At 39.9% G+C, this 72,089-nt stretch overlaps 2 protein-coding genes across 2 annotated transcripts; both read left to right on the top strand.

Moving 5' to 3' along the window:
* The first annotated feature begins 29,387 nt into the window (after nt 1-29,387).
* LOC145687539 (uncharacterized) lies at nt 29,388-31,224 on the top strand. Its single transcript, XM_081761000.1, has 2 exons — nt 29,388-30,917; nt 31,075-31,224. Exons 1-2 carry the CDS (start codon nt 29,388-29,390, stop codon nt 31,222-31,224), a joined length of 1,680 nt encoding a protein of 559 aa, XP_081617126.1.
* A 3,997-nt stretch (nt 31,225-35,221) lies between these two features.
* Nucleotides 35,222-36,595, top strand: LOC145687540 (uncharacterized). Its single transcript, XM_081761001.1, has one exon. It carries the CDS (start codon nt 35,222-35,224, stop codon nt 36,593-36,595), a length of 1,374 nt encoding a protein of 457 aa, XP_081617127.1.
* Nucleotides 36,596-72,089: the final 35,494 nt, after the last annotated feature.

The raw sequence follows: 72,089 nt of genomic DNA on the forward strand, positions 1-72,089 counted from the left end.
GCGTGACTAATTAGGTGACGAGGCATTTGGCTAATAATGCCGTTTATTAATATAATTAATATTGAGGGATTACTCTTACAGAGTATACAATTATATCCAAAACAGTTATTCCCTACAGTATATGTCAAAATAACATTTACAAAATTACATTCATTTCACATAAAATTAGAAGACAGATCGAAATAATATAAATACCATATAAAACCACCAAATATCTTTCCGAAAACTTATTTTTTTTATTTATATATTTTTTTCTAAAGAGATTGTGTTCAATGGATTAACAGATTTATATTTTTTTTTCATATACTAATCTTTATTTATATATTATATCTCGTAATCCAATTGCAGTAATTCAATACTCCACCGTAGAAGACGGGTGTTCCAAGGTGTAGCTTTCTCCAGCCAGCTGAGGTTTTTGTGGTCTGTAATGTAAATGACATGATGGCCAATTAACAGTTGACGCCATTTTCGAACGGCAGAGATGAACGCCAAACATTCTAACTCACGCTGTACCGGGATTCTGGTGACGTCAAAGTCCTACTAATAAATTGGATTACTTTTATCTCCTACATATTGATAGAGGACTGCGCTGATTCCGAGCCGAGAGGCATCTGATTCAATATAGTAGGGTAGGTCAAGATCTGGATGTGACAAAAATAACATCTTTATATATATCGGATTTAATTTGCTGGAAGGCATTTTCGTGGACATCCTCCCAACGCCATTTCTTACCTTTCTTAAGAAGTTCGAAGAGTGGTTTCATTCTCTGAAAACTGAGGAACGAAAGAACGAGACCAATTGAAAAGTCCTATAACAGATTCTAAGATTTTTATGTTAGTAGGTCGGTGTAGGTTGCGTACAGCTTCCGCACTTTTGGGATCCTTTTTTATGCCTTCAGAGGTGATGAGAAAACCTAAGAAAGGAATAGAGTCTGTACAAAATAAACATTTCTCAATGTTGAGAGAAAGATTAAATTCTCTAAATTCCTGAAAAATTTGTTTCAACAGCTGAAGATGTTCTTCGAAAGTATCAGTAAAACATGCGAGGTCGTCGATGTACTACCATGAGCAAAATAAATGACGCGTCTCTTTATTTTGAAGTTTTTTGAAAATATCTCCGTTTTCTTTATATGTTCGAAATTTCGGAAGGTTTCCCCAGCAGGACAGGTTAATAACAAACCCGTTTTTAATATTTGTGTTAGATATTAGCTTAAAATAAAGAAATTAGAAGCAAAAAACATTAAATCGACAGAAATCTCGAGAATTACCAACTCTGCTAAAGTGGGAAATTTTCAAGAACACGAGGGAATTCTGCAGTTCAACACGAAGCAGCGACATCTATGTCATTGAGAAAAGCGTGGATTAGATCTACAAACGAAAATTTTAACGAAATATTTCTAGTATGTCTTATTATATGCATTATCAGCGAACTCCAAATATATGAATCTATGCTAAGTATTAACGTATAGATAGTGCAACTAGTGGAAATTACCTATGGAAAAAGACGAATTGTTAGCCCAATCGTAATGAAAAATCGTCTTTACTGTAGAACAGGTTCAGCTTACGTAAGAGAGCAAATAGCTCAGTTAGGTAAAGCAACGAGTTTGTATACGGAAGGTAGACGGTTCGAATCCCGTGGAAGTACTGTTGTCATTTTTATCACTAAGGTTATTTTATTTATTTTTTTTATTTCTGGAAGAATCAAATTGTAACATATGTGTAAAACTCATGACGATACCAAAAAAAAAAAAAGAGAGAAAATATCGTCGCATTTGCATTAGTGTGTATAATTTTCGTTTGCAAACAGATTCGTAATTATTTCCCCTGTGCTCACTGATGCATAACGAATGTTTTCCAGTAAATGTTAATTCTAATTTGGAGAATTTTATAGTTTCACAATGTTTCTCACTACATAGTCTTCTATCTAAGTGTTTGGATATTTTGATAACAGATTTCCCTATTAAATGTTTAATTTTCTCTATAAATATTTGACTTAAATTGAAATTGTTTTGAATTTACTACATAAGCAAAGTTGCCCGAAGGAGGGGAGCTCAAGTAATAGATATTCTACGTAAAAGCAACCTATTGTAGAATGATGATGCTTCTTACCTTCAGCACATAATCTTAACGTTAGAGAGTCAGAGAGAGAAAAATCCTGGTTTTTCCTCCTCTATGACCACCCATCTTAAACCTCTACATATCATTGTTCGTCTCACATAATTTCGGCTCTCAAAAGACATTCATATTTATTATTATTATTAATATTATTATTAATGAATATGCCACCCTTACATAATGTTGTAACTTTACACATCTTAGTTTAAAGTGTTTTCTTTAGTAATAATTTGAGCAACCACGTCACAAAATTTAAAATGTATGAGGGGGCACGACGTTTTATTTCCCCTCTTCTCTTTTCAGCACCCTCCAACAGAAGGTATATAATTTCTGAGAAGCAGGGCAGACAAAATGAATAAGAAATATATTTAGAGCATCCTTTCCTCCTTCGTGAATGTAATATCACGTAGCATTTTTTATTCTACTGAAGACGACCCTACGCCGTTATGGTTAGGTAACAAAAGAAATACCTAATATATTTATAGCGCCCCTTATCTGTAATATTACCTCTTCTTTATTTGTTCGAGGCTTCCTTACACAACCAAGGGTGACAAAAAGAATAGGAAAAGTGTCTAAAGATTACAAAAGACTTTATATTTTGTCAGAAACAAGGCAGTATATGCACAACATTGCTTTCGTTAAGAAGTGTTTCACCCTTGAGTCGCTTATAAAATTATGCAGAATATCTTTTGCCGATCATTGTTCTAAAGGGATTTGTCCAGGATGGTTTGGTGTCGAGCTAATAACGATAAGTACATTTATTTACATCACTGTTAAAGAAATAGCAAACTTTCTGAAAGGAACTTACTTAGGAAACAGATCTTCCTTCTACTTAGCCAGAGCCCACTCTGAAAAATTGCATCTGGCATTCTGAGTGAAAGTTCTATGGGACTATTAGCAAATTTTTTCCCGTTTTCACGCTGATGGTAAATTTCTTAAACAGTTATTCAATTACGTTCGAAGGGTAGGCGTAAATAGCGCCCCCGCAACAATGTGGCGTGGGGACCGCACAAGCTGCAAGGCCAAAAAATATACAGAAAGTACGCCGGGGCGGAGCAGGCCAAATTTTCACACGGGCAAAGTGACTTTTTGTCGCCCTTCCCCTAGTAGTAGCCTATATTTTACATTTTGTCATAGTATTTTTAATAGTTTAAACCAGGAGCGTCATTTCAAATTTTGCTTGGGGGGGGCAAGACCTCTTGATATAAGTAAAATTTCGCGTTTTTTCACTGATTTACTACTATTCTAATGATAAAATCTATATACATCTCAAACTCACGGGGGGAAAATGCCCCTCCCTGCCCTCCCTAAATGACGCCCCTGTTTTAAACCCATTTTCAAAAAGAAATCCATTACCTAGGAAAATTTCACAAAGAATATGGCCCGCTATAAACAATACCAACTCCACCCCCCCTGGTCTAGTGGCTAGCACGCCTGCCTTCTGTGGTACCGGGTCCAATTCCCGGTGGATTACTGTTGAACGATAAAAGTGGTTCGGATTCCACTATAATTAGTATCCCTTGCCCATTAAGGCATAACCGTGGAACGCTAAACTCAAGCAAACAAACAAATACTTAATTCCCGGCACTCTTTATTCTACATGCCATCTCTCAATTTTTCGATACAGCCCCCTTAGTACTATGAAACTCTCTTCTACCATAGTGAAATGGAAAAAGATCATATAATTGCCACTACTTTACAACAATATAAACCAAAAACGTCAGTAGAAAGCACATTATAAAATTTACTTTTTGAGGCTCGTTTTGGTGCCCCTCTTTCTCTGGCGCCCCGGGCAGTCGCCCGGCCCTTAGTCCGCCCTTGAAAGTACGGACGCATAACTAAGGACTGCGGAGGAGAGGCTAACCTTCATGTTATGCCACTGGTTTGACGTGTTTGAAATGTTCAGTAAGTGATCAGTTGGTGAAATAATTTCGACGGTTACTGATGTTGAAAGTTTAGCTAAGACAAAGCTACCTAATCAAATACATTTGATATCGCGATGTCACAATTTGATTTTTCCTCACATAAAAAAGATAAAAACAATAGTAATAAAAACCCTTACTCGTACTGGGCTCCTAACTAACTAACAACCTAATTCTTACAGACTAGTTGCTCTGACCAACTGAGTTTCGATTTCTTACGCGAAAGAAGTCTGTTATATTAAGAGGCATGCTTTTCATTATCAAAACTGTTCGAAGTAATACGAACATGACTTAAGAACAGAGACGGAACTGAATTACCACTCGATTGACCTTGAGGGCAAATCACCAAAGCGTAGTTATAAACGTAAGTTCAGCATGCATTTCTCTGGAGTTGTGTTCAGTATTCCTATCTGCCAGTCATGCTTGTTCGTAGGAGTAATATGTTACAAACCTAACCTTTCGATAGAGCACAATGACAGAGAATCAAAATTAATGAATTCTTGCCCTTGTGAACTTGGGATACCACCATGTGCAATAAAACTGTCGCGTCTTCTGAAGTGATATTTTATCGAAAATAACTCGTTTTCCTTTATATATATCCGAAGTTTTTGAGGGTTTCAAAATGAGGAAACGTTACTGACAAACAAGGACGCATTTAGGGGTGGGTCCAGGTGGTCCGGACTCCCCTCTGAAATCCCAACTTCTCTGTAAATTTAGCCTAAATTTAAGGATTATCTTTTAAATTTTATTATAATTTATCCTAATATTGAAGTCGGACTTCTCCCGAAATAAATTACTGCATACGTGCCTGCTGACAATTTTCAATATATTCCTTAAATAAGTAAAATAACTAAATTAGGAGCAAAAAGCTTCAACACGGGCTAACTTTTGTCCACTGCCAATATTGTTAGAAGGGATATTAATAGCAAAAACTGCTAGGCAATGCTGAACCTTGGAACTTCACTCCGAACAGCAAGCTTATTATTGAGAACTACATATGAAACATTTTATCAAAACTTATCTAGCTTTTACCTGGCATGAAATTATTATATACACCAAAATTCACTCTCCTAAAATGTGTATCTAAATATTGCTCTACGTATCTACGAAGCAATGAAAATTATTTATCGAAATATGTGAGCAGGGAATTCTAACAGCCAGCCATTTTATTTAAATCGTAGTAAACCCTGTAACCGGGCGTTAACGTGAAGACAAAGCTTGGTCCATTGGTAAAGTGTTGGAAGAATATAAACTCAATGTTCGTAGGTTCGAATCTATCCACTCACCATAACATTTTGTTCTTATGTGTAACGATGAAATAAAAACTAACTAACTAACTCTATGGCCTATGAAACCCGGAGGTTCAGTGCCGCGTTCACAAAAGCTCTCCACTGACTTCTATCCTTAGCTAATTGCATCCAGTTTCTACTTTGTATTCCTATCTCTGCGAGATCCATCTTAATATTGTCCTCCCATCTGCGCCTAGGTCTTCCTAATGGTCGTTTTCCTATGGGTCTACCAGTCAAGACTTTGAAAGCGTTTCTACTTTCTTCCATTCTAGCTACATGACCTGCCCACCTAAGCCTCCTAGACTTGACGACCCTAACAATGTTGGGTAAACCGTATAAACTATGTAGTTCCTCGTTATGAAGCTTCCGCCATTCCCCATTCTCGTTCCTCTTGGGTCCGAATATTCTTCTCAGGATCCTGTTCTCAAATACTTTCAGTCTATGTTCTTCCCTCAGAGTAAGCGACCATGTTTCACAACCATACAGAACAACAGGCATGATTATCGCTTTATATATTTTAAGCTTCAAATTCCTCGACAGAATTCGCGACGACAAGAGATTTTGAACCGAATAGTAACACGAATTCCCTGCTTTTAGTCGACATTTAATTTCTTCGTGAATATGATTTTCGTCTGTTAATATTGATCCTAAATATTTGAAAGTATCCACTTTATCAAAAGCATTATTTAATATTTTAACGCCTCCACAATTTGCCGTATTACGGTCCCGACGCACTACCATGTATTTAGTTTTCTCTGCATTTACTTCTAAACCCATGTCCCTACAAGCGTTTAATAAGATCTCTGCATTTATTTCTACTGTTCTCCTATCATCCCCTATTAAATTTACATCATCAGCATATGCCATAACCTGGTGAATACCGTTCAACTCTAGGCCCTGGTTGCTATCTTTGATTTTCCTTATGGCGTATTCCAGCACAAAGTTAAATAATAATGGCGACAACGCATCTCCTTGTTTCAGGCCATTTTCGACGTGGAAGCTCGTGGACAAAAATTTTCCTACCCGGACTTTACTTTGGGATTCACTTAAACATATCTTAATTAATCTAATTAGCTTTCTCGGTATTCCAAGTTCTGTAAGAACGTTGTATAATGTTTCTCTCCTAACCGAGTCGTAAGCCTTTCTAAAATCAATAAATAATTGATGTACCGGGGTATTGTATTCCCACTTCTTTTCGAGTATTTGGCGAATGGTAAATATTTGGTCGATAGTTGATCGATTTCGTCTAAATCCGCACTGATAATCTCCAATAATTTCATCTGCGTGGACAGGTGACGATGAAATAAGAAAGAAAACGATGCGTAACGATGAAATAAGAAAGAAAAAATGTATAACCGTTAAGACAAAACTTCAACCAAGTCTGAAGAGAACAATACTAAAATAGTAATACAATGACGTCAACCAAAAATTATTTCATGTAGCGTTTGGACGAAATTACAGCTGTTAACAATTGCAGAAATAAAAACAGGCTGTAATGCACTCTAGACTTCTGAATGCATTTACTTCCTGAAAACTTCCGTCTCGTCATTGGTATGCCGTTAATCATTGTAAAACCTTTCAATTGGAAGTGAAATGACACAAACTAAAACAGTTTTAAATCAATAAATGTCTATGTGTAAAAGTAGGTGTCTTTTATCTGTAGTTCTGAGTTCCTTTTACTTTGAAGTGACAAATGAGAGAAGAAAGTATGGTGTTCGAAAAAAAATCAAATTTGAGATTTCAACGAATTTACACGTATTATAGCCCCTAACACCGAAAAAGTTATTTTTCGATACATGTCCATTAGTTCGTCCGTCCGTTCGCTACACTTTTCTGTGCACTCGCCTAGAAGCCATACCTCGCCTAGAAGCCATACTTGAACATACCGTAAATTAGTTGAAAAATTTACGGTATGTTCAACTTATCTGCACCAAATTTTAGTTTAAGATTTTCAAAGTATTTCCTATAGTTTTTTTTTTAATTTCCCTCCTACTCCCAAAACAAGGGTAGTTTCCTGTACGATGAAAATAAAAAAAAGATATTTTCTCATAACTGGCTCTAACGATCTTGTTTTCTTTCTTTTTTTATAAATCAATATTTAATTAGCAACCCTATTTTGTGGCATAAGGCATTTATCTGAGAAAAATCTACAAGGGGTAGTTTATACTAAGGGGGTGAGTTTTTTCTCAGTGTTTTTCTCAAAATGGACCCAAATGTTTTCGTTCATATTTCATAAATAAAGATTTCATTAATAACTTATCAATATGGCATAACTCGTTTGTCCTAAAAAAAATGCGAGGGGAAGTTTATTCTTGGTGGAGTGTTGTCTGGGCGATTTTCTCAAAAACGACTCAAAAGAGTTTATTCATATTTCAAAAATAAATATTTCGTTAATAACCGAACAATATGGCAAATCTCGTTTGTCCTGAAAAAATATGCGACGGGTAGTTTACTCTTGGGGGTGTTTTTCCTCCGCGGTTTTCTCAAAAATGAGTCAAGCAATTTTGTTCGTACTCAGAAATAAATATTTCATTAAAAACCTAGTAATATGGAATAACTCGCTTACCCTGAAAGAATCCTGAAGAGATAGTTTCTTCGGGGAGTTATTTTTCCCTCACGATTTTCTCAAAAATTACTCGGACAATTTTATTCATAATTCATAAATAAGTATTTCATTAATAACTCTATATTTTAGTATAAGTCATTTCTATGAAAAACAATTACAACGGATAGTTTATTTTTGGGGTCAAGGTTTTTTTTCCGACAATTTTCTCGAACGACAGGCGATTTTATTCAAATTTCGCAAATAAATATTTCATTAATAACCAAAAGTATATCTTAACTCATTGTTCGAAACAATTCACAAGAGGAAGGTTACTCCTGACGTGCTCTTTTTGAACGACTTTCCCAAAGTGACACATTTGATTTTTTTCATATTTCATAAACAATGATTGCATTAATTGGTCTATTATATGTCTAATGAAAATGTGCTCAAAGTGTGAGTTAGTTTTGTAGTATGGATTTTCTTCAATCGAAGTTTTTTATTCGATAATCTGACATTCGATGTATTTGAATAATACGATAATTTTATTCGTATTATCCAAATACACACTTCAGTAACAGCTGCGGCCTAACACAGTTAAGAAATTGAATTGAAAAACTTTAGTGCGGTGGCCCTGTAATTGAATATTTTTTGAGAAACTCCCTAGCTTTTTGTGGTAAACTCAGGCTTTTCTTTTTCGAGCGACAAAAGAGAGAAGAAAATATAGTGATTGTGAAAATATCAAATTCAGATTTCAACGGATTTACATGTTTCATGGCGTTTACATACCGAAAATGTGACTTTTCGACACCCGTCCTTCAGGTCCGTCCGTTCGGCACACTTTTATATGCACTCGCCTAGAGGCCATACCGTTCAACTTATCTACACCAAATTTTAAACTTAGGGTTTACTTAGTATTCTTACAGGAGCTTTTCCATTTTTTTCCTACCACCTAAAATAAGTGTGGTTTACAAACAGCCGAAAATCGAAAAACGCTATTTTCTCAAAAAAGGTTTTAACAATTTTGTTTATTTTTCATTAATCAATATTTAATTAACAACCCTATATTGCAGTATCAGATATTTTTCTTAGAAAAATTTACGAGGGGTAGTTTATTCTTGGAGGTGACTTTTTCTCGACGATTTTCTCAGAAAAGACCCTGGCGAATTTTGTACACACTTCATAAATAAATATTTGACCTTACAACATGATATAAGTCAATTGACCTGAAAAATATATGAGTAGTAGTTTATTCTTGGACTTGAATTTATTCCCAGTGAGTTTCTCAAACACGACCAGTTGGCAACCCTGTATCTCGACAACGAAGCTGAATTCGATAACTGCAAGAGGACCATTTGTCTCCTTTTGATGTCACGAATCACCTCCCGAAGTTTGTGGACATCTTTAAGGTTCACCCTTAATGTAGCTTCTTTTCGAAAAGTTAACTATTAACTTTAGGCATTGTTTATCTTTTTTAAATCACAAATGTCGTTATTAATTTTAAGGCAGAGAACTACTTCTGAGAGAATAGATCTTGAAAAATAATTTCCAGAGAAGACGAGACATTTTACAAGCTATCTCGTGTCCAAAACATTTGCCTCGTATTATCTTGGATGTCACAAAGCGCGTCTTGTCTCTTTCTCGAGACATGTCTTATCTCGTGCGCATTCGTTAACACTTGGGCAGGATTATCTTTCTACTCAAAGCATTGTTTTTATAATGGTTGCATATTTATAATAATTGCTGTCCACATAAATTACAGTCCTTTCAGTTAAATTAATTTTTATTATTATTATTATTGAAATTGCAATATCTAGTTTAACGTTGGACGATTATGCACCTACGCTAAGAGAGAATGATGATGAATGAAATGGTGAAATGAAGAAAGTGGGAGGAAAATGGAAAATCTCAAGAAAACACATACCCATGCACACGGTATTTGTCCACCTCAAATTTCACTTGGCACGAAGTGGAATCGAGCCACGGACCCCCTGCACCAAAGGTCCCTGCAATGCTTTATTATTATTATTATTATTATTTATTATTATTATTTATTATTATTATTATTATTATTATTATTATTATTATTATTATTATTATTATTATTATTAATAATAATAATAATAATAATAATAATAATAATAATAATAATAATTGAAGCGAGCTTAACGAGTTTCAACCGTACGACTCAACCAACGTTTGGGTGCCTGTTCGTTCGTCTGCTCCTCTCATAAAAGACATTTCATTTTAATGAAACTAGTAAGTGCCTTCTTTTAGCTCTGCGAAGTAACTATTGCTTGGGATATGAATCTGCAAAACATAAGAGGTAGAATTAACCAAGTGGTGCAAGTTTCCACTTATATATACAAAACAATTTTGCAATATCAACTACGTGAACCTTGTCCCATAAAGAAGCCGAAACCCCTACACCGAAGAGTCCTCCGAGATTTGATCATTGTCCACACGAACTGAAATTGTCATTTGAAGCCAAGACTTTAATATGAAGCCAATAATTTCTTTAAAATAGACGGAAAATTCGGAAGTTATAAGCATTTTCATATTTTTGGCTTTTCCCATAAGGGAGCCGTAGCCCCCTATACTGAAGACCCCCCGGAGATTTGATCATTGTCCACTCGGTCTGAGTTTGTCATTTGGAACCAACACTTTAATACGAAGCAAAATATTTCTTTAAAATAGACGAAAAATTCGAAAGTTATAAACATGGTAATAATTTTGCCTTTTCACATAAGGGGGCCGTATTAGCCTACACTGAAGAGCCCCACGAGATTTGATCATTGACCACTTGGACTGAAATTCTCATTTGAAACCAAAACTTTAATATGAATCCAAAAATTAAACTTTTACATCAATTTAAACTGACTGGGTTCCAGTTCCCCCCACTATTGTTTAGTTTAGTTAAGTGGTAATTTGTGACAGCTTCACATCATCAAAAGAATGTTTCACTTCCCCTCCCCTCCCCCAGGAGTTCGTGCTGGATCCACCACTGGAATCAATAGACACTCTTCCTATTCTTTTTGTCACCCTTGATTGTGTAGGGGCTCCCTCGTACAAATAAAGAAGCGGTAATATTACAATCAAGGGGCGGTATATATTAGGTATTTTTTTAGTTACCTACCCCTAACCGCACAGGGCCATCTTTCGTAGAATAAAAAATATTACGTGATATTCCAATCATGAAAGGGGAGAGAATGCTGTAAATATATTTCTTATTCATTTTGTCTGTCCTGCTTATAAAAAATTACTTTCTGTTGGAAGGCTACTGAAATGAGAGGGGCAAAATAAAAAGTCGTACCCCCTGCTACATGGTTGCTCAAATAAGTACTAAAGAAAGCATTTTAAACTAAGATATTTAAGATTTAAACTAGGAAACTAAGATATCCTACATTATGTAAGGATGGCATATTCAGGATGATTATTATTATTATTATTAGAATGTTTTTGGAGCACCGAAATTTTGTGAGACGAACAATGATATGTAGAGGTTTAAGATGGGTGGTCATAGAGGAGGAAAGACCAGGATTTTTCTCTCTCTGACTCTCTAACGTTAAGATTATGTGCTGAAGGTAAGAAGCATCATCATTCTACAATAGGTTGCTTTTACGTAGAATATCAATTACTTGAGTTCTCCTCCTTCGGTCTACTTACCTTATGTAGTAAATTCAAAACAATTTCAATTCAATACAAATACATTGTAAAACTTTTCCGTAAATAATCATCTAGGGAAAATTAAACATTTAATAGGGAAATCTGTTATCAAAATATCCAAACACGTAGATAGAAGACTATCTAGTGAGAAATATTGTGAAACTTTATAAAATTCTCCAAATTAGAATTAACATTTACTGGGAAACATTCGTTATGCGCCAGCGAGCATATGGTGAGCAGTGAGCACAGGGGAAATAATTACGAAACTGTTTGCAAACAAAATTAGGGACGCTAATGCAAGTGCGACAACAGCATTTTTTCTTTTTTTGGTATCGTCATGAGTTTTACACATACGTTACAATTTGATTCTTTCCCAAATAAAAAAATAAAAAAATAACCGTAGTGTAGTGATAAAAATGATAACGGCACTTCCACGGGATCGAACCCGCTACCTTCAGCATACAGACTCGTTGCTTTAACTAACTGAGCTATTTGTTTTTTTACGTGAGCTGAGCCTGTTCCGGTAAAGACGATATTTCATTACGATCGTCCTACCAATTCGTCCTTTTCCATAGATAATTTCCACTATTTGCTCTATCTTTATGTTAATACTTAGCATATATTCATATATTTGGAGTTTGCAGATAATGCATATAATAAGACATACTAGAAATATTCGTTAAAAGTTTAGTTTGTAGATTTAATCCACATTTCTCTCAATGACATAGATGTCGCTGCTTCATGTTGAAATGCAGAATTCCCTCGTGTTCTTGAAAATTTCCCACTTTAGCAGAGTTGGTAATTCTCGAGATTTCTGTCGATTTAATGTTTTTTGCTTCTAATTTCTTTATTTTAAGCTAATATCTAACACAAATATTAAAAACGGGTTTGTTATTAACCTGTCCTGCTGGGGAAACCTTCCGAAATTTCGAACATATAAAGAAAACGGAGATATTTTCAAAAAACTTCAAAATAAAGAGACGCGTCATTTATTTTGCTCATGGTAGTACCTTAATATTTTAGCGTGTAATCCGGATCCTAATACTCTCTGTAACATACTATTCAATACACTACTACCATTTTTATAACCAAAACAAGTAACACGATGCTGATAATGTTGGCCTTCAAAATTGAATGCGGTGTATTCCTGTGATTTGGGAGTGAGTAACGCTTGATTATAACTGCTCACTAAATCAAGGGAGCTTAAGAATGGTTTACACCTTACCTTCAGCAACAGGTCCTCTATACCTTCTGATTTAGTTTGTCGTAATGCGATGTACTTATTCGGTAAACGCAGGTCAACACATACTCTCGGTTTGCCATTTTTCTTAGGTACAACTAAGATGGGGTTACTATGGATAGAATTGCAGTGGCAAATTAACCCTATCTCTAATAATTTATTAATCTCTTCTCGAACATCAGGTAAATACTTATGTGGGATGGCGTACTGTTTTCGAACCAGTGGTTTGTCAGTCTTAACTTCCATTTCATAAACAAAATCCTTACAAAGTCCAGGATAGTTGGTAAAATATCCCTATATTCAGATAAAAGAAAACGTAATTGTTTCTTTTGCTGTGGTGTAAGGTTGTGGGTTCGATTCAGAGAATCTCGAATTTGTTCATCCGTAGCACGTTGCCTGACGAATGTAGACGCAGAGATCGAAAAGTTTTTATCGGCAATACCACCTTCTTCGTCATCTGAAATTTTCTCTAATTCGTGCTGGTCACGTAAAAGGTCGACAAGAGTTTTAAATTGTTGTACTCCATAGAAATAGTACCCTGAGATAAACCTATTTTACTACTTAGAGCTGTGAGAGCATCTAATCCTAGAATAAGGTCTTGGTTAAGTGATTCGGTGACATAGACTTTCAAATAAGTGGAAATGTTATCAATTTGTACTGTGATTAACGTATAGCCTCTTACTTTTCTTTTAACAGACCCACTAAAATCAACTAGGAAAATGTCATCGGCTGGAGTTAGCTTTGGTGCCGTGACGTCAGCACTTATACGTTTCCAAAGAGCCAAAGATAAAAGAGAGATATCCGAACCTGTATCGCATAAGCATTCTACACCTGTATTACAAACTTTTACTTTAATTTTTGAAGAAATCTGAGTTGGCTTAGAATTAACGTAGTGGTCTATACTATCGGTGTCCGATTCACAATCACTTCTGGCTAAATTTGGGTCTTTACAGTTACATATGTGCGTATGGGTTACATAAAAATATTTATTTGGGTCTTCCGTAAAATGATTAACATTGGCTGATACTCGACCCCTAGTACAGCCTTTTAGCGGTTTCCCTGAGAATCAGTCTCTCGTTCGTTACGATGATTTGACCTTTTATAATCATGTTCGTTATTCCTATTTTGATTGTCGTTATTACGAGCATAGAATGGTTTATTTCCTATACCTTTCTTATTTCGGTGGTCATTTCTTCGATCCTTAGAATTACTATTACGTGGATTTGGTCGTTTATTGTAATTATGAGGGATACGATTCCGATTTTGCTCGTGATTAGTGTTCTGATTACGAGAACGTGGTTGTCGATCGTTGTTGTCACTATCATTTGCATTTCTCCTGTTCCAATTACCGCCTCTTTGAGCCTCGGTATTATTAAGTTTCTGATTGTAATACCTGTTCTGATTATTATTACCATAACCCAAAGATCTCTGATAGTTTTGAGAAGTTTGTTTCTGCCTATTGTTCGAATTGTTACCCAGCGGATGTTTTTCCTCTCTAGTTTGTTGAAAATACAATGTTTCTAGTTTCTGAATTGACGTCAACAATTTCCTAATATTAGTGCAAGAATGTAAATAAAGTTCTGTACGAAATCTCTGAGGTAACATATGTATAATGTCTGTTAATATCAAATTCTCGGGTAATTGCGGTGTCAGTTCTCTAAGTTTATTAAACTGATCTAAAGCAAAAGCATGTACTGAGTCATGAGTCTTAGGATTGAATCGAGTTGCTTTACAAGCTGACAGCCTGTGCTGTATTGTCGAGTCTCCGGCGAAAGATTCAACTATCGCTTTTCTAACCTCTTATAAGGTTTTTAATTTATTACGTGTATAGTACCAGCTTAAGGCTACACCCTCCAATACATGAGGTATGGCTTGTACTAAGGCTTTTTCTGAAAATTTAGCAACTTCCGCGGCTAATGCTAACTTGCGAAGATATGTGTGTACTGACTCAAGAGTGGGATCACCTTTAAACTTAGGTAAATACACAATTTTCGGCGTAAGGTGGTCTTTTAATTTAGTTGTTTCTACTTCCTTATGTCTAGTTTCACGATTATTACGTCTAAAATTTCTATTGGTAATGAGCTTAACATGAGTTTCGTCGCTACTGCTAACTTCACTATGCTCAGTATAAGCTGAATCACTGTTAGGTTGTTAACCAGTTCTAACATGAATGTCACTATCAGTATTAGGTTCCGATTCCCGTGATCTGTTTTCGATTCTTTCTACTTTTTGGTATACTAACGCAAAATGGTGCCTAATTTCTCCTATTTCACGCAGTGCTACTTTAATTTCGGCGTTGTTCTCGAAAGCCTATTCATTTTTAACTTTTACGTGATAAGCTAGTTGTCTAATTTCTTCGTAACACATCTGAAGTGACCCTTCGTTCTTTCGAACCTGTTCTTTTAAATCTACGACTTCGTCGTGTATTTCGTCTAAGTGACTCTCAGTTTCTCTGTGCGCTACGAGACAACGTTCTTTATTAGCGTTACAAATGGTGTGATAAGCCTCTACTTGTCCTTGTGTTAATTCTAATCTTTCGGATATACCCATTAAATGATTTGTGTTTTTGATTACCTTCATTCCCATTGAATGTACGTCGCGGACTATAAGTTCTATGTTATCTCTGTTTTGTTGAATAGCTATTGTATTATGTTCGATTCCCCTCTGAACTCTTTCAATATTTTGATCTACTTTGTTCTATAACGCTTGTATTCTATCAGCTATTTTGGCAGCTCCCTCATCGCATTTAATTTCAACTGCTTCTATTTGTGCCTGTAGCTTAGCAAGATTTTCCTTATTCTCATTCAGTGTCTGTTCCTGCCTATCTATTTTTTCTCTTATTTCTGCAAAATTTTCTTGTTCTCATTCTGCGCCTGTTCTTATCTAATTTTTTCTTCCTGCCTATCTAATATTTCTTTTACTTCTGCAAAATGTTCTTTATTTTCTATCTGTACCTGTTCATTTTTCTTAAAATGTTCTCTATTTTCAGCTTGCATTTGTTCAAGTATCTTAAGTATGTCAACCTGTTGGTGAGCCATAATGAAAATAGAATTACTAATCGCAAATAATAAATGTAAATGAAATTCAAAGAAAATACATATACTACGGAACACTGTATGGGTACGAAAATGCTAAGTTTTACTATTATTGTTTGTATTGGAACAACCTGTAAAAAGAAAATATGATTAATAAAATTTCCTATTCCAATATTATTAGTACTTATTCATATATAACTACTGTCTCCATGCACAAATCACTGGCGGTCTTGGCTCGTGTCGCTAGTTCGGGCGTCATTAAAATTGCTCCCTACCGTTTCCCTTGGGTGCTGGCTCCCGAAGAGTTTCCAAGAAAACAGCTGATAACAATTCTGGTCCAGGCTCATACTCTGTTTGGGCGCAGATTGATAATATTGAAATAAGACAAGTGATTTGACATGAGCCACGTTGGTGCTTTTGAGACTCAGGTTGTGTTATACTTACTTTTGCGTATGCACACGCATACATATACGCAACTGGCAAGCCGTCTGGTCGCAGGAATTCACACACACATGAATGAAGACGATAATATTTACTTAGGTAAATTCCTATTTATTGAATATGAATATATGTGGGTACGGAGCAGAATAAGAAATATATATTAACAACACACAAAATTCTCACTTTACAGAGCTAAATGCTCAAACAGAAGAAATTGCACTGAGGCAATCGAATAAACGAAATGAAGAATAAAACTCATAATACTGCATGGTAAATGTAGATATGCGCACACTATATACGAACACTAGAAACATAACCCTTGTTTAAATATCACTTGCACTATAAATTGACTATTCGCACTGAGTCGAGACTTTCACTGCGTAATGTCAAGTGTAATGGGGAAATACTGGAAAAAACACTGAAACACTGATCAATGAAGTATCTTAACTCCAAAAGGACGCTACATATCCAGAAAGTATTCGTTCGTTTTTAGCTTCACATCCTATATATTAATGTAGCAACACAATGTTCTTCATACTATGACTTTTTGCGATGACTTCTTGCTAACTCCTCTTACGACGAACTCCTTTTGCTAACTCTTGCTTCTACTGACGTTTAGGGAACAACCCGTTTTCTACACTTAGGGTTGGCAATGCACTATATCAAACAATAAAGAAAATGTTAAAGTTTTCTGCATACATACACAATGCCAATAGGTCGATGTTATAATAGAGAACACTGGCAACATTTGATTTGGTCCCGTGAGAATGAAGCTTGGAAATAATACTTAAAAAAAGTGTGGCAGTCTAAACTGACAAATTTTTTCCATGGTTATTGGATTTTTACGCACTACTGTTATACGTAAAACAGTTCAGTGGAAAGGAGCGAACGATGGTAATTGTGTGCATGAGTCGTTTCACCTACGACTCCTGCAGGACATGAACACTTGTTCTCACGGCAGGAAGGATGACGTAATATGAGTGCGTGAGAACACGACAAACACAATATCATTCACACACAATATCAACTTCGTGTCCAAAAATATTCCCAATCTTAATAAATGTTATGAAAAACGTATATGCGGAACAGTCATAGTGACGAAGACTATAAGTTGGAAACTATTTTAGGGAAAAAAAATAAGTTTGCTGCGACGAAGCACTCTGGCTAGACGATAAGCGTTGTATTGAAAAACAACAAGTCCTTTGTTCCACCATGAGAAGCAATAAGGGCGACTGTAGAACACCTGCATGCACATAAAGAGTTGAAGTTCTCACCAAAAGAGAAATAGCTTTTAATTTCTATGAATAAAATAATAATTTCGTTGCATGAGTAAAAGTTAAAAAGAAATACACTGGTCGTCCAAAAACATAGTTTTGTGGCCGGGCAGACGGTCATAAATTTTAATTTGACCAAACTGTTCATCACATGCTCTATAAATTCTAAGTGAAACTTGTTACTCAAACTTTCGTTTATAGTATATGCTCAGCGAAGATACTGGAATGGTTCATCTATATTCACATTTCTCAGCATGAAATCTCCCATATAAATATTAATTTCATCAGCATACCAAGTTTTCCTTTTGGTAGCAATTCTAAAGCCAAAACAATTTTCCTTAGATAGATTCATCTCTAGCTTATGTAAATAGTCAAGTATTAAATCTAATTTATTTTGTAACCCTACCTCACTCTGATCGAATACCAATGTCGTCTGCATAAGCTAGTGCTGAGACATTCTCATTGGTTACTTGAAATCCAGTATTGGTCTGCTGTAACAATGAAATCAAATCATCAAACACCATATTAAAAAGCTGGGGAGTAAAAAAGTCACCTTGCTTTATTCCTCTCTTAATTTCTAGTTCAATGTCAGTTTCTCCTTTTTATAGTAGTAAATACATCTTTATACATGTCATCAACTAATTCAACCAGATCGTCAGGGCAATCTCTAGCTTTAAGAACTTTAATTATTGCCTTATGTGGGATAGTATCAAAAGCCTTTGTAGTGTCTATCCCAAGAACAGCCAAACCACCATTTCTTTTACTACTATACAAAATTTGGTTAAAAAGAAAACAGGTGTATTTGGTACTCTCACTTTACATAAGCCCTTTTGTGTATCATTGTAAGGTATTCCTGTACGCAATCTACTATGTACGATAGCACTAAAAATACGCTGCAGTACTCAGCTAATTGTAATAGGTCTCCAATTTTTGGCCACTGTTGGATCATCTTTTTTTAGAGATCAATGTTGTCCTTTTTTTTTCCATCCCGTTGGTATCCTTTTTACAGTCAAAATAATATTAAAAAAGGCTTCCGATATCTTAATCACCTCAGGTTTATCCAAATCAGCTCTTGTTATTCCATCTGGAACTGGAGCAGTTTTCATCTTGAGTTTTTAATCTTCTTAATGATTTCCTCCTCTGTAATAGGATTCATCATTTTGTTTTTAGTTTCCTGATTAATTTCTTGTTTTGTAAATAACAATTCACAAGCGCCTTTTGTTCCCCATAGACGTTGATACAATTCTTTTATATCACTATCTTCAGGTTTTAAATTGTTATCTTCCGTTTGATCCGCCAAATTATCATCCACTATTTTGTTAGCTAATATCCCTGGGTTGCGATGATATATCCTTTGTATTTTGGCATACAATTGTACTTTTTTTTTACTTTTCTGATCAGCAGTTCATTTTTCTAGCGTTTTCTTTGTTCTTTTTCTTTTTCCCTACTTTTCTTTTTCTTGATCTCGCACAGTATTTCAATAATTTTATCGTTTATCTTACTAACCGTAGAAACATCTATGATCATCTTTTTATCCAATATAGTCCTCAAAATCTGATACAATTTCCATAGATTATCTACGCTTGTCCAATCCTTCACCAGTTTTCCTTCAGAAGTTGTTTCATCTATATCACTTTCATTAAGGATATTTTAAATATCCTTTTCTATTCTTTCGTTGTTTATTCCTATGTCATCTATAGGCGCCGGAGTTAATAACATATTTTCCATAGCCTCTTGTGTTGACTTAAAATCTCCAAATTCAATAACAGGATATTCATTCTGATAACCCAGTAATCTTTGAAATTTTTCGTGTGCTCCGGCTATCTATCTGTCCAGATTACTTTAGAATTTGTTCGCTCTTCCATTTCCTTATCACTAGCTATATATTCATTTTCTTTCTCATCTTTGGTAACATTTGACATGGTTAATTCTTTTCTTTTCATTAATTCCTCGAGATAATTTTCTATAAATGTTTCCTCCTTGGGAAAGAGTCATCCTTGGTAACCCTATTATTATTTTCATTGATTTCTTTTCCAGTTTATTTTTCAGAGGAGTAAAACTGCTCCATCTTCTTTTTTGGTTTTCTGGTTTATTTTCCATGTCGTTTGTTGCCATCTCTTCATTAAATCTTAAATTATCATTCTCTCTTCTTTCTTTATTTCATTCCTCATCTTCTTGCAGTATCTCATCCAAATTCCATATCAAAGTTTCATTCCTCTTGGAATGAGGCTACATCTCTCCATTATGTGTATGTGATGTCTCTAGTTGGTTGTCGTCTTCAGATATTTTAATTTTCAGTAATTTCTCACTTATTTCGCTCTCCAAAAATAATTCTGGGCAATCACTATTCACATTTTCCGAATTAACATCATTTATTACATTGTTGGTATCTTCACCACCTCCTAAACTCTCATTTACAACATTAAATTCTTCATCAGTTTCCTCTTCATCCGATGAAATTATTAATCTATTGACGCGCTTCCGTTTCAGATTTTCTCCTATTTCAAAATCCTCTTCATTTTCTGTCTTCTCATTCATTTTTTGACGTTTGGATCTAAGAATATATCTAGTTTCATTTTCATTCTTATATATATATCTTCCATCATTATCATTACTGTTTTCCTCTTTATCTCTGTAGATGGGTTTCCCTCTTGTTTGTAAGCAGCATCCCTAGAGATTCGACCGATCCTCATCACATGCTTTTTTTTATCTCCAATCTCACTTGCAGTTCGCCCTTCAAAATGTTCTACAAGGACGAGATTAAGGTCCTTACATCCCTGGTTTGAGTCCACAATTTGTACAAATAAATCTATTTCTTCATCAGTCCATTTTGCGCCCGCTTCTGGATTTTGTCTTAATTTCTCCCTATTTATATCTTCTATTTTTTCGTTTCTTTCTCTAGGATGTTCCATTCGAGTATGTGTTACACTCCCATGAGAGGTATCAAATTTTCTATTACAATATTTACATGGATATTTGCTGTCAGAAACTTTCGGCCCGGGACATTTAGGACGATGACAAGTTATATTATGAAATTTATCAAAGGCCTTATGACATGAGATACATCTAAAACAGTAATTATTTGAATACTTATTTTCCAAATGAGTGACCAGTCCCTTAATATTCGTAAAAAATCTCTTCAGGATGATGTGGGCAGTTAGCATCTTCATTTTATTTGGGTATTCTATTGTCAATACCTTTTCCATTATTATTCAGTTTTTAACAATTTACCTTTGTAAATAAAGATGATTTCAGTGATCTAACTTCAGGTAAGTCCAGATATATAATTGTCTCTAGAAATAATTTTACTATTTTACATAAATGTAATTTTACTTAATACCATTTCTCTTTTATTATTTTACCACAATACCAATCTTTAAAAAAAATAAATAGATTAATGTAAGAAAATTTTAAAATTACTTTATGTAATCAGAAAATTACTATTTTTACACAGTCCCATAATTTTGATCGAGATCTAACTCTTTCTGATGAGTAACAATTTCTATGTAACAGATATAATCAAAAGGAGACAATCTTAAGTAGAAAACATTAAATGAACTTTTTAATAAAATAATTAAAATAATTCTAGCAATCCTAAAATTTAAGTGAGATTTAACTATTTAATCGAATTAGCAATTGTTATGTATAATATATAATCAATTTGAGGCTAACCTCAGATAGAAAATTACTTTTTTAATCAAAAATTACTGACTTTTTAAGTATTCATTATTTTAGACGATCTAAATGTTTTTTTTTTTCAATAACAATTTTTATATAAAAATATGACTAACAGAAAGCAACCTTAAAAAGAGGAAATTAAACTACCTTTTTTGATCATAAAACTATAACAATTCTAATGATTCCAAAATTTGAAATGAGATTTAACTGTTCTGTCTAAATAGCAATTGTACTTAATATGCGATTATTAAAAGACTAATCTAAAGCAGACACATTTAAATTGCCTTCTATGAAAAAGAAAATTCCAATATTTTCACAACCCTAAAATTTGACTTGACATCTAACTTATTTTTTTAAATAACCCTTGTTATATTAAAATATACTTAATAATAGAACCAATCTTAGAGTAAGAATTTAAAATTGCCTTTTGTAATCAAAAATACCGTTATTATAGCAGTCCTAAGATTTAAGATGAAGTCTGAATATTTCCGATCTTGATAAAATAAAAGAAAATGAAAATCTGAAGTAAAAAATACGAAATTAACCATTTTGACATATTTTCTTCGTTTTAACTATTTAGACAAATATATACATCCTCACGGCATTGTCAAGGCTCTATATTTGTCTTTTACATTTAAAATTGCAACCGGGTGTTTCTTGCTGCCGTATTCGGTAGTCTGATCATCACACTTGTTCTTCGCGCGCACAGTCATTCGAAGAACTGAAAACGCACTCTGTACACAAAACGTTTATGGTTGTCAACTCGGAAAGCCTGCTACTTCTGCTTGTCAAGGTCAAACGTGGGAGAGAAAAAAGGATGTGTAGAATGTAAAGAGGGTGCAACAGTGACTGATACTTATAAGAAGCATATTCATTTGTAGTTCGTGCACATTCCGCCTGTAGCGCTACTGTGGCACAACGTATATTGTAACTGTATAACTCTTGTACACCGCTAGTAGGTCTATTGGCGTTAGTGACGACCGAAACTATGTTGTCAGCTCTGACTGCGATAAGCCACTCCTGTGCTGCTTTTGCTTTTCGTTTTTCTCTTTTGTCATTTGTGAGACGCCAAACATGTTGTTTTTGCTTGTTGCACGCGCTGAACGGGCTTCTGCGGAGCGAAGTATTTAAGAAGTTGATTACATATTCTTGTTTACGATAGAAATATGATAAGTACTTTAAATTATAATACGGTTTTAAATTGATTATCTGTGGGGAAAAAATGCGAAAATAAAGCTGTAATTGTAAATGTATCTTAGTCGAGGACGTAGCTACTGACAGTGTTGATTACAGATTTTCTTCTGGAAGAATTTCATTACCCCCCTTTTCATTTTCAGACTCAATCGGAAATGGTCTCAATCGTTTGTACAGAAATGCGCAGGCGAAATTTTCGTTTTTACACAACTAGGGGCGCCGCCAGAACGAAAACAAAGTGGGGGCTGTCCAAATGGTAGCCCTCCCATGTTCAGTTCAACCACAAACTGTCGCACTTGTTTGTACGTCTTTGTACATAAATATGCAGCTGAAATTTTTGTTTGCATATAAATGGGGAGCCACCGAAACGATAACAAAGTATAGACTGCCTAATTGGTAGCACCTCCCACACGTCCGATTGAAAAGAACGTTATCTCAATCGTTTATACATCGTTTGTACAGTAATGCGCAGGCGAAAGTTCTGTTTCTACGCTATTAGGTGCGTTGATAGAAGGAAAAGAAAGGGGAACAGTCTAAGTGCTACCCCCCACCATGTTAGATTGAATCACAAATTGTAGCGATCGTTTATACTTCGTTTGTTCAGAAATGTGCAGGTAAAATTTTCGTTTGTACTAAAGAATATACGGATGTGAGTATTTTTAATATTTGACATAGAATTGAAGAAAAGCGATGGGAATTGTAATCATTGTAATTATGTATATATATATATCTCACGTCAGGATTGCTCAAAGTTAGAGATATGAAAGTTGTTATTTCGACTTCTGTTTTCAAATGTTAAACCAGTGTTTCGTGTTTTAACGTTTTTCGATACTTAACCCAGAAAGTAAGAAAGGGTGTAGGGCTACAGCTATGTAGTACAGTTTTGGCTGTTTAGCGATCAACGTTAACTGGTTCGAATAACGGTTGCTGAGATTGAAAATGGTACCTATTACACTAGTCGACAAAGAAAATTCTTTTTCTCTGGCACACGGAAGAAAATACCTGATTGTAATAGAACCTTTCACGTAGAATTCGAATCTTTAATCAGTTTGTCTCCATCATCCTCAGTTCTTCCGTGACAGAGGGATTTTTGAGAAATTTCCCCTCAAATTTCCTTTTTTTAAAACCATTTTCATCCCTATAGCTCGGGTACCATAGGTATATAAATGCACGAATTATATTGTATGTTAGCTTGATTTGTACTTGGTAAGCCCTCTAAGTTTCATAAGAATAGCATTATTCTATCTAGAGAAATAAACATATTTATATAAAAAATATGCTATGTGTACTGTTCATTTTACAATATTCATTAGTGCAGATAAAATCGCATATAATTTCCACGAAAATTACAATATAAGCACGGTTTATATCTCATTGGATTTGAAATAAAACATATTTGCAATGATGTATACGCCATGTCACCATTTTATATCTACTTAATAAATAATACAAAAGAAGTGAGTGGTATCATCTTAATAAATGAACACACTTACTTCAACTAATATGTTTTAGTTGTAGGCTTTCTTCTGTGTTTGGCTTCTTGAACCCCTCTTTTGAGTGTCCAACAGTACTCAGCTAGCATTTTTGAACTCCACTCTCACTGGTATCTATTCTCCATGCACAAAATGTCGTGATAAAACGTTCCCCATACTCATCACTAACAGCACCAAGGTTTTCAGGAAAGAAATGCAGGTGGGAGTCTAGAAAGTGAACCTTAAGGGACATGTTGCAACCCATTTCTTTGAATGATTGCAAGAAATCACTTCCAATTTCACGGTAATTTCAGTCTTTCTTGTTTCCTATAAAAATCTGTTAAACATTTAAATGAGCACCAAGCTACTTTCTGAACCAGAGTTAAGAGATCTTCAAATCTTGGTCACGAATCAAACATCTTATTTGGGGGTCTACAAAAATCCCTAGCGTCACTCACCCGAGGAAATTTTTCCTTGAGGTAACAAAATCCTGCATTCCTCTTGTCAATTGCCTTAAATTTTTTGAAGAGTCCAATCTTTATGTGAAGAGGAGGTAGAATTATCTAATCAGGGCTCACCAGTGAGGAATAAACAGCATTCTTCTGTCGAGGAGTTAATACATGCGTTGGCCATTCCTTCTTGATGTAATGTTCCGCTTTGTTCCTGCTGCCCCATTCGCAGAGGAAACAACAATATTTCGTGTAACCAAGCTGCAAACCAATTAACAAAGAAATGACTTTTAAATCACAGCAAACGATCCACTTGCATTTCTCATACTGAATTCTTTCTAACACTATTTCGATGTTTTCATAAGTTTCCTTCACATTAGATGCATAAGCAAAAGGCACTGAAAAAATTTGTTGCTATTGTACGAAATGACAGGCTTAAAACTAGTTTTGGAAGAGTCAATAAACAATCTCCACTCTATACTGATATGTGCATGTCCAAATGTATCCATCACAGCGGAGACATTATTACAATACTCTAAATCATTTTCTTGAGAATAATAGTTTTGAAACTCTGTATTTAGGTTTCGAAAAATACACACTTTAGTGTCACGATGGAGCAGATTCCAGCCTTTAAGTCTAGAAGCAAGAAGTTCTGTTTGTATCTTGGAGAGATTTAAATCCCGTACGAGGTCATTTATTTCACCCTGAGTTATCAGATGGGGATCCAATGTATATGTGCTTTCTACATAAGTAGGATCATTTTCTTCATTTGGAACTTCAGTCGTTGCGTCAAATACGTAATAATCATTTACCGTAAGATGAGGAAGAGGTACTGGTACAGGTAATTCTGCACTGTTTGGAACTGGTCTAATTGCTGATTTCAAATTAGGGTTCTGTACTGTGTGATTAGATTTACTGCTTATTTCTTTTATCTGTGTCATACAAAAGTAGCAGTCTGAAGAATGATCTTTTGGTTCCCTCCAGATCATCGCTACTGCGAAGATCATGTTTCGTTCACCATTTGCCCACCCAGTCAGACGTTTCACGCAAGTACAACAAATGTAGTGAGGAGCGAAATTCTTATCTTGGTCTCCTACGCAACAACCGAAATATAACTGGTAACACTTCCTCACAAGTGGAGTAAAACATCGACGTTGCGATTTAAATGTAAGCTCCCCACATACATAACAGACATTGTCCGGTTGACACACACTTCCTTGGCATTTTGTATCCTGTAAGGTATCACACACATATACACACATGAATCTACACTCCATCAAATTCCCCGGCGTTGGGATGTGGCGCCCCCATCGCCCGACTCCTTTAGGGGTCGCAATCAGCCACTGGTCCTCCAGGTTGGGGGTTGGGTTGGGCCGATCACCTAATCTGTCAAACTACTGATCGCTGCAGCAACAAAAATGCTGCGGATGAAGCCGGACGGATCTTCTGACTTGACCCCTGCATGGATATGGACTTGAGCTTTGGTTGCTATTGGACGACGCTGGACCCGGGATCGTGGGACCGAGGAGTGAAACGTGTTTGCACCCAGCCGGACCGGAAGGAGTGATGCCCGGAAAGGGAAAGCTGGGAGTTAGCGAAGCAGGGATCTCCGAAGTATCACTGATCTCTTCCCCAGACACGGTGGGACGTAGGTCTTCTCGAAAGTACCCATCAGTCGGTGTTTCAAGTGTCCCTGGTTCCTTGTCAGTTTGACTCGGAGTCACAGCTCAGCTTGTTGACAAGGGTGGAGCAGGAAGGACCTGCCCACCTTGTTGGACGCCTAGAACGATGACGGGGAAGCTGAGAAGAGTTTGGGTTTAATTTATCCTCGGCTCTGCATCATTCACCTTCTTCAGCACCCATTCAGAAAAGCAAAGTAAACACAGTACCGAGATATTTAGTCATTGAAGATAAGTCAGAAGCGACAGCTGGTTCTTTACTAAAGTTATCGCCGTTTGTCATTTATAAACAGATTTGCCATATTGCCACGGGCTCTTTCCCGGATGGCCACATCAAGAAACTTCGCAATGGTTCCTTGTTACTACACACCACTAATGATAATCAATCCACTCTTCTTTTGAAGTGTCAGCAGCATGGATCAGTGCCTGTTGTTGTTCAACCCCACCGCCAATTGAATGTTAGTAAAGGAGTGATTACCTGCAGAGATTTGCACGATGTGCCGGTAGAGGACATCCTTGAAGAACTACGCGACTCAAACGTTATTGATGTGCATCGTATATCTGTGAAACGGGATGGGCAACTGGTAGCCACTCATTCTTACATTTTGACCTTCGATTTACCTACGTTGCCGCCCACTCTGTGTGTTGGCTACCTACAACTGAAGATTCGACCATATATACCGTTGCCATTGAGATGTTTTAAGTGTCAACGCTTTGGTCATTCCGCCCCCACTTGTAATGGATCCGCCACTTGTGGTAACTGTGGTAAACCTTCACATGGATCCGAGAAGTGCAACACATCTTCTTTTCTAAATGCGTAAATTGTAATGGCGCCCATCCAGCCTGGTCACGGGACAGCTCCAAAGTTTACACAGGAGAAGGCGATTAAAGAACTTATAGTCACAGAAAAGATTTCTGCTGCTGAGGCTCGCTGTCGCGTGATGACCAAGATGCCTGCCGGTGGCAGTTATGCTTACAGAGTATCCTTGACCACGACTGGCACCCAAACCTGTAATGTAAGTACCCAGACTACCTTTGCTGCTGCTTCTGATGCTGGCTGTGCTTGTGCAGCATCTCAACCTTCTTCTAGTGCAACCAAGTCTACGGGTATCATGACTCGTTCGCGGTCTTCTCCGTCGCCAGCCTCTCCCTCAGTACCTACCTCACCTCGCTCTCGACGCGAGAAATTTCTAAAAACTACGCCAACCGCTACTTCTACACCCCCGAAGGACAAGAAGAAATGTTCTCAGTCAACGCCTGTTTCCACCGGCTCTTTGAAAACGGCTCGTCAGCCCTCTGTTAGTTCTCCTAACTCGAAGAAACCTAAACCATCTTGCAGTCCCTCTGCTGATGATGCCTCTTCAATGGATGGTGTGGAAGAACACGCCTGCGAAGCTTTTCACGAGGTGACTCCGCGACGCCGTAAGAAAGTCAGTGGCAAATTTCTTGTTGTCGATTCTGTTTAAATCATGGCCCTGCTTCAATGGAACCTCAACGGCTCTTCCACTCACCACGAAGAATTTTGACAGCTTCTCTCGCTCCTGGATCCGATTATCTTCTGTTTACAAGAAACTCATTTCACACCCACCACCAACTGTCTTCTTCGTGGCTATACTGTCTATCGCCAGGATAAGATGACTGACGATCGTGCTGTTGGCGGTGTCGACATTGGTGTCCCTGGGCTCTATTTTTCTACACTGCTCCATCTAACTACGACCCTTGAGACGGTTGCAGACGAGTGTTTCTCCCGCATCCTGTTACCATCTTCTGCGTCTATTTCCCGCGTTCCACGGTCTTCACTGCCGCTGATCTGAACAACCTCTACAGCCAGCTTCCAGCGCCTGTCATTCTGGTTGGTGATTTCAACGCCTACAATGTCTTGTGGGGATCTATCCGGACCGACCCTCGTTGCCGAGCACTGTCCACTTTCATCGCGAACCAGCCCTTGATTCTTTTGAATGATTGCAGCCCAACACACTTTTCCGCTGCCACAGGGGCCTTTTTCACATATTGATCTTTGTGTAACCCAGCCTTAGGAGCTCAACTGAAATGGCGCGTACACCCAGATCTTTGTAGCAGCGACCACTTTCCCATTGTACTCACTGGACTACAGCTCCCTCTACCGGGACCGTCGTCTCGCTACAACCTGCGTCAGGCTGACTGGACACACTTTGCTGAGGCCTTTGATTTTGCACCGGATCATAGATGGTCTGTGGATACATACTGTGCAGCTCTTCACTGCAGTATCCAGATGGCAGCTGATGCGGCTATTCCTGTCCATCATGGTTTTCCTCGTCGTCGTGTTGTTCCTTGGTGGTCCGCAGAAATTAGCCAAGCTCTCCGTGCCCGCCGACGAGCCTTGCGTGCCTTTCGACGTGCCCCTAGTGAAGTGAAGTTAGCTAAGTTTCGCCGCCTCCGTGCTCGAGCATGGTATTTGATTAAGCAGGCTAAACGCCGCAGCTGGCGTGTGTGTGTCTCATCGCTCTCTGTGCACAGCACCATCTCCGAAGTGTGGTCTAAGGTTCGCCGTCTTCAAGGGCAACCCTCATCTACTGGTGTTCCGGCCTTGCTTATTGATGGTCATCTTTTAACGGAGCAGGATCGAATTGTGGCGGATTTGGGTCGCCATTTTGCTGATGTCTCCAGTTCTGAAAACTATCCTCCTGCTTTCCTGCCTGTGAAACAGCGTGAGGAGCGTATGCCCCTTGCCTTTCGCTCCGATAACAGTGAGAGCTACAATGCACCTTTTAGTGCTGATGAATTGTCTTCTGTTCTACGCTCTACGAAGGATACTGCCCGAGATCCGGATAATATTCACTATGCTATGCTTCGGCATCTCCCTCCTGAGTTACTCCACCATCTTCTTACCCTCTATCACCGGATCTGGACTGAAGAGGTCATTCCTACTGCCTGGCGTGAAGCCTATATCATCCCGATCCTGAAACCGGGCAAGCTTGCAACGTCTTCTGCCAACTATCGGCCGATTGTCTTTGTAATGTTCTCGAAAGGATATTCAACGCCAGGTTGGTTTGGTTTTTGGAGCATCATGGTCACATCTCCAATTTTCAGTGTGGATTTCGGCGCTTTCATTCCACGACCGATCATCTTGTTCATCTTGAGACTGCCATCCAGGACATCAGGAGCATCTTGTCGCCATCTTTTTTGATCTGGAGAAGGACTATGATACGGTCTGGCGTTATGGTATCTTGCGGCAAGTGCACGCATGGGGCGTGCCTGGACATCCGGGATTTTTTCTCCAGCATTTCCTCCGCAAGCGCCCCTTTCGACTGAAGCTTGGATTCACACTGTCTCGGTCTTTTTCTCAGGAAATTGGTGTTCCACAAGGCAGTGTTTTCAGTGTGACTTTATTTGCTGTGGCTCTGAACAGTGTCATGGCCGAACTTTCACCTTTTGTGCATGGGCTGCTGTATGTAGTCGACTTCACCATCTACAGTCGGTCACATGACCTTCGCACCATCGTTCGCCAGCTACAACTGACGCTTAACCGCCTTCACCATTGGTCTTCCCACACAGGCTTTCAGTTCTTCTCACTAAAGACGAAATGTGTCCTCTTCTGTCGTCTGAAGAACTGTGCTTTCAATCCGGATCTTTATTTGGGCCCTATTCGTCTGTCTTATGTGGAGAGTGTTCGTTTTCTGGGCCTTGAGTTTGATCGCCGCCTTGCTTGGATTGCCCATATTCGCCAGCTGAAGTATAGTTGTCTCCGTGCGATGAATTTGCTACTCCTGGTTTCCCATACCACTTGGGGTGCTGACCGTGTTGCGCTGCTTCGACTGTATCGGAGCCTCATTCGCTCTAAGATGGATTATGGTTGTGTGGCGTATGGCTCTGCCCGTTTGTCTGTCCTTCGTCACCTGGACACTGTTCACCATCTGAGCCTTCGCATTTCGATTGGTGCTTATCGCACTAGTCCGATCCTCAGCTTATACGTCGAAGCCAACGAACCATCTTTGGATCATCGTCGCCAGTTGTTGCACCTGAGATACTTGCTTCACCTGCGAGCATCTATTGACCACTCGTCTAGTTTCACCCTGGATGCTGGTGCTCGTCTTCAACGCTATCAAGCCCGATGCACTTGCACCCGGCCTTTTGGCATTCGTGCCCTTGAGCTTTCAGCTCACCTTGACGTCGATCTCCCTGCGCTTTCTCCGCTGGGTTTCCTGCCTGTTCCACCTTGGCAGCTTTTGAAGCCTGTGATCAATCTCCAGTTGTTGCGGTTGAAGAAGGCGACTACTCCTGATTTGGAATTTCGGCAACAGTTTTTGTGCCTTCTCGACTCTTATCGAGGCCACCGTCTTATCTTCACTGATGGCTCCAAGCAGGCTGATGGTGTAGGAAGTGCTTTTGTCCTGGATGCCCACCATTTCAGGTTCCAGCTTCATCCATTCTGCACAGTTTTCACTGCAGAGCTGGTTGCCATCTTGGAGAGTCTCCACTATATCCGCCGTCGCAATCTTCGCCGTGTTGTGATCTGCTCTGATTCCAGCAGCGGCTTGCATAGCCTAGCAGATGTCAATTCTACGCATCCGCTGGTCCAGCAAGTCCTCCTTACTTTTCATGCACTACTTGCTGAGGGCTATGATGTAACGTTCTGTTGGGTGCCTGGCCATGTTGGCATCCCTGGCAATGAGTTTGCTGATGCCGCTGCGAAGGAGGCTGCTGTTGCTGGTCGACGCTGTCTTCTTCCTGTTCCTAGCTCTGATGTCTGCTCTGTGTTTGCTTACGTTCTCCGTCAGCGCTGGCAATCCTCCTGGGATGAGCAAATTCACGATAAGCTGGATGCAGTGAAGCCCCGCTTGGAGTCTGGTCGACGAGCTCCCGATCATCTCGCCTGGAAGAGCGAACTTTGGACCGCCTTCGGATTGGACATAGTCATCTCACTCATGCACATCTTCTGCAACGTACACCTTCGCCTGTGTGTCCCCGGCGTCGGGATGTGGCGCCCCCATCGCCCAGTTCTTCGGAACGGCAATCAGCCACTGGTCCTCCAGGTTGGGGGTTGTGCCGGGCCGATCCCCCGGCATCTAAAACTTGCGATCGAGCACTGTTCAAAATAAGCCTCGGATATGGACTGCCTTTTTGGATTACAACCTTGCTATGGACTTGATATGTTCTTGGATTCGATTGGATGACGACGGACCCGGAGCCATGGAACGGCGGGGCGAAGCGCATGCGCCCCCAGCAGGACCGGAAGGAGTGATGCCCTGAAAGGAAATGCTGGGATTCTGCGGTGCGGGGATCCCCAATGGACCATTGGTTCCTCCCCTAACACGGTGGGACGTGGGTCCTCTCAAGAAGTACCCATCAGTCGGCGGTGCAAGTGGCTCTGCCCCCTTGTCATTTTGACTTCGGGTCACAGTCTAGCTTGCTGACAAGGGTCATGCAGGTAGGACCTGCCAGCCTCGTTGGCCGCTTGAACCATGACGGGGAAGCCGAGAGGATTTTGGGCTTACTTGAAATATGGCTATGCATCAAACACCCTCCCAGGCTACTGGATTAGAGAAGAATGAGGAAAAGTTTGGTCCTGTACCAAGATATCTAATAATCAAAGATAGATCGTCTGACACAGCTGGAGCTTTAAGCAAATTATCACCGTTTATTGTAAATCGCCAGCTTCATCATATTGCTACTGGCACGTTTCTTCCTGGCCACATTAGAAGGTTAAGAAATGGTACCTTACTTGTGCACACGACATCGGACAAGCAATCAAAACTTTTTTTAGCTCGTACCCAATTAGGACCTGTTCCTATTGTGGTTGAGCCTCACCGCCAACTCAACACCAGTAAGGACGTTATTACCTGTTTTGATTTACGAGACTTACCAGAGGCTGAAATCTGCGAAGAACTTCAGGATTGTCACGTCACGGAAGTACATCGTATTACCACCAAGAAAGCAGGTACGGTGCAACCTACGGATTCTTACATCCTTACGTTTGCCCTACCTGACCTGCCGACGCATTTGAACGTTGCATATCGTAGATTAAAAGTCCGGCCATACATTCCACTGCCGATGCGATGCTTCAACTGCCAGCATTTTGGACATTCCGCACCTTCCTGCAATGCAGCTGGTCTCTGTGGAAATTGGAGTTCTGCAGCCCATGGTCAGGCCCCATGTGCGGCCCCACCGAAGTGCGCCAACTGTAAAGGTGACCACCCAGCCTGGTCACGTGACTGCCCTCAATTTGTGGCCGAAAAGAAAATCCGCGAACTGATGGTCATCGAAAAGATCTCTGCTGCTGAGGCTAAAAGACGTATCCAACCAAAGGTCACCTTCGGCACTAGTTTTTCTTCTCTTTTGAAAAACAGTCGATCCCAAGGAACTCAGACGGTTGACTCTGCCAAACAGACAGATGTTGAGGTTCGCAGTGTGCCCGCCTCTCCCAAGGCGTCCCGTGCCACTGCTTCGTCTACAAAGTCAGATCTCTCACGCACGAAGCAACAGTCATCTACTGCTTCGCAACGTAACCCTCCATCAACGGACCCTTCGCCTTCCAGAAGTGTTAAGCCCACTCCTAAGTCTCAGACATCTGCTGCTCAGTCTACTAGTACTCCATCATCTGCCTCTACTCCATCGATCGCCCATTTTCTGAAGCAGTCTAATAATTAGCCTCCGCCGAAACCTCTCAGTAAAAAGGAACGGAAGAAACAACTCCAAGCCCAGGCTTCCAAGGCTGCCTCCACCTCTTCTGCAGCTACTGCAGCCCAACCAACGAAGAAAGCTTCACGCACCCAGTCTGCTAGTCCGCCTGGGGCGAAGAAACAGAAGCATACGTCACGTAGTCCACCTAGTGATGACGAATCTCTTATGGAGGATATGGTGGAGGAGGAGTTCGATGATTTTACCCTTGTGGAAGGCCGTGAAAAAGGCAAGCGCAGTACCTCGCTTCTTGTTCTCGATGCTTGTTGAACATGTCCCTTCTTCAATGGAATTTAAATGGCTATTCCACTCACTTCGAGGAATTTAAGCAGTTATTGACATTGTTTCATCCTATCATATTCTGTCTTCAGGAAACGCATTTTACCTCTACTAGCAACTCAGTTCTCTCTGGTTACACTTTATATCGTCATGATCAGGTTACTGCAGGTCGTGCAGCAGGTGGTGTAGCAATTGGGGTCTCTGATGCTTACCATTCTGCTCTCATCCATGTGAATAGTGCTTTCCAGCTTATAGCTGTTCGTGTCTTCTTAAGACAACCTGTTACCTTTTGTTGTATCTACCTTATGCGTCATGACGCCTTTACTGCTGTCGATCTTGAACAGATTGCTCGACAGCTTCCATCCCCATTTCTGTTTGTGGGTGACTTTAACTCGTACCATGCACTGTGGGGCTCTCCTCGTACTGAGCCACGAGGTCAAGAGATTTCCACTTTCCTTGACAACACTAACTCATTGCTCCTCAATGATGGCAGTCCCACACATTTTACTACTGCTACTGGTACCTACTCTCATTTGGACCTCTCCATTTGCAGTCCTCAACTTGGTGCCCATCTTACTTGGCGCGTGCATGATGATCTCTGTGGCAGTGACCACTTTCCTATTCTTGTGCATGGTCTTCCGCTCATCCATTCTGCTCCGTTCACTGCCTACAATCTAGGTCGAGCAGACTGGGATCATTTTTCCGCCACTTTTCATTTCACTTTAGACCCACGTTTTACTGTTGATGGTCATTGTGAGGCCTTTCAGCAGAGTATCCTGGCAGCTGCACACGACTCTATTCCTATCTATGCTGGTTCCCGGTGTAAACGCACCGTTCCTTGGTGGTCAGAGGAGATTCGTGACGCTATTCTGGCCCGACGTCGAGCACTACATACTTTTCATCGTGCTCCTACAGCTGATAATTTGGCTCAATTTTGACTTCTTCGTGCTCGAGCCCGCTATCTGATTAAGCAAGCTAAGCGTCATAGCTGGCGCACTTATGTTTCTTCTCTTACTGCTGGCAGCTCCATGACAGCGGTCTGGTCGCAAATTCGTCGTCTACAGGGACATGTTTCCTCCGTTGCGGTTCCATCCCTTATTATCGATGGTGTAATGGTCACTGATCAGGACAGAATTGCTGCTGCATTAGGTCGTCATTTTGCGGATGTATCCAGTTCTACTCACTACTCAGCTGGATTCCTCACTTATAAATAACGCAACGAACGTTCTCCACTTCAGTTCCGCTCTGCAACCGCTGAAGCTAATAATCTGCCTTTTACTACTGCTGAACTTGCTGCCGTTTTGGATTCTACGAAGGACACGGCACCTGGTCCTGATGGCATCTGTTATGCTATGCTCCGACACCTGCCTGATGATGGCAAGCAACATCTTCTTGCCCTGTACAATCGCATCTGGCTTGAAGACTCCTTCCCCGATGCCTGGCGTGAAACATACATTATTCCTATTTTGAAGCCTGCTAAACCTGCCACGTCCAGTGGAAGCTACCGCCCGATCGCCTTGACTAGCTGTCTGTGTAAAGTTTTGGAGAAGATGATCAACACCCGCTTAGTCTGGTTTCTTGAACACCATGGCCTCATTTGCAATCTTCAGTGTGGCTTTCGGCGCTTCCGTTCCACTACTGATCATTTGGCGCATCTTGAAAGTGCTATTCAGGATGCATTTCGTCATCAAGAACATCTGATAGCCATCTTCTTTGACCTTGAAAAGGCCTATGACACCGCTTGGCGATATGGCATTTTGAGGCAACTCCATCTCTGGGGCTTACGTGGCCACTTGGCTCTCTTCATCCAGAATTTTCTCCAACAACGTTCTTTTAGAGTCAAGCTTCGAGCTACTCTCTCTGCTCAGTTTCCACAAGAGAATGGCGTTCCACAGGGTAGTGTGTTGAGTGTCACATTATTTGCTGTAGCTGTGAACAGTGTGATGTCGCAACTCTCCCCTACAGTTAATGGGTTGCTTTATGTGGACGACTTTACTGTCGCTCACGTGACCTCCGTACTGTTACTCGCCAGTTACAGTTAGTGCTTAACCGTCTTCACCGCTGGTCTTCCACTACTGGCTTCTGTTTTTCTCTCACCAAAACACACTGTGTACATTTTTGTCGCCTACATCAATGTGCTTACGATCCTGACCTGTTCCTTGGCGGTTCTCGATTGTCCTATGTCGATCATGTTCGTTTTCTGGGCTTGGAGTTTGACCGCAGACTTACATGGGCTGCTCATGTTCGGGAACTGAAGTATCGCTGTCTTCGCTCCTTGAACTTACTACGTATGGTGTCTCATCTTTCGTGGGGTGCTGACCGTGTGGTGATGCTGCGTTTATATCGTAGCCTCATCCGCTCCCAATTGGACTATGGCTGTCTTGCCTATGGTTCTGCTCGACCTTCCATCCTACGTCATCTGGATGCAGTTCATCATCTTGGCCTTCGTTTGGCGCTTGGAGCTTTTCGAACCAGCCCTATTCCTAGTCTCTATGTCGAGGCTCATGAACCATCTCTTTCCCATCGTCGGGACTGCCTGCTCCTGCGCTATTACATCCATATCCGTGCCGTACCTGACCATCCTTCGGCCTTTGCCCTTGAGGCTGGTGCTCGCTATGACCGATATCAAGCACGACCTACTGCTACTCGGCCTTTTGGCCTTCGTACTCTAGACCTTGTGGCTTCATTAGGACTGGAAGTTCCTGCTATCTGTCCATTGGGCTTCCTTCCTATTCCTCCGTGGACTGTTCTTCCACCAGTTGTCAGTTTTCATTTACTGCAATTTAAGAAGTCTATCACCAGCACTCAACAGTTCTGTCAGGAATTCTTCTCTTTTCTGGAGGCGTACCGTACCTACGATATCTTCTACAGAGATGGTTCGAAGTCTGACGATTTTGTTGGCTGTGTCTTCGTCACGGCTGACCATGGCGCTGGCTTGAAGCTCCCTCCTACTACCAGTGTGTTCACTGCTGAATTGGTTGCTATCCTGGAGACCCTGCATTATATCCGTCGCTGCCATCTTCGGCAGGTTCTTGTCTGCTCTGACTCCAGCCGCGCTTTATGCAGTCTTACCGACGTGTCAACTGCGCACCCTATCGTTCAGCAAATTCTCCTCTCCTGCCATTCCTTACATCTTGCAGGTTGTGACGTCCAGTTTTGTTGGGTGCCAGGCCATGCTGGTATTCCAGGTAATGAGCATGCTGACCGTGTTGCCAGAGAAGCTACCCTTACAGGACCTGCCTATTTAGCACCGCTCCCCAGCTCTGATCTTCGTCCTGTGATCGATCGTCTTCTTCTTCAGCGCTGGCAGACACACTGGGATGAGCAGATTCACAATAAGTTGCATGCAGTGAAGCCCCACCTTGGAGTCTGGTCGACGAGCTCCCGATCATCTCGCCTGGAAGAGCGGACTTTGGCACGCCTTCGTATTGGACATAGTCATCTTACCCATGCACATCTTCTGCGACGTACGCCTCCGACTGTGTGTCGTCATTGTGGTCAGCCCCTGAGTATTCGTCACCTCTTAGTGGAATGTGTGCCTCTTGCTCCTGAGCGAGCTCGACTTGGATTACCAGCCGATATGGCAATCTTGCTTGGCGATGATGAATCCATGATCCAGAAAATGTTCAATTTGCAGAATCTGCATATTCTGAATGCTCTGTGAGTGCATTTCTCACGTTTCCTTTTAATTAATTTATTTCTGATTTTATCTACTATTTCTTAGCTTTCATGATTTTATGCTTGTCATAGCATTTCCTTGCTTTTATTCTATTACTGCACTGTTATATTCCATACTAATTATGGGCTGCCCTACGTGTGTTCACCTATTGCCGAGCTGCCCCGGCAGAGAAGATTAACCTGTCATTATGTATTAACCAGTCCTAGTCTTGGTGTATTGAGTTTGCACATTTTCCAAATGCTATGACATTTTACTTCATCAAAGTCCTGCCACTTCAGCATGCTCCAGATACCTCTTTTATTTTATTTTATTATTTGTGCACTACTATTTTTTCTTCTTGATTGCTTTTATTTTGTTCCTGTCAAAGAAGGGTGCAAAAGACCCCATTGTCGACGCGCCCACCCAACTAATTTCAATCAATCAATCCGCCTGTGTGTCGTCATTGTGTTCAGCCCCTGAGTATTCGTCACCTCTTAGTGGAATGTGTGGCTCTTGCTGCTGCCAGACTTTTCTTTGGACTGCCAGTTGACCTCGCTACTGTTCTCGGCGATGATGAAGCCACTGTGTTGAAGCTGTTCCAGTTTTTGCGGCATTTGCATGTTTTGCCGGCACTTTGACTTTCTTCTGTGTTCCAGTGCTTCCGACCTCCGATCTGTGTACCATTTTCGTTTTAGTGCTAGCGAGTGATAGTATTAGTGTAAATCTTTCACGCACATTCAGTGAATAGTCTGTGTTTTCGTCGCTCGTGTGACTGTTTCTTTTATGACCAGTGACGGGTGCAAAAGACCTTTGTTGTCGAGGCACCCTCCCCAACCCCTTTTCCATTCCATTCCATCAAATTCCCACAGAATCCCTCTAGAAATTCCCTTATACAAAAATGGCGACATGGTATACACATCATTGAAAATATGTTTTGTTGGAAGTCCAATGAAGTATAAACCGTGATATATTGTAATTTTTGTGGAATTTATGTGTTGAAGACCGACCCGACCCGTGACACGACCCTCATTCGACCCGATTGATCCGACTCGACAATCCGACCCGATTGATTCGATTCGACAACCCGACCCGAACTGGCCTATTGACTCGCCCAACAACTCGACCCAAGCTGACCCTAGTTGACCCGAGTGACCCGACCTGTAGTGACCCGACCCGAGGTGTCTTAACCCGACAACCGACCCGAGTGACCTGACCTTACAATCTAAACAGTTTGAGAGAACTAGAACCTTACAAAACTGCTACCAGAAAAAAAGCTGGTCAATTCGTATGCATAAACCATTGTTTCGGCTTTTTTATTTGTTGTATAATTTTCCTCCTCCTGAGTGTTCTGCTATTAGTGACAGGCCAGTCTCCGTGAACTATGTAAGACTCTTCCATTTTTCGATTTCCCACTAATATCATCCTCGCAACCCAACATAATGTACCACCCTCCTTATTACAATCTATCAATTGCAACCTTCTTACACACTCTCGCTCTCCTGATATCACCCCCTTTACTACATCTCTCAGAATGCAATGCTTTAGCAAGATCGAAACTTGTGACCCGTCCATTTTTTCGCTTCCTTATATCGTCCAATATTGCTCTCGTCTCTTCCATTTTTCACCATTTCCTAATTCGTTTTTCTCTCTACTCTCCTAATCTTCTCTATTTTCCTCCACATCCAAATTTCCAATGGTAAAATTTAGGCAATCAACTTCGAAAATCAAAATAAAATTTGAAGTTCTGAATACAAATTATATTTCTAGTAACGAATGTATATAGAACTTATTTTATTATTTTTTGCTGTGTAATAAACGAAAATTTCATCACGTTAACATTCCGATTTTTTCATTTAAAAACAGCGTTGCTATCTGATAGAATCATAAGGAGCTAATTGCACTGAAATATCATTCTGTAGGGAATTACCTTTTAATGTTTTCTTGATTAATTTATCTAGAAGATATGTGCAACGTTATATAAAATCAGCGAGTAATTTAGTGCTGAGAACGTCAAATCACTACCGCAATAATAATAATAATAATTTTAATGAATAATAATAATAATAATAATAATAATAATAATAATAATAATAATAATAATAATAATAATCTGAAGGTGAGCAACAAAGTTCCGTGTCTCTTTGTGGAGGTCTGTGTTCAATTGGCTCTCACACCGTGAGTTGAATGCGAATTGAGATAAGGAGAAGGTCAGTTGTTGGACGAGACGAGACGAGACGAGACAGAATTTTCATGAAGGGGTACGAGATGAGACAGAGCTCTTTCAATAGAAATATATGTACTTTTCGAGACGAGACTATCTTCACGATACATTTTAAAGACGAGAATGCCCCAAACCTGGTCTCTTCGGCGTAGGGATGTGGCGCCCCCATCGCCCGACTCATTTAGGGGTCGCAATCAGCCACGGGTCCTTCAGGTTGGGGGTTGGGTTGGGCCGATCACCCAATCTGTCAAACTACCGATCGCTGCAGTAACAAACATGCCTCGGATGAAGCTGGACGGATCTTCTGACTTGATCCCTGCATGCATATGGACTTGAGCTTTGGTTGCTATTGGACCCGGGATCGTGGGACTGAGGAGAGAAACGTGTTTCCCCCAACCGGACCGGATGGAGTGATGCCCGGAAAGGGAAAGCTGGGAGTATGCAGCGCAGGGATCTCCGAAGTATCACTGATCTCTTCCCCAGACACGGTGGGACGTGGGTCTTCTCGAAAGTACCCATCAGTCGGTGTTTCAAGTGTCCCTGGCTCCTTGTCAGTTTGACTTGGAGTCACAGCTCAGCTTGTTGACAAGGTTGGAGCAGGTAGGACCTGCCCACCTCGTTGGACGCCTCGAAAGATGACGGGGAAGTTGAGAAGACTTTGGGTTTACTATACCTATGGATCTGCATCAAACACCTTCTTCAGCACCTACTCAGAAAAGCAAAGTGAACACAGTACCGAGATATTTAGTCATTGAAGATAAGTCAGAAGCAACAGCTGGTTGTTTACAAAAGTTATCGCCGTTCGTCATTTATAAACAGATTTGCCATATTGCCACGGGTACTTTCCCGGATGGCCACATCAAGAAACTACGCACTGGTTCCTTGTTAGTACACACCACTAATGATAAGCAATCTACTGTACACAGTCCGCAACGGTATATGAGAATGACAAATCAGGTTTATTCTCAATTGTAAAGAAACCGTAGAGACAACAAATGTTGAAGTTCTATTCAAAACGTGACCAAACACGGTACATGGTAGAACGTACGAGGAATTTGTATATATACACTTCTAAGAAAGAAAATTCAGTTTATCTTTTACCGGAAAGTTGAAATTTTGTCCACAAAGACAGGCTTCGCTGTCCGCCAAGATGTGCGGACATTGTGAGGGAAAATGAAAAGAAGGAAAATAGTGATAAAAACAACTAAACTTTATTTCACCATATACTCTTCTGTTTCAATGAGCGAGCTCTAATAGAGTAAGAAAGTAAATAACAAAAAATTTACATTTCGCTCACACTTGTGGTCATTTTTATTCCAAATTAAGTTTTCGCACTATTTCAAGGAAACTATTCATACCAGATTAATGCAATTTTTCCAAGACGTGAACCTACATACTTTACAGGAAAGTTCGTAAAAAGAATTGTTTTATCGCCATCTTTCTAGAAAAAAAAAGACTTTAAAGTGTTGCAGAAAGTTGAACATTTGACGGCAAACGGACGCCACCTAACCGTCGAAAGCTGAAACGCAGGCGGCACGGTTAGAGAACACAAAATCATGTTCTTTCTCAATTGTAAACAGACCGTAGAAGCTAGAATTTTGAAAGTTCTACACAAGACGTACATGAACACAGTACATGCGACAATGTACAAACAATTTGTATATCCAAATTATTAAGAGAAAAATCAGTTTCTGTTTTACCAGAGGGTTAAAAATTTTGTCGGCGAAAACAGATTTCGATTGCAGTAAAGATGTGTGGATACTGTGGTGGAAGGTGAGACGAGGAAAAATATTGATAAAAAGGAAAACAATATAAAATTTATTAAACTATATACTATTCTGCGTCAATCGGTGAACTATAAGAGAGTGAGAAAGTAAATTAGAATACTATTACATTTCGCTCGGCCTTGTGGTCAAGCTTGTTTCAAATTATATTTTTACCCTATTTTTGGGAAATTATTCAAACCAGAATAGTGCAATTTGCACATAAGGTGTATGAAGATACTGTGCATGGGAGTTGATATAAAGAATTGTAGTACCTCCAATTTTATGAAAGAAAATATACTTCATATTGGTCCAGAAGGTTGGGAAGTTTACTGCAAGCACAGAGCACACTGACCGTCAAGGACTTTGAACGCTACCTGCAAGGATGGATGAGAAATTGAATTTTTTTTCCACTACGGATAGGATAACCAATAAAACTAGAATAGTAAAATTTCCACACGGAATGTATGCAAACACAGTATATCGGAGTAGGTTATTAGGAATTTTTATATTCCCATTTACAATAATAATAATAATAATAATAATAATAATAAATTATTACAGTTTAAAATGTAGCGGAGGGATGATTTTTTTCCGGCTAAAACGAGGTTCATGGGCCGTGAAGATGCGTGGGCATGCAGCGTAAAAATAAGCCAATCGTTACAGTAGCGAGGATGGAGGAGATAAACATAGAAACAATGAAAAGAAATCACTAATATCCATTCCAGCTTCAGTCAAAGAGCAATGATGTAGGAAGAGACGAAACAACAACACTGTTTTTTATTTCTTCACATTCGGAATTACTGTCATCCTAGATACTGATTTTCCACTAGGGGCCGCGGTGGCTCAGTGGTAGAGCGTTCACCTCTGGTGCTTGGGGTCCCGGGTTCGATCCCAGCCCCCGCCAAGTGAACTTTGTGGTGGACAAACACCGTGTGCGTGGGTTTTCTCGGGGTTCTCCCGTTTCCTCCCACTTTCTTCATTCCACCATTTCATTCATTATTCATCATCACCGTCTCCTTTAGCCTAACCGGCATAACCGTGGGACGTAAAACTTAAAGATACTGATTTTCCACTATCTTGACGGAAGAATTGATTATAGATTAGTGACATTACCAGCCTACCTGTACCTAAACACTGTGCAATCGAATATGTATAGTATTAGCAATCTCATATTTGCGCAGGTAAGGCTCATAGTTACCGTCAACAGGTTCACACTTGCCGTCACAATTTATAACATTTTAAAAATGCGGTAAGAAGTAAATCAACATAAATGTCACTTAACTAGATACTATTCTCTGCCAATGGGTGAGCAATAACAGAGTCAGAAAGTGAATTGGAAAACAATAACATTTCGCTCACACTTGTGGTCATGATTATTTTAATTACGTTCTCCCACTATTTTAGGAAAACTATTCAAACCAGAATAGTTCAATTTCTACCTTGATACCAGCATAACTGTGGGACGTTAATCTGGAAGATTTCATTTCATTTCATTTTTTAAAAATAATAATAATAAATATTACAAGAAAGTTGAAATTTGGTTTAATACGGGAGGCGAACCACCCAGGCTGTTTGCTGGAATAAAACTCGGATCCCTAACGCCAGAATCGCATATATTAACGGCTTTCCCACGAGGTGGCTGATACAGAAGTAAATCAAATTTTAATATTTTTACTTTTCGCTCACGTTTGAAATTGATGTTATTGCAAATCACGTTTTTAACAAAACTTCTAACTACAAGAGTGAAATTTCAACCCGAACCATGACAAACCACTATATATAGAAATAAAAATATCATATTTAACCGGAGTGACACGGAATATATATAAAAGCTCATCAATGTTTTTTCTCACAAACCCAAACGCCCGCCCCCCAAAGAAAAGACAGGTTTATTGCAACCCTCCGGTTCGTTGCATAATCGTGGCAGATAGATTAAAATTTCATGGGGCTTCGTGCACACTATAGCAACAGCAAAGTATAAGGGAAGGAACGGCAGAAATCCGATAAAACGCGGTGTTGGCGTGTGCCACATCGGTAATGAAAAAATAATTTATTTCTGTGAACATGAATTTTTCTCAACGAGATTAAATAAATAAATAATATAATAAAAATTAAATACTTCTAAGGGAAGAACACAGCAAATGAATGAAGAGGCAGGTAAAAATTTCAAATTGAAATACAGGGCTGTGAAGTTCAAAATAAATAAACCATTATCAAACTTGCTCTTTCTAGAAGACAACCTTGCTATGGACTGGTTTTGATTTTGGATTTTCTTGGATGAAGCTGGACCCGGGGCCGTGGGATGGATGAGTGCAGCGCATGCGCACCCAGCAGGACCGGAAGGAGTGATGCCCTGAAAGAGAATGCTGGGAGTCTGCGGTGCGGGAATCTCCAATGAACCATTGGTTCCTCCCCTTACACGGTGGGACGTGGGTCCTCTTAAAAGTACCCATCAGTCGGCGGTGCAAGTGGCTCTGCCTCCTTGTCATTTTGACTTGGTGTCACAGCTTAGCTTGCTGACAAGGGTCATGCAGGTAGGGCCTGCCAGCCTCGTTGGCCGCTTCGAACCATGATGGGGAAGCTGAGAGGATTTTGGGCTTTCTTTAGTTATGGCTACGCATCAGCCACCCACCCAGTACAGAGTGAGAGAGGAAAAGCTTGGTCTTGCACCAAGGTATTTAATTATTAAAGATAGATCAACTGACACCGTTGAAGCATTAAGTAAATTGTCTCCGTTTATAGTTCATCGACAACTTCATCACATTGCCACAGGAACGTTTCCTCCTGGCCATATTCGAAAATTACGGAATGGGATGCTCCTTGTTCAGACGACCACAGAAAAACAGTCACAATTACTTCTCGCTAGTACGCAGTTAGGACCTGTTCCTATTCTGGTTGATCCTCATCGACAACTAAACACTAGAAAAGGAGTCACCACTTGCTTCGATTTGCGAGAGTTACCAGAGGAGGAAATATGTGCTGAACTTAAGGGTAGCCATGTCACAGACGTCCATCGCATTACAACGAAGAAACATGGTACAATACAGTCCACGGATTCGTATGTCATTACTTACGCTTTACCTGACCTTCCAACGCATTTGAACGTTGCTTACCATCGATTGAAGGTCCGCCCGTACATACCATTACCCTTACGGTGCTTTAACTGCCAACATTTTGGCCACTCAACCCCTTCTTGCCATGCCTCTGCCATCTGTGGCAATTGTAGTTCTGCAGTTCATGGTCCGGCCCCGTGTGTGGCCCCATCGAAGTGCACTAATTGTAAAGGTTACCACCCAGCTTGGTCACGTGACTGTCCTACTTTTCTGGCTAAGAAGAAGATCCGTGAATTGATGGTAATCGAGAAGATCTCCGCCGCTGAGGCTAAACGAAGACTACAGCCAAAAGTCAACTTCGGCACCAGTTTCTCTTCGCTTCTAAAGACCAGCAGATCCCAAGGTACCCAGACAGTCAATTCTGCTACCCAAACTGACGTTGAGGTTCCCAGTGCACCAGTCTCTTCCAAGGCGTCCCGTACCACTACTTCTGTGAACCCAGGACTATCTCGCACGAAGCACCGATCATCATCTGCATCGCAGCCTAAGCTTCCCTTGAACGATCGTTCGCCTCCACGAATTGTTAAGCCCATTCCTGCTTCTCAGCCTCCTGCCGCTCCGGCAGCTGGCTCTATCTCGTCTGCTCCTACTCCCTCCATAACTCAGTTTTTGAAGCAGTCAAACAGCCAGCCTCCTACCAAACCCCTCACTAAGAAGGAACGAAAAAAACAACTCCAGGCTCAAGCTTCCAAAGCTGTCTCTCCATCTTCCACTGCTTCTTCTACCAAGGCATCGAAGAAATCTTCACGCACCCAGTCTTGTAGCCCACCTGGGGCGAAGAAACAGAAGCATACGTCACGTAGTCCACCTAGTGATGACGAGTCTCTTATGGATGATATGGTGGAGGAGGAGCTCGATGATTTTACCCTTGTGGAAGGCCGTGAAAAAGGCAAGCGCAGTACCTCGCTTCTTGTTCTCGATGCTTGTTGAACATGTCCCTTCTTCAATGGAATTTAAATGACTATTCCACTCACTACGAGGAATTTAAGCAGTTATTGACATTGTTTCATCCTACCATTTTCTGTCTTCAGGAAACGCATTTTACCTCTACTAGCAACTCAGTTCTCTCTGGTTACACTGTATATCGTCATGATCAGCTTACTGCAGGTCGTGCAGCAGGTGGTGTAGCAATTGGGGTCTCTGATAGTAGTAGTGGTCGACGTATATCTCGCCGAGTCAGCAAAAATTTCTCGATTCTGATTGGCTGAGAGAGGTCACGTGACGTTAGGCCCCGCCCACGCGGGAAATTCAAATTTTCCAGGTCACGTGGTATGACGTCATGAGTCACCCTGCGGGGAAATCCCTCACTAATTTGTTCCCTTTTACGGGTAAGATGAGTGTTTATGATTGGTTGACAGCTGTCACGTGATTTTAGACCCTGGGATTTTTGAAAATTCGTTCCCTTTTACGGTAACATGAATCCTTTGGTACCACGATGCTGATTGGCTGACAGAGGTCACGTGATCTTAGGCTCAGGGACTTTTTAAAATTTGTTCCCTTTTATGGGTAAGATGAGTGGTTTGGTACCTTGAATTTGATTGGTTGATAGCGGTCACATGATCTTAGACCCTGGGATTTTGAAATTTGGGTATCCTCTTTGATGAGTACTTTGGTACTACGATACTGATTGGTTGATAGAGGTTACATGATCTTAGACCCGCTACACGCTGAACAGGTCACATGGTATGACGTCATGTTTTACCCTTGCGGGGAAATCCATCATTAATTCGTTTCCTTTTACGGGTAAGATGAGTGCTTTGGTACCTTGATTCTGATTGGATGATAGAGATCACGTGATTTTAGATCCTAGGATTTTTGAAATTAGGGTGTCCTTTCTGATGTATACTTTGGTATCTCGATTCTGATTGGTTGATAGAGGTCACATGATTTTAGACCCGCCACATAGTGAACAGGTTACATGGGAAAACCCCTCACTTATTTGTTTTGTTTTATGTGTAAGATGCGTGTTTTGGTACCTCAATTTTGATTGGTGGATAGAAGTCACATGATCTTACCCCCCCCCCAGTCCATGAGGGAAATACAGAGCGATATGACGGCGATCCATCCTAGACCTGGATTTTAGAATTTTGTCCCCTTTTTATGGTTATCCTTAAAGTTCCCATGGAGGGTTCAACCTCCTCCTTAAATAACCCTTTTTGGTATCATGATATTGTACTGAAGTTTACCTTAAATATTATCATTCTCTTTGACAGATAAGATGATTACCAGTTTTCTTACCTTGATGGAGAGACAGCTTGCCTTATACGTTTACGTATGGAGATCATGTCCATTAATTAGTTGCCTATGCCTCTGGAAGTAACAATGGTGAAAGAGGGGTGTCGCTTGTAGATTTCTTATAACACATTGTTGTGAGTTTAAGCGATTTTTTAAACGCTCAGTAAGCGCTTCATTAATGGAAACAGTGTTGCCAGATTTTTCTTACCGAAACTGCTCCGATTCTTTTCGAAACGGTTCCGCAGAGTGCAAGAAATTTTAAACTAAAAATTTTTTCGAACTAAAAAAAAATTTTAAACAAATTTTCAAACAAAAAATTTTCGAACTAAAAATTTTGAAACAAAAATTTCAAAAAAAATTCGAACTAAAAAATTTAAACAAATTTTTTTGAACAAAAAATTTTAAACTAAAAACTTTCGAACTAAATTTTCAGATCAAAAATTTTTCGAACAAAAAATTTTTTAAAAAAATCGAACCAATTTTTAAAAACAAGTTTCGAACTAAAGTTGTAAACCACATCTAAAAATTTTCAAATCCAAATTTTTTTCGAACTAAATTAAAAATCAAATTTTGGACACTAAAAAAATTCTTTAATTATTTTTTCGAACAAAATCATGTAAACCAAATCTTGAATATATTTTCCACCTTAAATTTTCAAGATTACCATGATTTGAAAACAAGTGTTCAGGGTTTCAAGAAATAATAAAACATATTTTTTTTTCAACTTGTTGTATTTTAACGAAAAGTATGTGCTCTTCCTATACATGTTTATTAACATAATAAATACAGGATCTAGTTTAATGAATATGTTGGACGTGTCATCATCTTCGAATGTTGTAGACGTATCCTGTAAAGAAAAAGAAGAAACGACGGATTACTTTAAGAATTTCTTTTTTTTCTGAAACAATAAAAACGAGTCAATATTGATAAGAGAGAAATAAAACTTACTCGTAAATGATGGATCTGTTTAGGCTCATCTTCCTCCTCGGGTACATTTCATCCACTGATGGATGTTTACGAACTCTTCTGGGTACTGCATTTTTCTAGGTGTTGCTGCTTTATGGTCAAGGTTCCCCCTTGGGTACGAGATTCTGCATTTCTTCCACTGATGGTGGTGTTGGTGGTGATTTATGAACTCTTGTGGGTACTTCATTTTCTTCTTGGTGTTGCTGCTTTGTGGTTAAGGAAGGGAAAAAGAAAAGGAAAAGGAAAAAAAGAAATGGTGGCCTTATTGGGTATTTACAGTTTTTTCTTTTTCATCTTCTTTTTCCAGTTCCATCTTCTGTTTTTTAACGTACCCGTACGGAACCGTATCATAAGAATTGAGTTCTTTAAATCGACGTTTTGTGTACTGGATACTGTACATTTTTTCTTCCTTTCGTGTGACGATGGTATGGTCTTTGGTCCTGCATATCTTATGGGGGATAGTGATGGTGACTTGTCCACGGCATTGATTTGTAATCATTTCTTTTAGCGTGTTGAAATTTAATTGTTGTCCTGCATTGTAGTTTAATGTAAATCCTCTAATTTTACATATGTAGCTGGTGACGTTGGTATCCGGATTGTATATTTCTAGGCTGTAATTTTTTGGTCCTCCACTGACAAATGTTTTGATGTATGCTCGTGGTCCGTAAGACTCCATCTCATTCGATAAGCATCCCAAGTACGTAGAAGGTTCAATGGTTGACTCCCCGGGCTTTTCTGTAAATATTACAGAATCCGTGTCGAAATATAAAACACGTTCCTGCAACATTTCCAGGTACTTGTACAGTTCCAGACGTGCCTGACATGTTGTAAATGCACCTAACACGACATTGGTGTTTCGGTTTTGAACAGGCACATGTTCATTGTACTCCCAGAACGCATACAACATCGTATCATTGATGGGTACAATTTGATGGAGTTTAATGTCGGGGGAAGTGAGTTTTTCATAAAATTCTTCCGGCCGATCAATAATTGTGGTCTGGCTAAAGTTTGTACGCTGGCAAAGCTTTCCCCATAGAGAGTTCCCACAAAGCTTAGATAAACTTCTTCGTGCAGGATTATTTTCAATTTTGGTCGGATCCAATGCAATACCTTCACGCTCCAGGACGGTTTGTATGAATTTTGATTTGTCTTCTTCGGTCACACAGGAACTGGGCCAGCCAGACGCTTCCATTTTTGATTTCAAAAACGTATTGATATATTCCGTGAACAAGCCACCTGTTTTCGTGATGGGATCATATTGTTCAATGTCATAATCCCAAATTTCAAAAATTTCCACTGGTTGATATCCTAATTCTACTGCTTTCTGGATTTCATATGATACCCATGTTCCAGTGAGGCACCGCTCCTGATCGTTGTGCGTACACGTTGCTGTAGGGTCTGGGTTCATTTCTTCGGCACACGCAGCACACAGTGGAAAGAGTAGTTTCTTGTTACATCGGTAAGGCAGGAGACCATGATAAAGATGGCGACTTGGTAATATCGTCATTTTGATTAGACCATTGACTTTATTTATTGGTGGTATATTTTCATCACCCTGTAGATAAATTCGTGGATGCCCTACAGGGTATTTAGCACACTTATTTATGTAAGGATAAAGCGAGACAATATCGTAATATTTTATTACTTCCCCCGCTTTTTCATCGACTTGGTGGTACAATTTCACGCAATTGGTCCTTCCTCCAAAAAAGCTATCTCTTGGATTTAATGGTCTGCGGTTCATGTACGGGTGATTCTTCAGATACGTCGCCATTGCAGGATTTTGTTTTAAGAACTGATTAAATTCGCACTCCCACATTTCATGTACAATGTACCCCAATTCACGCAGTCTTGCATTTTTTCTTTGCGTTCGTTCATAACGGAATTCCATGGTGTCTTCTGGATTGCCATAGATTGGCTGATTACGACCTGTAGTAAAACATACTTTACACCCGTGATAAAAGCAGCCGGCATGCTCGTAGACGTGCTCCTCTAACGTCTCAGGATCTTGGTAGTACCCATCAACATGGAATCCCGCAATAAACACTTCTTTTTGTCGGGCCGCATGTAAGATTTGTTTTTCTTCGGTTTTTTCAATGTAGGCCAGCCATTGCATTGCAGCGATCGATTGGGTACTTCTCCATCGATAGCCATGTGCCGGTAGAATTCCAATGGTGTTGGGTTTAAGGAAATTCCGGCGGAATACTAAATTGGAAGCACTTGCAATCGTGATCGTCTCCAAGAAGGGATTCACTTTGGTTTCTACTTCAAATGACGTCATAAACGAAACGCATGCTTGTCGCAGTACATTGACATCTTGAATACAATACTTGATAATTTCTTTCTGAAAATCAAACGTGTCATTACGATGATCGTTGTACCAATGCATGAACTTGTTTCTGTCTTCGACGGCCATTTCATCTGCACCATAATACTTCGTTTCTGGAAGTGGTCCAATATACGATTGATTCTCCTTGGTGTTGAAGAAATGCGGGAAGTAGCCTTTGGTTGCGGGTAAATTGAACGCTTTTGACAATTTACTTAATGCCATAGGTAGGAAGTTCAACGAGTCAATGAACGTCAGATTATTCAAGGTTAAACTCAGTATCTTGGTCCCATTTAATATGACGTCAGGTCTCCATTGGCATTGTTCTACCATGGTCTTTAGGATAAAATGTCCATCGTATCCCTTAGCGTTGTGCGCGACACAGAAAATCCTATTTATATTGGGACGACGTTCCCGCAAGTACTGGAGAAAATCATAAACTGGATCCTCTCCTTGGAAAATATGCTGGCGCTGACCACACGTACTGCAAGACTGCTGGATATTATTGTTTTCAACACATGCATAACATACTTGTTCTGCAACCAATAAATTTGGAATGTGTACATACGTATTATCGCCAATATTTTTGTCCTGCATAGATTCTATATCATAGAATATCAACAAGGCTTTCTTTGCGTGCATGAGTGAAGGAACACCAGGTTTCAAGCATTGGCGATCAGTAAGCATAAAACATTGATGCGATCCTGGAACAATCTTCTTACAAACATTGCAAAAGATCTCATTACAATCATGAAGTCGTTGTCCTGTATGCACAAAAGAATATACTCTGTAGCATTTAGTACATTGCTTCACCATTTTGCATACAGGTTCCCCACGATGATATACAATATTACGATGATTGTTAAAACATTGTTCCCCATAAAATTGACGATTGCAGTCTTTGCACAGCACTAGCGTTTGGTTCTTGTCGCATAGTGGTCTCTGTAGACATTTGGAGCATGTTACAGGACAATTTTTCACATGTCTGTTACGCTCACTATATTTTTATGGCACGCCTCACAGTAGAAATTGGTTGCAAAACAAGCAGTTAAAGATTGGATGATGTCAAAATGGCCAGCCAAACAAATCAAATTTATGGGAGTGCGATTTTCATCGTTGGGCCCCTCGTACATGATATCATGGCCTGTGAAACTGGTATACACTGTAATTTTATATTCTTTGAGGTATGCCTGGAATTGTCGAATTTCATTTACACTGGAACCATGATCCAAATTCACTCCTGCATTTGCACATAACGCATCGACTTCTTGGTCCACAATACATTTTCTCTGATTTTGATACTGCTTATGTCGTTTCATATCTGTATTCTTGTATTTTTTCAGGCCAATAGCAATAACAAGGGCGTACGCCAAACACCTCGAATCTTGATTTCTTACACGTACAATCCCTCGCTTGATTCGTAACAATTCTTCATTTTGAAGTATTCCTTGCCGCAAACCGCCGTAGCCACGTGGAATATCGACACGATGAAAATGAACGGTGAATGGTTCGTGCAGGAGAAATGCATTGTTACTTTGTAACACTCTTTCGAACGAGGCCCACATCGTTTCCAGTGTTAGGTTTCGTGCTTGGCGAAAACTCACCCAAAATGGTTTATTCGTGTTGCGTGGCGATATTACTGATAAAGCAACCATCGCCTCATCGTCGACATTGGCTAACAAATGGTCCAGCATTGCTTGGAAACTATTATGTACATACTGTATGATATCGGTTCCTACGGGTGGTGCGTTGAATTGAACTTCGAGCATTCTGCCTTCAATGTTAAATCGTCTATAATGACGAGTGATTTCATTGCGAACAGTAAAACCTGATTCGGCCATGTTAATAAAAGGAGAAAACAAACAAACAGCTACAATTACGGTAAAACAAATATGTAATGTGGGGAAAAAAGGAATTATGCAGTGTGAGTTTACTACAAAAGAAAAGAAGAAAGAAAAATCTTAATCACCTGATAAACAGGAAATCATAACATTCATGATAAATTCTTAACTAAGCAATTCATGTAAAGGTCCTGAGTTTGATTCCTGGCGGTGACGTTCAGAATCTCATTATGAAAGCATATGTACTAGAAATCAAAGTTTTTTTTAAAAAAATAATTATGTTACTGAAATGAGTGTTTTATTGCTGTCAAACTCGAGAGCATTACATCAGCATGTAACTGACCTACCATTCTATAGTGATAAAAAGAATGCATGAATGAATGTTTCATCAGTACTGAGATGTTAGAAAGTACGCGTAAGCATTTTTTTCCCCACCCACAACGACCTTTAAATGATGCGTTTGCAAGTTGAAGAGATTCATCAAACATTAACGATACCCATGCGTAATTGTCAAAACAAAATCTGTATAGCGTATTTTTTTTATTATTATTGTGACTAAGCGGTTAGCGTACATGGTTCGGACGTGGAAGGTCCTGGTTCAATCCTCGGTGGGTTTGCTTTCCCACATCGGAGCGTTGTCAAGCCTTTTCTGAAATTTAATATTCTCATGCGTTATCATACATTCTTTTCAAAACTAAGCTAAATGATTGACGTACACACCTCTGGTCTTGGTTCAATCCCGGGGCGGTTGCTCGAATATCACGTTAAGCTGAAGGGACGCTAATGCTTTCAAAGGGTATCGAACCATATTATTCTCAGGCATAGTTTCTGAAATTTTGTAATGCATTCTTTTCAAAACTAAGCATACACATTTTTCTGGCCATGGTTCAATTCCCGACGGGTGCTCGCTGAAGGGACGCTAAACCATATCATTTTCTCGTGCTTACTTCTAATGTGTGGGGGTTCCTGATTCGTACTCCCACTTTCCCAATCCACTAATTTCTTCATTGTCTAAATATTTCGTACTAAAAGTAAAACAGTGTATGAGTGATCCGCCCACAAATATAAAATAAAAATGATTTTCGAATCTTGTGTGAAAAATAAAATCTCACTGAACTTACCTCAAATTCAATGAACACAAAGTCGGTGCAGTAAAGCTTCTTAAATGAAGACACTTTTAAAAGTAGACCTTATCACTCGATAGTTGAGAGCGATGTAGGATTTGAAAAATGAAATTTAGATTTTTATTTAGGTCGCTGTGAAAACGACGTCACCGTCAGCCAATCAGAAACGAGGAAATTTATAAAATGACATCACAACGAACCAATCAAAACGCTCGCTGCTTTTGTCATGAATCACGAACCAAAACGATGTGTAACAATCGATCGTGACGTCATTCACGTTTCTCAATAGTATCGCAATTCCGATCCCAAATGATTTCTACATGTCACTACTTGTCGTAACTGTGACGACATTTCATTTTCATCATATTCCATACGAGAATGTCAATGTTTGCTTTTTTCATGAATCATGCTGACACGTTCGTAGTAAAACTAAAGTAATGCGATCCGCTGACGTTTGCATTTTTTCAATCATATGTGCTTCTATGTCGTCACACAAAGAAGTCTATCAACATTTTATTTTAATCCACGAACGGAAGCGTTACACTGTCAGATTTATTTTCTTAAAGTATAAGTGTATCCTTTTCAAGGACCATGGTTCGAAACCCACCAAGCATGATTAAATCCGAATTCATTCATAGCTAAGCGGTTAGGATACACATCTTTGGTTTGAAAGACCTGAGTTCGATTCCTGGAGAAACATTTCTTAGGATTTTTCTAAAACTTGGTTTCAATTTCTAGTTCGAAAATTTTAAAAGTTTAGTTCGATAAAAAGTTTGATTTGAGAAGCGTTACACTGTCAGATTTATTTTCTTAAAGTATATGTGTATCCTTTTCAAGGACCATGGTTCGAAACCCACCAAGATCGATTAAAACCGAATTCATTTAAGCGGTTAGCATACACATCTTTGGTTTGAAAGACCTGAGTTCGATTCCTGAAAAAAACATTTCTTAGGATTTTTTCTTAAACTTGGTTTAAATTTCTAGTTCGAAAATTTTAAAAGTTTAGTTCGATAAAAAGTTTGATTTGAAAATTTTTAGATGTGATTTACATCTTTAGTTCGAAACTTTTGTTTTTAAAAATGTTTTAGTTCGACAAAATTTTGTTTCAATTTTTTTAGTTCGAAAATTTTTTTTGGGTTCGAAAATTTTTTGTTTAAAACTTTTTTGTTCCAAAATTTTTTAGTTCGAAAATTTTTGTTTAAATTTTTTTAGTTTTGAAATTTTTTTAGTTCGAAAAATTTTTTAGTTTAAAATTTCTTGCACTCTGCGGAACCGTTTCGAAAAGAATCGGAGCAGTTTCGGTAAGAAAAATCTGGCAACACTGTTTCCATTAATGAAGCGCTTACTGAGCGTTTAAAAAATCGCTTAAACGCACAACAATGTGTTATAAGAAATCTACAAGCGACACCCCTCTTTCACCATTGTTACTTCCAGAGACATAGGCTACTAATTCAAGGACAAGATCTCCATCAAGGTAAGAAAGCTGGTAAGCATCTTATCTGTCAAAGAGAACGATAATATTTAATGTAAACTTCAGTACAATATCATGATACCAAAAAAGGGTTATTTAAGGAGGAGGTTGAACCCTCCATGGGAACTTTAAGGATAACCATAAAAGGGAACAAAATTCTAAAATACAGGTCTAGGGTGATCACCGACATATCGCTCTATATTTCACTCATGGGGTGTGTGGCGGGTCTAAGATCATGTGACCTCTGTCGGCCAATCAGAATCGAGGTACCAAAACACTCATCTTACCCGTAAAAAAGGGAACGAATTTCAAAAGTCACAGGGCTTAAGATCACGTGACCTCTATCAACCAATCAGCATTGGGGTACCAAAAGGATTCATCTTACCCGTAAAAGGGAACGAATTTCAAATATCGCAGGGTCTAAAATCACGGGACATTTGTCAACCAATCATAAACACTCATCTTACCCGTAAAAGGGAACAAATTTCAAAAAACCCTGGTGAGGGATTTCCCCGCAGGGTGACTCATGACGTCATACCACGTGACCTGGAAAATTTGAATTTCCCGCGTGGGCGGGGCCTAACGTCACGTGACCTCTCTCAGCCAATCAGAATCGAGAAATTTTTGCTGACTCGGCGAGATATACGTCGACCACTACTACTCTGATGCTTACCATTCTGCTCTCATCCATGTGAATAGTGCTTTCCAGCTTATAGCTGTTCGTGTCTTCTTAAGACAACCTGTTACCTTTTGTTGTATCTACCTTACGCGTCATGACGCCTTTACTGCTGTCGATCTTGAACAGATTGCTCGACAGCTTCCATCCCCATTTGTGTTTGTGGGTGACATTAACTCGTACCATGCATTATGGGGCTCTCCTCGTACTGAGCCACGAGGTCGAGATTTCCACTTTCCTTGACAACACTAACTCATTGCTCCTCAATGATGGCAGTCCCACACATTTTACTACTGCTACTGGTACCTACTCTCATTTGGACCTCTCCATTTGCAGTCCTCAACTTGGTGCCCATCTTACTTGGCGCGTGCATGATGATCTCTGTGGCAGTGACCACTTTCCTATTCTTGTGCATGGTCTTCCGCTCATCCATTCTGCTCCGTTCACTGCCTACAATCTCCGTCGAGCAGACTGGGATCATTTTTCCGCCACTTTTCATTTCACTTTAGACCCTCGTTTTACTGTTGATGGTCATTGTGAGGCCTTTCAGCAGAGTATCCTTGCAGCTGCACACGACTCTATTCCTATCTATGCTGGTTCCCGGTGTAAAGGAGATTCGTGACGCTATTCTGGCCCGACGTCGAGCACTACGTACTTTTCATCGTGCTCCTACAGCTGATAATTTGGCTCAATTTCGACTTATTCGTGCTCGAGCCCGCTATCTGATTAAGCAAGCTAAGCGTCATAGCTGGCGCACTTATGCTTCTTCTGTTACTGCTGGCAGCTCCATGACAGCGGTCTGGTCGGAAATTCGTCGTCTACAGGGACATGTTTCCTGCGTTGCGGTTCCATCCCTTATTATCGATGGTGTAATGGTCACTGATCAGGACAGAATTGCTGCTGCGTTAGTTCGTCATTTTGCGGATGTCTCCAGTTCTACTCACTACTCAGCTGGATTCCTCAGTTATAAACAACGCACCGAACGTACGCCACTTCAGTTCCGCTCTGCAACTGCTGAAGCTTATAATTTGCCTTTTACTACTGCTGAACTTGCTGCTGTTTTGGATTCTACGAAGGACACGGCACCTGGTCCTGATGGCATATGTTATGCTATGCTCCGGCACCTGCCTGACGAAGGCAAGCAACATCATCTTGACCTGTACAACCGCATGTGGCTTGAAGACTCCTTCCCCGCTGCCTGGCGTGAAGCATACATTATTCCTATTTTGAAGCCTGCTAAACCTGCCACGTCCAGTGGAAGCTACCGCCCGATCGCCTTGACTAGCTGTCTGTGTAAAGTTTTGGAGAAGATGATCAACACCCGCTTAGTCTGGTTTCTTGAACACCATGGCCTCCTTTCCAATCTTCAGTGTGGCTTTCGGCGCTTCCGTTCCACTACTGATCATTTGGCGCATCTTGAAAGTGCTATTCAGGATGCATTTCGTCATCAAGAACATCTAATAGCCATTTTCTTTGACCTTGAAAAGGCCTATGACACCGCTTGGCGATATGGCATTTTGAGGCATTTCGGCGATATGGCATTTCGGTGTTTACTCACGTTCTCCGTCAACGCTGGCAATCCTCCTGGGATGAGCAAATTCACAATAAGCTGCATGCAGTGAAGGCTCGCCTTGGAGTCTGGTCGACGAGCTCGCGATCATCTCGCCTCGAAGAGCGGACTTTGTCCCGCCTTCGGATTGGACATAGTCATCTCACTCATGCACATCTTCTGCAACGTACACCTCCGCCTGTGTGTCGTCATTGTGTTCAGCCCCTGAGTATTCGTCACCTCTTAGTGGAATGTGTGCCTCTTGCTGCTGCCAGACTTTTGTTTGGACTGCCAGCTGACCTCGCTACTGTTCTCGGCGATGATGAAGCCACTGTGTTGAAGCTGTTCCAGTTTTTGCGGCATTTGCATGTTTTGATGGCGCTTTGACTTTCTTCTGTGTTCCAGTGCTTCCGACCTCCAATCTGTGTACCATCTTCGTTTTCGTGCTTCCGAGTGAGTTTTACTTTATGACCTTCACCATATTCAGTGACTAGTCCGTGTTTTCGTCTTTTGTATGACTGTTTCTTTTACGACCAGTGACGGGTGCAAAAGACCTTTGTTGTCGAGGCACCCTCCCCAACCCCTTTTCCATTCCATTCATTTGGAACTTCAATAGTTGCCTCAAGTATGTAATCCTCATTTACCGCAAGATTAGTATGGAGGTACTGGTACAGGTAATTCTGCACTGTTTGGAACTGGCCTAATTGCTGATTTCAAATTAGGGTTCTGTACTGTGTGCCTAGATTTACTGCTTATTTCTTTTATCTGTGTCATGCAAAAATAGCAGTCTGAAGAATGATCTTTTGTTTCCCTCCAGATCATCGGTACTGCGAAGTTCATATTTCGTTCACCATTTGCCCACCCAGTCAGACGTTTCACGCAAGTACAACAAATGTAGTGAGGAACCCAGTTCTTATCCTGGTCTCCTACACAGCAACCAAAATATAACTGATAACACTTCCTCACAAGTGAAGTAAAACATCGACGTTGTGATTTAAATATCAGCTCCCCACACACATAACAGAAATTGTCCGGTTTATTTACACACTTCCTCGACATCTTGTATCATGTAAGCTATCACACACACACACACACACACACACACACGCAGGAATCTACACTCCATCATATTCCCACAAAATCCCTCTAGAAATTCTCTCATATAAAAATGGTAACATGGTGTACACATCATTAAAAATGTTTTATTGGAAGTCCAATGAAGTATAAACCGTGGTATATTGTAATTTTCGTGGAAATTATGTGTGTTGAAGACCGACCAGACCCCAGCCGTGACCCGAATTGACTGACCCGACCCGAGCTGACCCGATTGGCCCGACCCAAAGTGACCAGAGTGAACCGATCCGAGGTGACCTAACCCGACAACCGACCCGAGTGACCTGACCTTACAATCTAACCAGTTTGAGAGAGCTAGAACCTTACAAAACTGCCACCAGAAAAGATATGCTGGCCAGTTCTTATGCATACACCATTGTTTCGGCTTTTTTATTTGTAGTATAATTATCCTCCTCCTCCTCCTCAGTTTTCTGCCATTAATGACAGGCCAGTTTCTGTGAACTAGGTAAGAAGCTTCCATTTTTTGCGATTTCCCGCTATTATCTGCCTCGCAACCCAACATAAAGTACCACCCTCCTTATTACAATCTATCAATTGCAACGTTCTTACACACTCTCGCTCTCCTGATATTACCCCCTTTACTATATCTCTCAGAATGCAATCCCTTAGCAAGATCCAAAACTTGTGATCCGTCCATTTTTTCGCTTCCTTATATCGTCTAATATTGCTCTCGTCTCTTGCATTTTTTCAGCATTTCCTAATTCGTTTTCCTCTCTACCCTGCTAACCTTCTTTATTTTACTCCACATCCAAATTTCCAAGGTTAAAATTTAGGCAATCAACTTCGAAAGTCAAAATAAAATTTGACTGAGTTCTGAAGACAAGTTCTGAAGAATAAAAGAATAAAAGTTCTGAAGGCAACATTAGTTTATATTAAGGAATGTATATAGAACTTCTTTTAATATTTTTTGCTGTGTAACAAACAAAACTTTCATCACGTTAACATTCCGATTTTTCTATTTAAAAACGGCGTTGCTGTCTGATAGAATCATAAGGAACTAATTGCACTGAAATATCATTCTGTAGGGAAATACCTTTTATTTTTTTCTAGATTAATTTATCTAGAAGATATTTGCAACGTTATATAAAATTAGCAAGTATTTTATTGCGGAGAAAGTCAAATCACTACAGCAATAATACTAATAATAATAATAATAATAATAATAATAATAATAATCTGAAGGTGACCAAGAAAGTTCTCTCTCTTTGAGGAGGTCTGTATTCAATTGGCCCTCACACCGTGAGTTCAATGTGAATGGATATAAGGCGAAGGTCAGTTGTTGGACGAGACGAGACGAGACAGAATTTTCATGAAGGGGTACGAGATGAGACAGAGCTCTTTCAATAGAAGCATATGCACTTTTCGAGACGATACTACCTTCACGACACATTTTCGAGACGAGAATGCCGCAAACCTGGTCTCGTGAGCAACACTAGTAAGTATATAAAACATACTACTTGGTTGTGGCTGTTCAGATACACCGTGAACGTGCGTAAGGACTGAGTGAACATGGGGCCTTCACAGAGCGTCATAAGGGCTTGTTTGCTCTACGAGTTCAAATTGCTGCTCCGCGGGGCAGAAGATATGACAGGCCTTTGGTGAGGGTGTCGTGATTACGCGGAGAATGCAGTGGTATGACGGTTTAAGGACGGTGACGAAACACTCGAAGACGCACCACGTGCCGGAAGACAAACAGATGTTCAAAATAAAGAACTTCAGGCAGCAATTGAGGCGAAGGCAGACATGTGAGGAACTGGTACTACATTTCAGTGTTGGTGGAGAAACCATTCGGCACCACCACCATCAACTTGGGAAGCACTGGAAGTTGGGTTGATGGGTCCTACATGATTTGACTTGGAGCCAGAAAGCAACGCGAGCAGACACCTGTGTTTCTTTTGTGTCTCGTCTGAGGAAGGAGCAATTTCTGGACAGGGTGTTGACATGTGATGAGAAGTGGGTCCTGTACGAAGCTCCACGGCGCAGTCATTGTTGGATAGCATCCCATGAGCCGGTTCAAAAACAGCCCAAGCCAGCACTACATCTGAATAACGTTCTCCTGTGCATTTTGTGGACTGCTCGAGGCATCGTCCATCGGGAACTGCTACCAGCTGGTCAGATCATCAGTGCAACTGTCTACTGTCACTGTGTACTGTCTGAATCCAGCAGTTCTGAATCGCAAAGGGTTCCTCCTGTTACAAGGCAACGCTAAGCCCCACGTGGCTAAAATGACCCAGTACACCATTCTACGCCTTGGATGGAAAACACTATTGGATCCGCCATACTCCACGGACATTGTACCGTCCGATTATCACCTGTTCCATTCCTTGGACAATCGCCTTGGAGAACGCCAATTCAAATCGCTAGTATACTTCTACTAGCAACTCAGTTCTCTCTGGTTACACTGTATATCGTCATGATCAGCTTACTGCAGGGCGTGCAGCAGGTGGTGTAGCAATTGGGGTCTCTGATGCTTACCATTCTGCTCTCATCCATGTGAATAGTGCTTTCCAGCTTATAGCTGTTCGTGTCTTCTTAAGACAACCTGTTACTTTTTGTTGTATCTACCTTACGCGTCATGACGTCTTTACTGCTGTCGATCTTGAACAGATTGCCCGACAGCTTCCACCCCCATTTCTGTTTGTGGGTGATTTTAACTCGTACCATGCACTGTGGGGCTCTCCTCGTACTGACCCACGAGGTCAAGAGATTTCCACTTTCCTTGACAACACTAACTCATTGTTCCTCAATGATGGCAGTCCCACTCATTTTACTACTGCTACTGGTACCTACTCTCATTTGGACCTCTCCATTTGCAGTCCTCAACTTGGTGCCCATCTTACTTGGCGCGTGCATGATGATCTCTGTGGCAGTGACCACTTTCCTATTCTTGTGCATGGTCTTCCGCTCATCCATTCTGCTCCGTTCACTGCCTACAATCTCCGTCGAGCAGACTGGGATCATTTTTCCGCCACTTTTCATTTCACTTTAGACCCTCGTTTTACTGTTGATGGTCATTGTGAGGCCTTTCAGCAGAGTATCCTTGCAGCTGCACACGACTCTATTCCTATCTATGTTGGTTCCCGGTGTAAACGCACCGTTCCTTGGTGGTCAGAGGAGATTCGTGACGCTATTCTGGCCCGACGTCGAGCACTACGTACTTTTCATCGTGCTCCTACAGCTGATAATTTGGCTCAATTTCGACTTCTTCGTGCTCGAGCCCGCTATCTGATTAAGCAAGCTAAGCGTCATAGCTGGCGCACTTATGTTTCTTCTTTTACTGCTGGCAGCTCCATGACAGCGGTCTGGTCGCAAATTCGTCGTCTACAGGGACATGTTTCCTCCGTTGCGGTTCCATCCCTTATTATCGATGGTGTAATGGTCACTGATCAGGACAGAATTGCTGCTGCGTTAGGTCGTCATTTTGCGGATGTCTCTAGTTCTACTCACTACTCAGCTGGATTCCTCAGTTATAAACAACGCACTGAACGTACGCCACTTCAGTTCCGCTCTGCAACTGCTGAAGCTTATAATCTGCCTTTTACTACTGCTGAACTTGCTGCTGTTTTGGATTCTACGAAGGACACGGCACCTGGTCTTGATGGCATCTGTTATGCTATGCTCCGGCACCTACCTGACGATGGCAAGCAACATCTTCTTGACCTGTACAATCGCATCTGGCTTGAAGACTCCTTCCCCGATGCCTGGCGTGAAGCATACATTATTCCTATTTTGAAGCCTGCTAAACCTGCCACTTCCAGTGGAAGCTACCGCCCGATCGCCTTGACTAGCTGTCTGTGTAAACTTTTGGAGAAGATGATCAATACCCGCTTAGTCTGGTTTCCTGAACACCATGGCCTCATTTCCAATCTTCAGTGTGGCTTTCGGCGCTTCCGTTCCACTGATCATTTGGCGCATCTTGAAAGTGCTATTCAGGATGCATTTCGTCATCAAGAACATCTGATAGCCATCTTCTTTGACCTTGAAAAGGCCTATGACACCGCTTGGCGATATGGCATTTTGAGGGAACTCCATCTCTGGGGCTTACGTGGCCACTTGGCTCTTTTCATCCAGAATTTTCTCCAACAACGTTCTTTTCCAGTCAAGCTTGGAGCTACTCTCTCTGCTCGGTTTCCACAAGAGAATGGCGTTCCACAGGGTAGTGTGTTGAGTGTCACATTGTTTGCTATTGCAGTGAATAGAGTGATGTCGCAGCTCTCCCCTTCTGTTCATGGGCTGCTTTATGTGGATGACTTTACTATCTACTGTCGCTCACGTGACCTCCGTACTGTTACTCGCCAGTTACAGTTAGTGCTTAACCGTCTTCACCGCTGGTCTTCCACTACTGGCTTCTGTTTTCTCTCACCAAAACACAATGTGTACATTTTTGTCGCCTACGTCAATGTGCTTACGATCCTGAGCTGTTCCTTGGCGGTTCTCGATTGTCCTATGTCGATCATGTTCGTTTTCTGGGCTTGGAGTTTGACCGCAGACTTCCATGGGCTGCTCATGTTCGGGAACTGAAGTATCGCTGTCTTCGCTCCTTGACCTTACTACGTATGGTGTCTCATCTTTCGTGGGGTGCTGACCGTGTGGTGATGCTGCGTTTATATCGTAGCCTCATCCGCTCCCAATTGGACTATGGCTGTGTTGCCTATGGTTCTGCTCGACCTTCCATCCTACGTCATCTGGATGCAGTTCATCATCTTGGCCTTCGTTTGGCGCTTTTCGAACCAGCCCTATTCCTAATCTCTGTGTTGAGGCTCATGAGCCATCTCTTTCCCACCGTCGAGACTGCCTGCTTCTGCGCTATTACATCCATATTCAAGCCTTACCTGCCCATCCTTCGGCCTTTGCACTTGAGGCTGGTGCTCGTTCCGCCAGATATCAAGCACGACCCACTGCTACTCGGCCTTTTGGCCTTCGTGCTCTAGACCTTGTGGCTTCATTAGGACTGGAAGTTCCTGCTATCTGTCCATTGGGCTTTCTTCCTATTCCTCCATGGACTGTTCTTCCACCAGTTGTCAGTTTTCATTTACTGCAATTTAAGAAGGGTATCACCAGCAATCAACAGTTCTGTCAGGAATTCTTCTCTTTTCTGGAGGCGTACCGTACCTACGATATTTTCTACACAGATGGTTCGAAGTCTGAAGATTTTGTTGGCTGTGCCTTCGTCACGGCTGACCATGGCGCTGGCTTGAAGCTGCATCCTACTACCAGTGTGTTCACTGCTGAATTGGTTGCTATCCTGGAGACCCTGCATTATATTCGTCGCTGCCATCTTCGGCAGGTTCTTGTCTGCTCTGACTCCAGCAGCGCTTTATGCAGTCTTACCGACGTGTCAACTGCGCACCCTATCGTTCAGCAAATTCTCCTCTCCTGCCATTCCTTACATCTTGCAGGTTGTGACGTCCAGTTTTGTTGGGTGCCCGGCCATGCTGGTATTCCAGGTAATGAGCATGCTGACCGTGTTGCCAGAGAAGCTGCCCTTACAGGACCTGCCTATTCAGCACCGCTCCTCAGTTCTGATCTTCGTCCTGTGATCGATCGTCTTCTTCTTCACCGCTGGCAGACACACTGGGATGAGCAGATTCACAATAAGTTGCATGCAGTGAAGCCCCACCTTGGAGTCTGGTCGACGAGCTCCCGATCATCTCGCCTGGAAGAGCGGACTTTGGCACGCCTTCGTATTGGACATAGTCATCTTACCCATGCACATCTTCTGCGACGTACGCCTCCGACTGTGTGTCGTCATTGTGGTCAGCCCCTGAGTATTCGTCACCTCTTAGTGGAATGTGTGCCTCTTGCTTCTGAGCGAGCTCGACTTGGATTACCAGCCGATATGGCAGTCTTGCTTGGAGATGATAAATCCATGCTCCAGAAAATGTTCAATTATTTGCAGAATCAGAATGTTCTGAATGCTCTGTGAGTGCATTTCTCACGTTTCCTTTTAATTAATTTATTTCTGATTTTATCTACTATTTCTTAGCTTTCATGATTTTATGCTTGTCATAGCATTTCCTTGCTCTTATTCTATTACTGCACTGTTATATTCCATACTAATTATGGACTGCCCTACGTGTGTTCACCTATTGCCGAGCTGCCCCGGCAGAGAAGATTAACCTGTCATTGTGTACTAACCAGTCCTAGTCTTTGTGTATTGAGTTTGCATCTTTTCTAAATGCTATGACATTTTACTTCATCAAAGTCCTGCCATTTTAGCATGCTCCAGATACCTCTTTTATTTTATTTTTTCTGCACTACTATTTTTTTTCTTCTTGATTGCTTTTATTTTGTTCCTGTCAAAGAAGGGTGCAAAAGACCCCGTTACCTTCTTGATACCTTCTTCACTTCACGTCCCACGATGTTCGATTGCGATGGAATCCATAGCCTTCCGGAACATCGGCAGAAGGTCGTCGAGGCTGATGGAGACGATTTTTGATATTCCAGGTACGTCTTAGGTTACATATCAATATTCGAAGGTGTTGGTGAAAAGGCGGCGGAACTTTCTTGGGCACTCTTAAAGTTAAAATAATAACAATAATAATAATAATAATAATAATAATAATAATATAATAATAATAATAATGTATCCTGCCCAATGGCAGATGTTTGACCCGAAGGTCCATGGGTTTTGATTTCAGCTCGTACCAAGTAAGTTTTCTGGTGGACAAACACCGTGTGCATGAGTTTTCTCGTCGTTCTCCCATTTCCTCCCACTTTCTTCATTCAACCACTTCAATTATTTCTCATCATCGCTGTCTCTCTTAGCGTTGGTGCGTAACGTGGGACGTTAACTAGAGATTTCCTTTCAATTTCACTTAATGTGACATATGACTTGACATAAAAACGCAGAAAGGAAAAAAGTCATTAGTAATATTAATTTCAATTACCATGCCAATTAGTTAATATAGGGTTAAATTAAAATTTTATTACTATTTCACCTTCAATTAGTCACAATTATCATTCATTCACCAACTTCGAATTGAATTCTACAACAAAGCTCCTTATAGTATTCCGTATAGAAAATAAGTGAAGAATGTGACGACCCGACCCGAGTGACCCGACACGAGCAAACCCGACTGACCCGACCCGACAACCCGACCCGACCCGTTTGAGAGCACTATCAGAGGGTACCATTTACAGTACAATTTATTTTGTATGGTTTAGCATACTTTAAGACTACCATACTTTTTGAAAACGGAAAAAACGGGACATCTTACAAATTAGTAGTAAATATTGCATTTTGTATTAATTTTATGTTTCGAATTTTACTACAGTATCGCAATAGTTATACAACTTAAAATAATGTATTAATATAGTCCATACTTAATCAACAGTGCTAAAAATTATTATAGAAGCTGTTATACAATATAAACGCAATCAGTGAACATACAATATTTAGGCAAAAATTATATTTTCAATATTATTGCACATACCACCTTTACATGCTCTACATGTCTATAAAGAAAAAAAATCCAGATTTATGAAGTTGTTTCCAAATTTCAATAGACTGATTTATTTTTGTTAACCTAAAATGCGAACTAAAAGAAAGCAATTCGCATAATTGTTTTTCTGAAGTTAAAAAAAAAAATGTTTTCGGGGCTGGTCTGCAACGTCACAAGAATTTGTTGCCACCTCGGGGTACACATTCTTACTTTTAGTGATAAGAGTGCTACTTAGGAGGATTTAAACATTGCATGTTATATCCGGGGAAGCAGCGATTGGAATAATAAAGATTAGAATGAAATTGTTCTTATAGTATTGTCGGAATTGAAAGCAAAAGGAATAAGTCGATTTTATTATCTTTTAAAAAAATTTGATATGTAATTTATAATAATAATAATAATAAAGAAAAAATAGGACAAGAAGGAAATTTTCTCCACACCGGGACAAATTTTAAGAAACCGGGTCGTATGGTAGCCTTACATACTTATTTGCATGCGGGGTGTCAGTACGGAGCCACTACGTAGCAGAGTTGAAACAATACCTCGTAAATAGGTTGCCAACTCAGGAAAACAAAATTACCGCCACACCCTCAAAATTCTCTGTACAAATGAGAAACTGAAGACCGTATTGATCGTTATTGTATTTACAAGCAATTGCCACTTGTTTAAAATTATCGAAACAGATGAATAATACTGGATATTAATCTTTATGTAACAATAGTTGATTCATAAAATGAAATTTACTCTATAAACTTACACTGCAAACAAAGGAAATTGCTTTAAAAAGTCATTTTCTACTCTCAATAAATGTAAAATTCTTTTACGATAAAATATAAGTGTTATCAAATTTCTTGTTAAATAAATAAAAAAAACTGCCATACATTAAAAAAAATATCGATAATGTATAATACAACGGAAATTTGTGTTTGTAAAGGCCCTGTTGAAAAATTTCGATGTTCAATGTTATATTCTGAATTGCAGATTCCAAAATACTGGTCAGAAGGGGGCTAATAAGAAGTTTGTACCGGTCACCGGCCTTAATCAAAATCACAGCAAATACCGGCCAGTTAGCAACTCTACTCGTAAATCAGAATGCTGAATGCACCAAAATACTTCACCATGCATTCTATAGTTTCTGCAAAATGAGCTTAATGAAGATGATCAAATAAAACAAAATACTGTGTTATACCTTTTCCCTTTAACAGTCTACTTTCTGAATGTGTTATATCTTCCACTTATCAATTTCCTGTACGAGATGAGAATAACGGTTTCTGCGCATGATAGAAAGAAAAAAAAATGAAGAAGTTTAATAATAAGAGCCGAGTTTAATAAACTAACTTAGCAATAATGATTGTAAGTATAAATATAAATATTAAAAAAAAAACATTTAATTCCATCATCGTTAGAATAAGATCAATATAGTGAATCACATGATAGTGTGAACATACCAAACCACACAATAGTGTGAACAAAGTCCTGTTAGAAAAATACTCCATAAATGTGACACTTTCTTTTTTAATGTTTCTACCATTTATACAGTCCCCCATATTGTTTTCGTTCTGGCGGCCCCCCTGAGAGTGTACAGACAAAAATTTCGCCTGCATATTTCTGTGCAAATGATGTACAAGCGATTAATATAATTTGTGAATGAATTGGATATGGTGGTGGCTACCATTTAGACAGCCCCACTTTGTTTTCGTTCTGGCGGTGCCATTAATTGTGTACAAACAAACATTTTGCCTAAACATTTCTGTACAAACGAAGCACAAACGATTGCGACAATTTGTGATTCAATTGGACATGTTGGTGGGAAGGTACCACTTAGACAGCCCCCACTTTGTTTTCGTTCTGACGGCTCCCCTAATTGCGTACAAACAAACATTTCGCCTGCCCGTTACTGTACAAACGAAGTACAAACGATTGCAACAATTTGTGGTTGAATTGGACATGGTGGAGGGAGCTACCACTTAGTTAGGGTCGCCGCAGAACGAAAACAAAGTGGGGGGACTGTCTAAGTGGTAGCCCCCTCCACCATGTCAAATTCAACCACAAATTGTTGCAATCGTTTGTAGTTCGTTTGTACAGTAACGGGCAGGCGAAATGTTTGTTTGTACACAATTAGGGGCGCCGCCAGAACGAAAACAAAGTGGGGGCTGTCTAAGTGGTAGCTTCCCATCAACATGTCCAATTCAATCACAAATTGTCGCAATTGTTTGTACGTCGTTTGTACAGAAATGTGCAGGCGATATGCTTGTTTGTACACAGTTAGGGACACCGCAGAACGAAAACAAAGTGGGGGGGCTGTCTGTGTACAAACAAGCATTTCGCCTGCACACTTCTGCACAAATGACGTATAAACGATTGCGACAATTTGTGATTGAATTGGACATAGTCGGGAGCTACCACTTTTTTCGTTCTGGAGGCGCCCCTCATTGTGTACAAACGAAAATTCTGCCTGCATATTTCTGTACAAACGACGTACAAACGATTGTGATAATTTGTGATTGAATTGTACATGTTCGGGGGCTACCAGTTAAACAGCCCCCACTTTGTTTTCGTTCTGGTGGCGCCTCTAATTGTGTACAAATAAACATTTCGCCTGCACATTTGTGTACAAATGAAGTACAAACGATTGTGAAAATTTGTGCTTGAATTGGACATGGTGGGGGCTACCATTTAGACAGACCCAATTTTTTCTGTTCTGGCGGCGCCCCTAATTGTGTACAAACGAGAATTCCGCCTGCACATTACTTTACAAACAAAGTACAAACGATTGCGACAATTTGTGATTGAAAGTTACATGTTGGTGGTGGGGTACCATTTAGACAGTCCCCCACTTTATTTTCGTTCTGGCGGCGCCCTTAATTATGTACAAACAAAAACTTTGCATGCACTTTTCTGTACAAACGAAGTACAATCGATTGCGACAATTTGTGATTGAATAGGACATGTTGGTTGGGGGCTACCACTTAGACAGCCCACAGATTTTTTTCGTTCTGGCGGCGCCCCTAATTTTGTGCGAACATACATTTCGCCTGGACATTTCTGTAGAAACGAAGTACAAACGATTACGACAATTTTTGATTCAATTGGACATGGGGGGTACCACTTAAACAGCCCCCACTTTTTTTGTTCTGGCGGCGCCCCTAATTGTCTACAAACGAAAATTTGGCCTGCAAATTTCTGTACAAACCGTGTACAAACGATTGAAATAATTTGTGATTGAATTGGACATGGTGGAGGCTACCATTAAAACAGTCCCCACTTTGTTTTCGTTTTAGCGGCGCCCCTAATTGTCTACAAACGAAAATTTGGCCTGCAAATTTCTGTACAAACCGTGTACAAACGATTGAAATAATTTGTGATTGAATTGGACATGGTGGAGGCTACCATTAAAACAGTCCCCACTTTGTTTTCGTTCTGGCGGCGCCCCTAATTGTCTACAAACGAAAATTTTACCTGCACATTTCTGTACAAACGATGCACAAACGAATGCGACAACTTGTAATTGAATTGGACATGGTGGAGGGGGGGCTACCACTTAGACAGCCCCCATTTTTTCTGTTCTGGCGGCGCCCCTAATTGTGTATAAAGGAAAATTTCACCAGCACATTTATGTACAAACGTTGCACAAACGAATGCGACAACTTGTGATTGAATTGGACATGGTGGGGGGGCTACCACTTAGACAGCCCCCATTTTTTCTGTTCTGGCGGCGCCCCTAATTGTGTACAAACGAAAATTTCGCCTGCATATTTCTGTACAAACAATGTACAAACGATTGCGGCAATTTGTGATTCAATTGGACATGGTGGGTGCTACCATTTAGGGGAACTCCCTCGAGAGGAATCACTCTACTTATTTATTGCAAAAAGCAGAATTTAAAAATTCGCATTCGTCCAAAGTTATCGTGTGAAGTAACAGCCGTTCGTGTGTACGTACTAATATCGATAAGTTCCACTACGCGATCCGAAGTAATACTTCATATACCCGCACCACATACACACACACTAGCATATGTACACACGAAAGTGTACCTGGTAGTATCCACACGCTTACGCCGGAAACTAGAAACAAACACACACACACACACACACACACACACACAGAGAGAGAGAGAGAGAGAGAGAGAGAGAGAGAGAGAGAGAGAGAGAGAGAGAATATCTTGTTGTACCTTTATACTGAATGAACCATTACTCACAAAATCAGTTAAAAAAGAAAAAGGAAAAAAAGTTATAAATGAAACATTCAAAGATTGGTACCACTGCTGCGTAACACACATGAGATTGTTCCATAATAATTGATTCGTAATATGATGTATATGGGTTTCTTAATGGTAGTATAACAAAATGCCTTCAAATAGACGACTAAATAAAAAGTGAAATTTATTTCTCAAATTTTGTAAAATCGAAGTCGGTGGGCATTATTGGAACAGTCTACAATAACAATAAATGCAAATAAATATTAATATACTTCACGTTTTCCAGTGGGTGCAAGAAAGCTTCGAATTGTATTTGTTGTCATAAGCATTAGCTGATGTAAATATAAAACAACAAAAGAAAACATACGGTAAATTGTGGCGGTTATGGACGGCGCAGGTACCGTCATTTAAACCAGTCCGTGCACGCTTAAGTTTAACGGGAATGAGATGGTAAGCCATGTAGATGATGGATGACTTTGTTGCCGTCAAATAAAGGAGCCTCTGCTTATAATGAGACAAATGTACTATTTCTGGGAACGGACACATAATATGGAGGGCAAAGTGCACAGCGTGAATGCCAGGTGTACTTGTCGGTAATAGTAAGGCTACTGTGGTATCTGGTGTCACGGAGGCAGTACGAACTGGGGTAGGGAATTGACAGACGAGGTCGCCCCTGTATAAAGTAGGTTCCCTTTAAAGATCTCGCCCACACTTGCTGCGAGATTCTTCCACCTCCTGTAAGACCGATTACCCGCAAAACATGGGTGGGTCAGACACGAGTCAGACACGTGCGCGTGAGAGTAATGATCAACCGAATGGCACTAAGAAGCGGCCGGAGAAGGGGGACTTGGTACCCCTTACTAACCCTTTTATATATAGGGGAAAAAGTCAAGTAAATATGTGCAAGTGTGAGCGAGTGCGAAAAAAGTGAACTAAAAGTCGGCAATTATGAGCGAGTGCGAATAAAGCAAAGTAAAAGTCGGCAATTATGAGCGAAAAAAATAAAAAAACTACACCATATACCCCGGAGGTCTTGTCTAACCGACAAGACAAATCCTCCAAGCAAGGGCTAAGTCTCAACAGATTGCAACAGTACCCCGCCAGGTATCTAAGTCGTTTACAGAGGATTCTACGTCCCAACCTTGAACATCTCCTTGGTGTAACTCATGACAGAGATTCTAAGGATCAATATCGTCCTTACAATATATCTGCCGCAAACCATGGGTCATGTAAAGTAGGACGAGCCTACCCCTACGCTTCGCGTAGTAAATACACTTTCAAATGAGGGACGCCAGATACCGTAAAGAGTCTCCCACTTATGCTACATCTCTCATGTCTCCTTACAGTATCAGACTAGAGTCAAGCTCAACAGGATTTTTTTCCCCGCTAATTTTTCCAAGCCCGTTCCCTTGGCTGTGGTTTCGCTAGATAGTAGATTGGGAATCTCGTTAATCCATTCATACGCGTCACTAATTAGATGACGAGGCATTTGGCTATTATCGGCTTTTATTTATATTATATGTCTTCCTCCAATAGGAGTATACAGTTAATGCATAGTAGATTCCATACAAAGTATATATAAGATAATAGAAAAGTAATTACACAAATCATTAAAAATAATTTCCATACAAGGTATGTCTTAATATATCTGTACATAAATTCCATACAAAAGTATGTCGTTAAAATAATGTATGTATATATAATATATATATATATATATATATATATATATATATATATATATATATATATATATATACAATTAAAATAATAAATTACAATAATTACTCTAAAACGATTATTATGACCATCCATTAAATAATGAAAATAATTTATTGAGTCACTCATTCTAAAACAAACAATATATAAAACACCATCTTTCATTTTTTTTCTTTTTTTTATTATTATCATTTTATCTTTTTTCGCCAAATTATCCTAATTCATAGAATTAATTACTACAGAGTTAAATGGCAATGTATTTAATGTAATCACCACCCTACAAAGCCACAACCAAGATAGACCATAGATCGTACATATAACCGTTGGTGTGTACCGTTTACAATATATTTTAGATAAATAATTTTATATATATATATATATAATTTTCTCTTGTTCTTTTTTAATAAAATTGTTTTATTTTTATTCTTTCTCGTTTAATCATATTCTTATACCATTCAAGTTTACTTATGTTTCTTTATTTTCTTCTTTTTTTCCTTTTCCATTCTGTAAAACACACCATGTAATATCTAACTATAATCCAAATGAGCATTGGCCAATTCGATACTGCTTCTTATTATTGACATAACAATAGTCATTTTAATCTTTCTATTATCTATCTCTAACTTATTCAATTCCATACAACAATTACTACTCAGACCACCTCTTGCCCCTAATACAATTGGGTTTATTGTTATAATCTTAACTTTATATTTTTCCATTACAAAATCCTTTATTTTGTTATATTTGGAACGTTTTTCTTTGTTAGCCATATCCTCAAAATTTCCCCGTTCAAATCTTATAGTAACGTCAATAACCAAAGCTCTTTCATTTTTTATCAACATCAGATCAGGTTTTAGTTTCTCCCCATTACTAAGTTTGATTTCCGGTTTTCTAATATATTTAAATCCATTTTCTTCAGTTGAGTTCTGGATTATGTCCAGAACTTCATTGTGCCGATGAATTATTTTATTTTTATTTTCAATATATTCACAAAGTACATGAGAGAGTATTTATTTTTTGTCTTACATCTTCTACACAGGACTTCATTTGTTTTATGGGCCTGTGCCAGGGAAACTTTAGTTCCAAACGTATTAGACATAATTTTCAGAAGATCTATAATTATAGAATCGGACATTAATTGTTCGTCGTAAAAAGCAATATTAGCATCAGTATTGTTCTGAAAATAGTGAACACCTTTGCCCTGGAATGGTTGGTTTTTCCAGTTTTCAAATTCTTGTTTTTTTTTTTGTTGTTTTTTTAATTTAGTTTATATGTTGTTAACCTTTTTACTGGTATAGGCCATCTTAAATTAAGTGCCAACGCTCTTCTTTTCATAAATTCTTCAATTCTGTTTACACTATATAATTTCCGTATTATTGGATCGTCATTCTCCCTCCACTTACAGCCGTTTTTCAACATTGCCAACGAAATGACATTTATCAATCGTGGGAAACCTAATCCCTCGTCACGTTTCCTGGTATAAAGGATAGCGTCGGTTATGTTATGACTAAGATGCAATATTTTCTTGACGACACCTTTCAGAATCTGATCAAGACTCAGAAGAAAATTTATTGAGACTATGCCGTTAATCAAATTATTAAAAAAAAAAAAAAAAAAAAAACTTAGGCAAAATATATGTAAAAATAAGGTTAAGTTTTTGTCTTGGCTTAAGACACAATTTAAACACTCGATTAACAATCTCCTTAATATCCTCCA

Source organism: Thermobia domestica, chromosome 6 (assembly GCF_964235325.1).
Source record: "Thermobia domestica chromosome 6, izTheDome1.hap1.1, whole genome shotgun sequence".
NCBI classification, from domain to species: domain Eukaryota; kingdom Metazoa; phylum Arthropoda; class Insecta; order Zygentoma; family Lepismatidae; genus Thermobia; species Thermobia domestica.

Bases quoted from the DNA above. Each gene is read 5' to 3' on its own strand.
- LOC145687539 (XM_081761000.1), top strand. From the start codon at position 29,388: ATGGCCGAACTTTCACCTTTTGTGCATGGGCTGCTGTATGTAGTCGAC. The intron at 30,918-31,074 runs GTACACCTTCGC...GTTCAAAATAAG, and splicing joins TCATGCACATCTTCTGCAAC to CCTCGGATATGGACTGCCTT.
- LOC145687540 (XM_081761001.1), top strand. From the start codon at position 35,222: ATGGTGTCTCATCTTTCGTGGGGTGCTGACCGTGTGGTGATGCTGCGT.